Source organism: Psammomys obesus, unplaced genomic scaffold (assembly GCF_907164565.1).
Source record: "Psammomys obesus unplaced genomic scaffold, mPsaObe1.curated_primary_1811, whole genome shotgun sequence".
Lineage (NCBI taxonomy): Eukaryota > Metazoa > Chordata > Mammalia > Rodentia > Muridae > Psammomys > Psammomys obesus.
The window spans coordinates 10801441-10865987 of NW_026596234.1; the positions used below are offsets into that span (position 1 = coordinate 10801441).

Genomic DNA, 64547 nt, shown 5'->3' on the forward strand with positions numbered 1-64547 from the left:
CTTCCCCTCCTCTCCTCTCCTGTCCTCCCCTCTCTTCTCTTCTTCTCCCTAGCTTCCTCTCTCCCACCTTTCTTTTTTCAAGACAGGGTCTCTCTATGTAGCTCTGGCTGTCCTGGAACTCATTATGTAGCCCAGGCTGGCCTCAAACTCACAGAGATCCCCCTACCCCCGCCTCCTGAGATTGTAGGTGTGGTGCACCATCACACCTGCCCAGGTGCCTTCCTAATTACTCTCAACCTTATGGGGACCAAGTCTATCACTGAGTCTGGCTGTTCACTGAGCCCTGGGTGGGGTTGGGGTGGGGGTGGGTCTAGGAGTGGAGGTGGGGGTGTGGGTGGGAGTGTTACTGGAACAGACCAACGCAGCTGGCTTTCTTCGTGGAAGCCCCAGATCCAAAGGCGTTGCAGCTGGACAGGTTTGTCCCTTGTGTCTTCTACTGTCTGATTATACAGGGCTGAGGTGCCTCCTTTGCACCAGGTCGCTTTCCTCAAGCGTCACAGATTTCTAGATGTAGAAGCATCTGTGTGCGTCACGCTGCTTACTTTACCTTCACCTGCTCAGTTTTTATGTCTCTTTTTTTTTTTTTAAAAAAAAAAAAAGTTCCATTTTAGTTGGGCGCAGTGACTCATGCCTGAAGTCCCAGCACTCAGGGAGGCAGAGGCAGGTGGATCTCTGTGAGTTCCAGGCCAGCCTGCTCTACAAAGTGAGTCCAGTACAGCCAGGGCTACACAGAGAAACCCTGTCTCAAAAAACCAAAATAATAATAATAATAATAGTAGTAGCAATAATAATAAATAATGTTCTATTTTCATGTGTGTGTGTGAGAGAGAGAGAGAGAGGGAGAGAGAGTGCTTGCATGGAAGCCTGAGGTTTGCTTCATGACTCTTCTACTTTCTTTCACTGATGGAGGGTCTTTCAATCAAACCCAGAGTCACTGATCTCCTGCTGGAGCAGGATAACCGCCCACCAGCACTTCCTTTAGCTTTGATTACTTCATGAAGGCCTTATAGCCAAGCAGAGTCACACTGGTTTCGGGTTTCAGTTTGCCTTTGGATACAGTGAAGTTTTCTGTTTTCTAAGATTTAGTTTTTTTATGTGTATGGGTGTTTTGTCTCCGTGTATGTCAGTGCATCACACGGGTGCCTGGTCCCTGAGGAAGTCAGAAGAGGGCATCAGATACTCTGCACCTGGAGTTACAGGTGGTTGCGAGCGGCCACGGGCATTCTGGGAACCTGGGTGCTCTTAAACACTCCACTGGGCCATCTCTCCAGCCCAGAAACATTTTTGATTTTTTTGCCTTTATTTATTTGGAGTGTGGGGAGCGTGTGTGTGTGTGTGTGTGTGTGTGTGTGTGTGTGTGTGTGTCACCATGCCTGTGTGTGTGTCAGTCACCATGCTTCCATGGAGGTCAAAGGAGACTTCTCTGGAGGGAGCTGGTTTTCTCCTGCGAACCTGGGGATTGAACTCGCATCATCTCCAGCCTGGTTTGCTTATCTGAGACAGAGTCTCCTGGGGCCCAAAATGGCCTCTACCTCCCAAGTGCTGTGAATGCTCAGTTCTCTTTTTGTTTGATTTAGAGACAGAGTCTTGCTGTGTAGCCCAGGCTATCCCCTGTGGCTCAGCCTCTGGAGTGCTGGGCTTGCAGGAATGCTCACTGCGTGTCTGCATATTTGTTCTTTTCAGTTGTTTTGTATGTCTCCGGGGATCCAGCTAAGCATCCGCTGCCTCACCTCCCAGCCTCTGTCCTCAGCATTTCTTCTAGTCTTACTGATGATTTCTTACCTTTAATTTATTTTCTTTTCTTGATTGTTTCTTTCACTGTATTTCTTACAGGACCAATTTATGCTCTTTCCAGGTTTGTTTGTCTGAGAAAAGATCTCACTCACTCTATAGCCCAGGCTGGCCTGGAACTCACTGTGTATCGCAGGCTAGCCTCAGGCTGATGGCAATCCTCCTGCATTGCTGGGGACCAGCTCCAGCAGAGGACAGGGCTTGAGAAGGGAGGATGCAGCAGGCGACGTGAAGGAGTTGGGTCGGACAGAAGTTTGAATCTTTGCCTGAGCCTCTGAGAGTATATTCTCTGCACCCATACTTGGGAGACTAATATAGGTAATAGGGTTTATTTATACTTCTTATAACAGTAAGTACATCGTTTTATATTTTCATTTCAAAGAATATCTAACACAGAGCTCTTTGGGTAGGATAAATCAACACATCCCTGAGCGATCATAATCAGAAAACCCAGTGATCAGGAACCCTGTGCCAAGTTGACAAACTGTAACTAAGCGAGACAGGAGAGGCCTTTGATTTTTCCTCTGTGCAGCCTCGTGGCCACCAGTACCAGAGTCTGAAAAGGCTGATTCTTAACTTATAATAAGCAGAGCAGAAATTCTCGGCAAGCTGCGCTGTAACTTATTTTAAGCCTTTGTAATGATAAAGCATGATCCTTATTTGTGTATCAAAATAATTTCTATAATGTTCCTATCTGTATTGTTTTTATATTCTTATAGTAATATGTAATAAGCCCTCTAATGATTACCTTATGATTTCTAAAATCCTTCTTCCTTGATTCTCAAATTTGCATTTTATATCTATAAACGTATTAATGTCTTCACTACAAAGCAAGCAGAAAATGTTCCCAGACTTATTCGTAGGACTTTTGTACTTTCACAGTCTTGGCTGCCTCCATCCCAACCTCCAGAGACAAAGTTAGGACATCCTATTCAGCTGTTTCATCATTATTACTATTTTTAAACTTTTAAATGTATAGTTTTTGTTGTTGTTGGTTTGGTTTGGTTTGGTTTTTCGAAACAGGGTTTCTCTGTGTCACCCTGGCTGTTTTGGACTCCCTTTGTAGATCAGGCTGGCCTCGAACTCACAGCAATCCACCTGCCTCTGCCTCCCTGAGTACTGGGATTACAGGCGTGTGCTAAATGTATAGGCTTGCTATCACTTCTTTCAATACACTTCTCCATTTCATGTCCCTCTCCCAGACCATCTCACACCACCAATATTTTAAGAGCAAAAGGAAACAAGTCAGTGAATCCAAAAACCATTATACAAATGATTTTATCTTTCAAGCAATAAACTAGAGAAGGAATTGGGCTGTACCCACTCAGCCTGGAGCTTTGTCATGCAGCCTCCTTAGCTAAGCTGTGAGTGGCCCAACACCGAGTCACCCTCCTAGGGGCTGTGTTTGCAGCGTGAGCCCCCACACGAAGCTCCAACTGGCCCTAGTTCCTCTCCTGTGCCTGGACCCGGATCTTTCCTGTATGTGATTGTAACCAGGGCCTCACTGCCTGTCACTGCAGAGGCGGACGAACAGAGGCAGGAACTGTGTCCTTGAGCTGTGCTTTATTCACGGAGCCAGCACTCTTGAGAAGGCAGCAGGTTAACGCCCTAAAAACCGCCTTTTGTCTCATCTCCAGCCAGCTGGCTTTCTGCGGGAAGGAAGGACAGAGGCCGTCAGTCGTTCCTGTGCTTAGGGTTGCCTCTCTGGTCATGTGGCCAGCCACGTGGCTGAGGCCTGTCACATCTGTGTCCCTCTCCTGATCATCCCTTGCACTTTGTCCTCTCCTCTGGGCTCAGACACTTCTCCTTTCTCCTTTAAAGATGTAACTATGTATTTATTTATGTGTGTGTGTGCCTGTATATACATATGTGTATTGCATGCGTTCAGGTGCCTGCAGAGGCCAGAAAAGGGCAGCAGATGCCCTGGAGTTAGAGTTACAGGCTGTTTTGAGCCAGCCCGTGTGGGTGCTGGGAAGGGAACCCGGGTCCTCTGCGAAAGCAGGAAGGGTCTATAACCACTGAGCCATCTCTCCAGCCCTGAAGGCACTCTTTTTGTTTCGTTTTTGTTTTTCGAGACAGGGTTTCTCTGTGTAGCCCTGGCTGTCCTGGAACTCACTTCCGCCTGCCTCTGCCTCCCGAGTGCTGGGATCAAAGGCATGTGCCACCACAGCCTGGCCCCCTCAGGTGCTTCTTAAATCCTGGGTCTACTTAGTTTCTGCCATATCAATCCCTCCAGGGCCACCAGGATGGCGAGCACGCGCTGGGCAGTGGGGACCTACATGTTCTGTCTCCTTTCTCAGTGTGGAGTCTGTCTCTGAAGTGCAGGGTACATGAGCACCCCACCCGCCCTCCTGTCCTGTCACGACTGCCTCTGTTCATTTGATTATCAAGTTCCTTCCGAGCTCATAAACTTCTGCTTTATTGTCTTTCTTCATGGGCACAGCTGTCTTTTGGTTGTTTTTAAAGGGTCTCCAACATTTACATTTTGTTTTACAGTTTGGCATGGTGGCCCCAGCACTGGTCTAGCCGAGGCAGAAGGATTCTCCCTACTTGTCTAAGTTTGAGGCCAGCATTGAATATCCTGTCTCACACCACCACTGCCGGCTCAGCCACCTACACCCCCACACATTTTACACCAGTGCAGTTTGGAAACTGTTCTGCTTTGTTTGTTTGAGACAGGATCTTGCCATGTAGCCTAGGCTGGCCTTAAGCTCACAACCCTGACTCAGCATCTCCAATCCTAACCCCTTTCCGTTTGTAGCAGTAAGGAATGCAACTCCCCAGCCAGTGTTTTATTTTGTTTTGAGACAGGTCTTACTATGTAGGGCAGGCTGGCCTGGAATTTATTATTCCAGGTTGGCCTCAGATTCACAGAGATCGGCTGCCTCTGCCTCCCAACTGCTGAGATGAAAGGTGTGTATCTGCCCCTGGCAAGCGTTTGGCTGAGACTTCCCTGAATCACCACTGACCGCCCCTTCTCCTCTCCCTTCCCGCCCCCACCCCCACCCCTGCAAAACCCTCCTCCTCCCATGACTTCCCTCTCTCAGCTACTTTGGGGAAACATCACCCATACTCTAAAGTCCATGGACTCCCTTCTCTGCTGGCATCCCTCTCTTCCCCAGTCTTCATGATACTTTGGTACAGAGGAAGGGAAAGTGTTGCTAGGCAACCCCATCCCTGTCTCTCCACCATCTTATTGGGTCCTGCTAGCACCTCTGAACACAGGCAGAACAGCCATGACTGGTCCTCGTTTTCCACAGAGGTTCCCAGGATAAGGAGTATCCTGCAACGTAGCAGGAGCGAGAGCCAGCTCTGGGGAGTGTGGGGGGCAGAGTGAAGGGGCCTCTTCCCTCTGTCCTCTCTGCCAGGCTGCCTTTTGGGAAGGACCGCAGGAGTTACAGAGGTTAAGGCTGGCTGCATCATTTTTTTCCACTCCAGACTGCCAAAGTGGCTGGTCAGGAGCCATGTGGAGCCTCTACCCCGCCTGGAGGCCCTCAAAGGTGGAAGACAACCTGTGTGCTAGAGGGACACTCAGTGACTGCCATCAGCTGAGGCTGGGTGGGACTGGCCTGGTGAAGAGCAGGCTCTGTTCTGCGTGCCCCCTTCCCCCATCTGTTTTGACTACACCTAGTCCCAGCTCTCTCTCTCTCCTGCTGCTGCAGCTGAGAATTTTCAGACCTGGGTCACCAGGAAAGGTCATTTCTTGCTTCCTTTGGCTTTTGACCTACATATTGCTTCATCTACCGCACAAGAACGTGAGGTGAGGAGGCTCTTCCTTCCTCCTTTAAAATTCCCAACAGAGAGGCTGGCATGGTGCTGGAAATTAAGAACCTGGTGAGGGTACTTATGAATTGTTATACTTTGTCCTTTCTGTTTTACTTGTTATTTGCGCGTGTACGGCCCCCACACTGGCCACATAGAGGACAGAAGACAACATTTGTCAACATTTTCTCCTTCCACTGTGAGGTCCAGGGAGTGAAATTAAGTTGTCAGGCTGTGCGGCACATGCTTTGACCTGCTGAGCCATCGCACTGAGAAGTATCAGTTTGACTAAATCCTGGGGTCATTGCCCGCTGACCTCTGTGACGAGCCCAAATGACCCTTGATGTCTCTTGCAGTTTCTCAGCAAATTGTAAGAGCCGAGAGAGACAGAGACAGAAGAGGAGAGAGAGAAGGAGAGGGAGGGAGAGAAAGAGCACCCTATGAGCCTAGACCAGGAATATCCCCAACCCCATCTCAACGTCAGACAAACCAGGACTTTGTAGCAAGGATGAAATCATCTTTGTCCTTGCCAGTTCTGTGTAAGCCACTTGGTCTTACTGTCACTACATGTCCGTAACTGAGGTCCTGGAGGTCACACTCTGCTACCCTGGGTCTGTCTGCCTCTCTCTTTGGTCTCACAGCAGCTTGGGGCTGGTTCTTATACAGACAACTATAGATTGTTCCAGATCACAGCCCCTTGGCATAGGTAGACTCCGAGGATCAAACCAGGAGACAGATATATGTTGCTGGCTGTCCTGTGTTTTGAAATCAGTTGAGCTGCTATTTCTGGCTTCTCTTAAGTCAGGAGGCCTGGGCACCAGGGCCAGTCTCGCTACCTACCCATCTGTAGGCTGAGAGGCTATGCTATTTGGGATGGGATATCACCATCCAGTTTTCCCTAGTCCCCACGCTTCCCTATACCTCCCCTGCCATGCAGGCTTGCTTCATTCACTAGCAGAGACTTTGCAGTCCAGAGGCTCTAACTTTTCACCTCCTTGTTTAGCATCTATGAATGGAGGACGACACCTTTACACCTGGGAGATAAGAGGGACACTGAGTGCAGCTCTCCAGGGCTCCTCAGCTCAGAGACCATGGCTCTTCTGCTCTGTGTGTTAGTCCTAGAACTCTGCAACGGAGACAGGAGTCCTCTGGCTTCTTGGAACTCCCTACAGCCCGCCAGGCTCCTCCTCCTCCTTCCTTTCTGATCCCTCCCTCTCCACTGCTTCCCTCCCTCTCTCTCCACCCTCCTCTGGCTTCCTCTCAAGTGCATTCTGTTCTAGTTTGGAGGTGCAATGTACTGAAAAGGCTTATGCACCGAAGGCGTGCCCCCCATGCCCCGTTCAGAGGTGGGGTTTTGGAAAGGTGGCTGGATCAAGGTGGGGCTCTGACCTCAGCAATAGATTCATCATCCTCTTGGAAGTGGTGGGACCCCTAGCTTCTTGGGTGCTGTGAGCTGCCAGACCTCTTCAGTCACCAGCTCCCAACCACAACATTCTGCTCACCACAGACTCGTTGTCACCATTGCCACCAAAGGCAGCTAGGCTGATGCCTCTAAAACCATGAGGCAGCAAGAATCCCCCCCCCCCCCACACTGGTTGCAGTGGCACACAACTTTAATCCCAGAACTCGGGGAGGCAGAGGCAGGCAGATCTCTGTGAGCTCGAGGCCAGCCTGGTCTACAAAGTGAGCCTAAGATAGCCGAGGCTGCACAGAGAAACCCTGTTCCAAAAAACAAAACAATCAAACAAAAAAAGAATCCTCCTTCCTGGGTCACTGTCTCAGGAGCTGTCACCACAGCAACAAAAAGCCAGAAGCACAGTCTTAGTGTGTTCTCCCGTGTGTGGCGTCCCTCTTCCCATTCTAATTGATGGGGCATCTCATCAAACACCCGTTCCCAGAGCTGGTGTCTATAACCCACGGAGGGTGGAAGAGAAGGCATCCAGGCGGCAAACAGCACAAGCCAAGGATGGAGGTCGAGGCCTGTGTTCACAGCAGAGCCAAGCTAGCATGGACAGAGAGGACATCACAATTCCACCTGCCATCCAACTACAGGAAGTGCTGTATGGCCTTGGACAGGTTATTGACCTTCTCTGAGTTTCGGGTTCACCTTCCAAAGTCTGGGGCTAATGATAGCACCCAATTTACAGGGTCTGTGTGAGGGTTAAGTGAGCTCTACGAGAGATCCAGATGTCCTACTAGCCGAAGCCAGGGCTTCACGAATGGACCGGTTTTCAGCTTTGAAGAGAGCAATGCAGGGTATTTTTTCCTTCTGAACAGTTTGTAGTCTTTGGCCACAGACATGAAGCAGGCTGGTCCTGGGAGGAAAAAGCAGGGCACAGTGAGGAGCAAGGGGATGTGTTCCCAGGCAGAGCCCCTGTTCTGAGGGGCTGGGTCATGCCCTGACATTTCCCTGATGACGGAGCCGCCTCAGAAAGGAGAGCAGAGGCTGAGTGGATACTCACGCAGCTGTTGGCCTGCTGTGGACAGGGGACATCTGGAGGCAAAGATTCCTCCAGGGGAGTACTGGGGCAGAGGGAGGCTTTCATGTCGGGGTTGGCTTTATTTTTTTTTAATTATTATATTTCATTTATTGTGTGCGGGTGTGGGGGGGGGTGTTTGTGTGTTCCGGTGTTTGTGTGTGCGCATGCCAAGGTGCAGGAGGAGCCACAGTCGGGATGTGTGGGAGTCAGTTCTTGCCTTCCGTGAGTTCAGTCCTGTGAGGACTGAGCTCGGGTCTTCGGGCTTAGTGGCAAGGGCCTTTTGCCACTGAGCAGCTCCACCTGCCCCATGCCAGGGTGAGAACTTCACTGGCGTCTCTCTCCGTGGAGACAGGTATATGGTTGCCAGTCCCAGCCACACATCTTTCAGCAGATGAGACTCAGGGCAGGCAAAGGACTGGCCTGGAGTCATTGAACCTGGCTCTCAGAGCCTGGCCAGCCTGGCACCCTGGGAACCTTCTGGGTGGCCCTCACTTCTTCCTATTTGAAGCAACAGCAGCGGCCAGGCCCTCAGGGGGGTTGAAAGGTGTGGGGTGAGAGGTGTGGGGTGTAGGGGTGAGGGGTATGGATGTGAGGGAGTAAGTGTGAGGGATAGTGTGGCAAGGGGTGGGAATTTTGAGAGGTATGGAGAGTTGTGGGTTTTTGTTTTTTTTTTGAGTGTTTAAAGTTTTATTTTATTTTACTTTGTGTGTGGGACTCTTTTGCCTGAACACATGAATGCACACCAAGTGCATGCCTGGTGCCCACGGAGGCTAGAAGAGGGTGTTGGATCCCCTGGAACTGGAGTTATAGGTGGTTGTGAGCAGCCATGGGCACAGGGAATAGAACCCAAGTCCTCTGTAAGAACAGCAAAGGCTCTTGACTGGTGAGTCATCTCTTCAGCACTGAGACAGAATCTTAGGTCATCCAGGCTAGCCTCAAACCCACCATGTGGCTGAGGATGGCCTCACAGTCCCGTCCTCTGAAGTGTTGGGATTACAGGCACTCGCCACCATGACACCTGCAGGTTCTTCCGAGTTGCCACAACTGGAGCCTGATGGTTTCTTAGCCTGTGATACATCACAGCCTTTGATGTGGTAAAAATGAGCCAACCAGCCAGGCAGCGTCTCTGAGCTATCCTGATTTCTAGAGGAGCATCCCCAAGGCCCATTCACAGCCTTGTGGGAGCAGACAGGCAGCATACGTACACAAGAGGGTCTGGAAACTTCTTTGTCTCCTGCTGTTCTGAGTTCACTCAAGATCCATGTGGCTGTCCTTAAGGCCAACAGGAGGCAGGCAGGCAAGGGAGTCCCTAAAGTGTCAGCAGAGTTTGGGAAACAGGGCCCAAAGAAGCAGCCACAGGGAAAGGCTACAGGAAGTACTCGGTGACAGTGTCAGACTGACTTCAGTGTGATGGTCGTGTTTAAAGGTCAGCTTGACACAATCATCTGGGAAGAGAGTCTCAATGAGCAACTGTCTAGATCGGGCTGGCCTGTAGGCATGCCTGTTGGGGATTGCCTTGATGGCCTTAACTGATGGGAGGTGCCATTTTTTTAGCTACGGGGCCTTGGGCTATGTGAATGGAGGAATCTGAGTAGTGAGCAGGCATGTGTTCATTTCTCTCTGCTCTTGACTGTGGCTATGATATGACCAGAGGCTCTAAGCTCTTGCCTTGACTTCCCTGCTGTGATGGAGTTGTGAGCTGAAAAAAGACCTTCTCTCTCTGACTGACTTTTTGTCGTGATGATTTTGTTTTGTTTTATTTTGTTTTGAGACAGGGTCTCTGTGGGTAGCCCAGCTGTCCTGGAACTTACTATGTAGACCAGGCTGGACTCGAACTTACAAAGATGGCATGAGCCACTATGCCAAGCTCCTCAAGCTTTTGTTTGTTTTCTTAAATCACAGCAACAGAAATGTCCTGAACTAGGACAGTCATGTGCTTCTCTGAGGAGGGGACAGTCGTGCAGAGATAGGGAGACACAGGCACAGGAGTGTTCTGTGCAAGTCTCTCTCAAGGGAGGAGGTTCTGGAGACAGGGAGTAGCAAGCAAAGGCCCTGGGGTTGTTGTGAGATGGTAACAGTGCAGCTTGTCAGGATACAACAGATTCCCCATGCTGCCAGCTGACATGCTGAAGGAAGCTGGGTGAGGTCTCACACACACCAAGGCCCAAGCTGGCGGTCTCATGGCTAAGTCTACCCATATTCTGGCCTTTTGTTTTGTGGATTTCTGTAGATAAGATTGCCATGGGCACAATGGAGAGAAATTAACTTCATCTTATGGTTAAATTAAATCATCTTATGGTTCCTGATTTCTGCTGGAACATAGGGAAACTGAGGCAGGTCAGTATCTGGTAGCACTTTAGCTTCACTTTCACTGGAGGAAAAGTGGTTGAGTCCCGGAGCTCAGATGCAGGGGGTAAGAGCTGCCCTGAGGAGCCTCATGGTGATAGAAGGAGGAGCCTTTAGACCCTGCCCCCATCTTATTTTGGAGGTACACTGATCGGTGTTATGATCTGGAATGTCTCTGGTACATGCCCCCCTTGTTCTGGGGTCATTGGCCATCAGTCCCCAGGTACAAGGGAGCAGAAGCGGTGAACTAGGGATTTGGTGCCCCATGAGCATAATGGAAATTACCTTTCGGGATCAGCTTGGAGGAGGCAGGTTAATTTTATCTGGACAAGATTTATACAGAACTTTGGGGAGGGGGTGGGAAATTCCAGGATGGGTATAGATCACTGGCTGGAGGCTAAGGTACTGAGATGCCTCTTTACATTCCAGGAATCCCAGGTGCTTGCTGAACAGGTCAGGGAGTCAGGGAGTCAGGGAGTCAGACCTGTAATTTCTCTGAAGGCATTTTTCAGGTAGAGGATTTGGAGATCTGGGATGCCCTGGCAGAGAAGAAGCCTCACTGACAAGGGGAGTCCTCCATTTCGCACAGAACTCAGGGCTTTCCAGCCATGGACCTTAGCAGCAGGGTTTCCCCACGGCCAGGGGTCAGGACCTGGTTTTATTTTGTTTTGGCTCTGGTTTGTAAAGAAGTCTTGAAAGAAGCCAGGGGCCTTGGAGACACTTGCCATTGAGGTCTGGGCTGAAGAGTTGCTTGGCTGTGTGATCAGAGGGCTCAGGTTCTGTTTGCGGGAGGTCTCCATTGGTCTGCTGGCCCTCCTGAGTGCACCAGCCTGCCACCTGTGCCTTGCTGAGCTGAGCCCTAGGTCCCTCGGAGTTTGCCCTTCTACAATGCCCAACGTGGCCTCCATCTATTCAAATTGTAAGTTATTTATTTAGTTAATTTTTAATTTTTTGTTTTGTTTCCTTTTTTCAAGATAGTTTCTCTGTGCTTGTTTTTTGTTTTTGTTTTCGATTTAGGTTTTTTTTTTGAGAGAGTTTCACTATGTAGCCTTGGCTGTCCTGGAGCTCTCATGCAGACCAGGCTGGCCTTAAACTCAGAGATCCACCTGCCTCTGCCTTCCGAGTGCCGGGATTAAAGGTGTGCGCCCCCCACACCTGGCTTAGATTCTGTTCTAATCTTTATTTTCACATGTGATGAGGAAAAACAGTTTGGACCCTTAACACCTCACCGCATCAGCTGTCTGAGGTTTGGGTGGTGATGTTGCTTAGTTTTGGGGTGCCACTGTTGTTAGATAGAGACCCAGAAAGCCAAAAATTCCAGCAAACCTTTCTATTTGCACTTAAGTTTGAACACCATTTATTTTATATTGGGGGACTCACACGCCACTGAACACATGAAGAGGTCAGAGGGCCACCTGGGGGAGGCAGGTCTCTGCTTCTACCATGTGGGTTCCAAGGACTGAACTCCAAACCTTAGACTCTGCAGCAAGAGCCTTTACCAGTTGAGCCATGCCACCACAGACAAAAGTTTTAAGCTAAAAATTTTTGTATTGGCTATGAGGATATTGATAAGAATTTTTTTTCTAAACTAGATTCTAAATGAGAAATTAAATTTACATTTGTTTTCTTACTGAGTAGCCAAGGGACACACACACACACACACACACACACACACACACACACACACAAAGAGGCATAAAAGTATTTTATGCTAATCAAAATGCACTATTTGAAATCCATGGGGGGGGGCGGGAATCCAAATGTAACTACCTGGTGACATTTTCTTGATATATGGAGGCTGCTACTCATGGGAAAAAAATGTTGAGAGAGATTGTTGTTCTTGCAGATGACCCAAGGTGGGTTCCTAGTACCCATATGAGACCCTTCACAACTCCCTATAACTCCAGCTCTAGAGGATTGGGCACCCTCTTCTGTCTCTGTGGTCGCTGCACTCATACGCAAAGACACACGCATTAAGAAAAAAAAAAAAGAGATCATAGCAGTCTATGTTTGTTAAAGACTCTTTTTTTAAAAATATTTTTATCTTTGTGTGTATGCACTTGTGTGTAAATGTGTCACGGTTATTTTTATAAAACTGTGTTTCTTTCTCAGTTTCTCTCTTAGCCTGGCTATCATACCAATACTTGAGACTCTATATTTGTTTAATAATAAAGCTTTCTGCCACAAGAACTGAGCAGTTATTACTCTATTCTTAACGCTCTATGCTAATGTGGCTTCCTCCCAGCCTGTATTCCCGGGATACTTACACCTTATAGCTTTCTGCTGAGCAAGAGCAACTCTCTCCTGACGTCTCTTGGACCTCTCTCAAGGCTGAATTCCCTATTTCGCCTTCTAACTCCTCCTCCCCTGGCTGGCAGGAAGTCTAGCCCTATTCTCTCCCCTGCTCAGCAATTGGCTCACATACAAGCTGCTTTACTGACATATCAGGGGACCACTGTGGAGCAGAGTTTATACAACATTAAGAGAGGAGATTCTCAGAACAGGGCTGCAACCAGATATGGGGGATACAGAAATCAGCATTTGAATTACACAATAACCTATGTCTACGTGAGTGTGCAAGCCGAGAGATGGCTTAGTGGTTGAGGATGTATGCAGCTTTTGTAGAGAGGTTTTGGGTTCCAGGACCTACCTCAGGTGGCTCAGATCACCTCCAGGAGATCTAGTACTCTCTTCTGGCCATCTTGGGAATGGTGCTTTCATCTTCCCACATCAATTACTCAAGGCAATCTCTCATGGACACAGCCACAGGCTAACCCAAGATAATGTCCCTCACTGAGTCTCTTCCCACGTTGTGTCAGGTTGGCACAGTAACCATCACACCCTGTAACAGACCGAGGTTTGACTTTTAGGATTGTAACCACATTGTTAACAAAAGGGCTGTAAGACAACTGAAGAAGGCTGAGGACGTTAGAGCTACATTAGGACTCCTTGGGGTGACCAGTGTCTATTCCTTTAAGCTATTAGAACAGCGTGCTTTGGATGTAAGTACTTAGGCAACTTCAAACCTATCTGTGGTCAACAGTGAAGATGATGGCTGTGCGTGGAGATATGTGCCTTTAATCTCAGCACTAGAGAGGCAGAAACAAGTGGATCTCTCTGAGTTGGAAGCCAACCTGGTCTGCAGAGCAAGTTCCAAGACAGCCAAGGCTGCAAAGTGAAACCCTGTCTTAATGAAACAAACAAACAAACAAAAACCAAGCAAGTAAGCAAGCAAACAAACAAATGAAAAATGAAGATAATGGGTCAGCAAGATGTACATGACGGAAGGAGAGCAGCAACCCCCGCAAGGTCCTCTGACCTTTACATATGAGTATGTGTGTGAAGTTTCTTGCAACCATGTAAGCCAGAGGTTCTGTGTGTAGCCTTGGCTGTACTGAAACTTAGGCCAGTACGTTGGCTGTGAACTTGCTCCCACTGGAGGCCCGACTTAAAGGTGACCTCAAGGAGAAAACTATGCAGGAGCTTCCACTGGATAATTGTCAAAGAAGAGGCTGAAGTGGACCTTGAGACAGAGTGCTGGCCAGGTGCGGAAGTGCAGAAACGGAAAGGGATTCCTTTCACTTGAGACCTGATGTTCTTCAAAACATAAGGGTTTAGGCTGGCCCAAGGGTCAGGATCATGCTGGTCTTATAGAGGATCCAAGCTCAGGTCCCACCATCCTTGCAAGGCGGTTCGCAACCACCTGATAACGAATCTGAGCCCCTCTTTTGGCCTCCACAGGCACTGCTCTCTCGTGCACATACCCACACATAGAAACATATATTTGCATATTTTTAAAATTAAGAGTGGATTCCAGGCAAACGGCTTAAGATCTTCTAGATCTTCTAGACTGCCCAGATGCTTAATTGTGATCAAGAAAGTAGACTTCAGGCACTATTCCGTGCCTGCCACTCTTTCTTCCCCATAGTATCAGATCAGACCAGCGAAAACATCCTGCAATGAGGGGCCGTTAGGGAGAGATGTGTTCAGGAACTGCACCAAGGAAAGAGAGGAAACTAAAAACCAAAATGATACAGGGTGAGAGGCTAAATCAGCCTGGACCACAGAGACATCGGCATAGAGCAGGTTGGCTGTGCTCAGCTGCAGCTGGGAACTCTGGCAGAAGCAAACACTCTTCCACTCGCCAGGCTGCCTGCTTCCTCACAGCACTCGGCCCTTGGCAGGTCTTTCTGACAGGGGCATACCTCAGAAATGTTCACATCGGTCCAATAGGTGGTACGGCATCTCACACTCATCAAGACTGAGGAATAGAAAAGTCTTGGTGGGGTCTGTCAGCTTGACTTGTGACCATACAACAGATCCCCGAGCTGAGAGCCCCCATGACGGAATCACCTCCAGGGAAGGACGGATAAAACTCTCACCGCTGAATCTACCCATCTCCTTACCGTCTCATGGGTACCTAAAAGTTTTAAGACTGCCTTAGCCTTGGCGAGAGAGAATAAATTCATTCTCCTTTGTCAACATTTTTCCTATTTCTTCTGGAATACAGAGAAACCGAAGTTATACACACTGAAGATTACAAAGAAACCAAAGAATACAAAGGCTTTGTGACTGAGTGTCAGGTAACAAGCTTGTCTCTTCGGGGCAGGGACAAGGATACCAGTGTGACCAGAGCGAGGACAATGTGTAGCGATGAGGGTGGGTTCAGTAGGGACTATGTAGGGATTTGGTTACATTTGGAGTGGCAGGGAGCCATGGTAGGCTCTGGGCAGGTACAGGGAAGGTTCTGTTAGGGAGAGAGAGAGAGAGAGAAGAGAGAGAGAGAAGAGAGAGAGAGAGAGAAAGGAAGGAAGGAAAGAAAGGAAAGAAAGAAAGAAGAAAGAAAGAGAAAGAAAGAAAGAAAGAAAGAAAGAAAGAAAGAAAGAAAGAAAGAAAGAAAGAAAGACTGGGTTTTATGAAGCTCAGACTAGTTTCCAACTCACTATGTGGCCAAAGTTGCGCTTGAACTCCTGATCCTCCTGGGCTAAGCCTGGAGCAAACCCTCCCTAATGTAAAGCGACTACAGAGAGGATCCTGGGGCCGCGCGCACTGCAATCCTCACCACAGTCAGGACTGTGGGCAGTTTTGAGTGGCCTTAGCTTCTGGCGTGAACAGTTCCACAGCTCAGACCACAGGGACGGAAACGCAGATCTGGGCGGGCGGGGGCTGGGCTGGGACCCGTGGTTTGCAGGAATGTGGCGGGAAGGCGCCCCCTGGTCCGCTCGGGTTCAGTCTCCTCCTCTCTGCCCCCTCCCATCACCACCAGGGGCCCGCCTCCCCAAACCCCTCTCCTCCCCTGTGCAACCACCCGGCCAGGCCCCCTTTCCCGCTCCTCCCTCTCCATCCCAGGTTTTCCAGCCAGACTCCTGGAGCGGGAGCCTTCGGGGCTGGCTAGGCTGCGGATCTTGCGGTGTTGGTGGCGGTGACCCGCTGCCACCCCGCAGCCGCACACCCTCGAGCCATGTCCTGGGCCGCTCTGCTCGGCCTCCTAGCCGTGCTATTGGTGCTGCTGCTGCTGCTGAGCCGCCGGCGCTCGCGGTGAGTGTCCCCGGGGCCCGAGAGGGAAGCCAGGTGAAGCTGAGGGTCTGAGGTTTGGGTCGGGGACAGAGTCCGTATTGCCCACACTGCAGCCTCCACAGTGTTTCGCGCCCTAGACTCCTAGACTCGCTGTGGCTCCATCCCGGGTGGGAATGCTGAGGCTGGGGGCTGGACGCGAGGCCCGGCTAGGGGCCCACTGATCCTGAGGGAGTCCCATTCATGAATGATTGGCCCACGTGGGATTCAAGATATACCCACCAGCGGAGAAACAGAGGTCCACCAGTCCCACAGGCTGGGTGGAGTCGAACCAGATCCTTGGCCCTTAAAAAAGTGTCGACTCTGCCATTTAGGAGGTAAACTAAAAACTTTTCTTCATCCCGGGGAGTTCAGCTGTCAGGTCTTTGTGTAAGGTATTTAAAAATGAATTTGAATTGCACAGAACCAGAATACATTGGTCTTAAACAGAGCAAGTCTCTCTCGCCCTGACTCTGCTTCTCCCAGGCCTTTCCTGTTGCTCAGTTTGGGCGGAACTTTCCAGATTTACAAGAAAAAAAAAAAAAGAAAGAAAGAAAGAAAGAGAGAGAGACTCCCCCCACCCCAGACACATACACACACTATTTCAGTTTGAGAGATACAGAGAAGTGGCCGGCTTTATCAGACTTCCCTCCTGCTGCTGCTCCACACGCTCACATCCTAGATTCTCGCAGGATGTTTGTTCCATTTAAAAACCAGACCTGGTCTGTGGCTGATAGCTGACTTCCAGGCTCTGGAAGTCCACCAGTGTCCTCAGCTGGCGTCCAGGGCCTGGAGTGGTCCAACTTCGCATCCCCAGATGTTTCAAGAGCTGCTCTCCTACACAGACTCCAGCTCAGGGAACACAGGGCGGCTCTGGTGTGTGTTTACGTTAGAGCGCCTGAAAACCCCAGAAACACCGAGAACTATAGTTTTTAAACAATGTGTGAGTTGAGTTTTCCGACAGCCAGCTCATTCCAGGCGCTTTTCCAGGTGAAAGTTAAAACCTTGTATTTGCTTATCTGCCCCAAAAGGAGGGAAGGAAAATTCAAAAGTCATTCTTTAAGGAATAGCTGGGTGCCTTTAGCTGTGGGCTCTCTCTGCGTCAGATCTGTCTTTTTCAGCTTCCAGGGATTCCTTTCTCACTCCACATGTTAAATGTGACATCTGTTCGCGCTTCTGTGCGGACACTTGTGGCTTTCTTTAACCTTTCTGTTCATGGTTTTGCCCATGGGCTTTGGTGATTGTTGTGAGAGCTCTCTTTTTCTTTTTCTTTTCTTTTCTTTCTCTTTTTAAACAAATTACATGTATTTATTTTAGTGTGTGCAATGTGTGTGCACCACGACACACATGCGGAGATCAGAGGGCAACTTGCAGGCATCAGTTCTCTCACCACTTGGATCCTGAGGCTCCAACTCAGGTCATTAGACTTGGTGGCAAGCACCTTTCCCCACCGAGTCATCTTGCTGGCCCTACTTCGGCAGCTTCTGTGTCTCGCATATGGTGCTTTGCTTTGCCTGCCGGGTTCTGGGGCCTATGCTATGTCCTGGGGCAGATGCGACAGCTAGGAAGCAGATGGACTCTGGGAGGCAGGACATCTGGGCTCTGGCCACGCTCCCAGCAGGGAAGGTCCCAGCCTCTGCGGCAAGTTTGTGTCCTCTGTCCTAGTTCGAAACCCTTAAAGTGATGACGATGACGATGATGACAATGGTGACGTGCAGTCTCTGGGGTGGATGAATGCTCCCAGCAGAGTGGTTTGGGCGGATTCTTGTTGGCTGAGAATTTAAGAGCTTCTTTATCTTGGGATGAAACTGGCTTTTATACCTCTGGGTGTTAGAGAAGAAGATCTTTGTGTTACATAAAGAAACACGGGGACAAAGCAGAAAAAAAACCTAGTAAGGTCATTTCTTTTCCAAAAAGGCTACACCATGACCCAAGCCAGGCTAGCCACAGCTTGATTAGGACCTGACCATCTCTCTTTTGGTTTCAACCTTCTGTACCCTTTCAAGACACAGCCCTACCCCACAGTAAATGCACATGAGCCTCCCAGCTCCGGCCACCTCAATCATTTCCCAAGGATGTTTGGCGAATGCTGGAAGCCCATGGCTGGGAAAACTCTTAAATCCCTTCTAGAAGCCAGTGAAAAATATCACATAAAACAGAAAAACATTAAAAAAAAAAAAAAAAAGCCAACACGGTGGACTGGTATTTCTTTACTTTAATATAAAAGGGCGTTGACCTTTTCACTGGCAGTGGAGTGTTGGCATCTCCCCTGGAGCCTCTATGACCTCATTAGGCGAAGAACCAAAACCAGAAAACGGTTGGGACGGGGGACTGAACGCCCGTGGTGTAGGAAGTTCTAGGGGTGCAGTTCGGAGGACTCAGTGGTACCAGGAAGCTTCAGGGGTGCTGCCATCTTGGTTCGTGCCATGTGGTTGGTTCATGGCCCTCACCATCTTGATCCTGTCACTAGTCAAGATGGCAACCAAGTCACCCTGTTGCCTCTATCCTGATGAGGTCACCAGACAAGATGGCAACAAGCCTCATGGCTCCGTTTTGTTTGCTGTGAGCTCAGTTCTCTGGCGAAATGGGCCCACCTCCGTCAGGACACGCGTTCTCCTGAGACCCATGCGCTGCGTTGCCAGGCTCATTGTGTACTCTCGTCCCTTTTCCTTTTTAAACGAGCGTCTGAGTCAGATTAATCCTAGGGTAGAACAGAAGTTGTTCCCGGCAGGTGTGTAGGCCTCTAGACGAGCAAACTGAAGAAACAGAGGAAGGAATTCCGTAGTCCCAACCAAAAGGCAGGGAGTCCCTTGGTGTTACCACAGATTTGAGAGTCAAACAATGGCATTTTTGGGGATGTTGTTTTGAAGTCCCCTGGGCTCCTAGGTACAGGCTGTTGCTGGACAGGAAGTGGAACGAACTGGGAGGTGCGCCCAGTGCCTGTAGAAGGAGCTGTTTCTCTAGAAGTCCATAGAGAAACTGGGGAGGAAAAAGTGACATTGATGTCATTCTGTCCCACCTGAGCATGGCATGGCTTGAGACTGTCTGGGACCCCCTTCGCACTGGCAAGATTTTTTTTTTTCTTTTTAGTTTTTATTTTACGTGTATGTGTGTTTTCCCTGAGTGGATGTCTGTATGCCATGTGTGTGCCTGGTGCCACCAGAAGAGGGCATCAGATCACCTGGAACCAGAGTTACAGGTGGTTGTGAGCCATCATGTGGGTGCTGGGAATGGAACCCGGGTCCTTTGAAAGAGCAACAAGTGCTCTTAACCACTGAGCCGTCTCTCTAGCCGGCACTGGCAGGAATTTAAGCCCCGGAGAAACCAATTTGTTAAAATAGTTAATCCTGATTGAAAACGTTAGTAGCCTCGTGTGGTGCTTTCACTCAGTCAGAAAAAAAGCTGCCTTGGGGCCATGTGGTCCGAGCTGGTGTGAGGCCTCACCACGCTCTGTGAGGCCTCCCTTCCCCCAAACCTGATCCAAAGTCTCCCAGGTTCTCTGAGGGAACTGATTGGGAAGGGAAAGAGGGAGGCTCGCACACCCAGAGAGAGGCGGTCTCTCAGATTCTTCAGTCTCTCCTTTGGCAGGGCAAGGAGGGGTGCAGTGAGTCCGAGCTCGATTTCCTTTCTTTTTCTGTTTTTCTTTTCCCGACTATTTCACATTCCAATCGTGGAAGCTCCCTCCCTCCCCCATCTCTAAGTGGGTGGGGGTCTTGTACCACCTCTAAATGCAGAGTCTGCTCACTGTAATGTTCCCCTGGACCCCTCACTGAATTACTGAGAAACTTTCCATTCTGGGATTGCCCCTGATCTGAAAGAGTGTCATTTGCCCAAGACCCCGTGGGCCATGGCAATGTCTCCCTCAAGGGAAGGGATCCAAACACTCTACCAGATGGATTTGAAATCCGGGATGAACCACAAAATTGTTGGAAGAGAATAATCTTGACTTCCTACAAAGAAACACGAAAACATGAAAGTAACTTAGGCAAAAAAAGTGTGTAAAAAGTGTGCTCTGTGACCCAGACCGGGCTAGCAAGCACACCAGGGGAGGAAGGCCACTTACTGTTTATCTAATGCAAGGTGTGACTACGTCTTTTCTCCAAAGGCTAGGGTCCGACCTCTCAGCCTTTTACAGTTGTGTAGTTTTAAAAGAATCAGTGCAAAGGAAATGAAGGAAAGGTGGGATGGGGTCAGCTGCAGGTCATCAAGTTCTGGAAATGACGCTGTCTTTAAAAGGTGGGGAGATGAAAAGATTTTCATAGCCGGATGTGGTGGTGCACGCCTTTAATCCCAGCACTCGGGGAGGCAGAGGCAGGCGTAGCTCTGAGTTTGAGAGGCCAGCCTGGTCTACAAAGCGAGGTCAGGACAGCCAAGGCTACACAAAGAAATCCTGTCTCAAAAAAAAAAAAAAATTATAAAAGTTTTACAGGGTGGGAGACTTACGAAATATTGGCCCCTTGGAAAGCTAGCCACCTTTTCCCCTCTTCCTGAGACAGGGTTTCTCTGTGTAGCCCTTGCTGTCCTGTAGACCAGGCTGGCCTCGAACTCACAGAGATCTGCCAGCCTCTGCCTCCCAAGTGCTGGGATTAAAGGCCTGCACTGCCACCACCACCTCGCTGCTTCTCACGTGGGCACCTGTGAAGGTCGTTGAGAAAGCACTGGGGAGACATGGGCATGGGAGATCCTGCCACTTAGGGGAGGGGAGATGGGGGCAGTGAGGGTGTGACCGAAGGGCCCTCCTTGCCTGTCTCAGGGCACTCTGGTGACTCCTGATTTTTTTTTTTTTCCTGAATGTATGCCTGTAAACCACATGCGCGCTGTGCCTAGAAGACATTGGATCCCCTGGAAGTGGAGTTACAGATGGCCGAGAGTCATTCAATGTGGGTGTCGGGAATGAAACTGGGTCCAGTGCTCTTACTATCTGCTGAGCTCTCTCTCTAGCCTTCGTCACCCTCTTTTGTAGAGGAAGATAGAAGCTCAGAGAGACCACATAACTCGCTCAGGTTTTAGCCCTGGTTAAAACTCTGGGCTACAGGCATTTTCCGTGCAGCAGAACGATGAGTCCTTTTCTTTTCCTCGTGCGGCTTTGCTGATCTGACCGCTCAGAAATCCCAGACGATAAGACCCACAGCTCTGAGCCAAACAGTCCCAAGGAAGGCAAAGATAGGCCAGCGCTGGAAGGCGCTCGCGTAGGCGGACCCAGCGTTCGGGTGGAAATGCACAAGGCTGTATTTCCTGCACCCTGCCCCATTCCTTTCTCCTGACCAAACCTGGGGTGACTATTTCACCGGCCCCCATCACACAGCTCTCGCTTGAAGGAGCACATCCATCTCTACCCCTCAATTTCCCGGACTCCTGCTCACCCCAGAAAAAAGACAGACTAGCTACACCAGTGGGTGGGCGACTTTGTCTGCCCTCCAGCATTTAAAAAAAAAAAGTGTTTTTAAATAAGAACTTTGTTTCCAGAGAAAGAGGCCTGCTACTCAGTGTTAAGGAAACAGGTCACAATTACAGTTTAATGGGCGTTGGTTCTTTGCTTGTCAATAACACTCCCTCAGTCCGGGATCCCTCTCAATAAGGGAGACAGACAACGCAAGCCACCTCTTTCCCGAGACTCCTGTGTTCTCACATGTTCTGTGATGTCCTTTTCTACGATAAATAAGCAAACACTGGTCGTAGGAAAGACAGCAGAAGTGAGCCGGGGCTCTCGCCGAGTTAAGCATGGTAGACTTTGTACAGAGGATTCAAGTATGCCTATGATGAATGAGCTAAGAGATCCCCCGTTCGCCCTGTTTTTTGTTTTTTGTTTTTTGTTTTTTGTTTTTTTTGTTTGAAATATTACAGACGTCATGAGGTTTTGCTCCTAAATGTTCCAGAACAGAAAGGGAGAGTCTCAGCTCCGCACTCCTGTAGAAAGGCCGTTCTTACTGATGGGCACGCTCCCGTCCAGACTCAGACTCCTGTGACCCTGACAAGGATTTTAAAGCCCTTAGCATCCGTGACTGTTTTCTCTGGGGAGAGGCGGAGCTGAGAATCTGATTCAGTGGGGCCCGCTGAACCTTGTCACTTGCCAAGTAGTTTCCAGCGACATCCTTTTTTGCCTTTCGGGCCTCTGTTTCCCCGTTGGTACTCTGAGGTAGCTTGTAGAGGTGCCAGTCTGATCTCCAGCCACTTTTCTAGCTGAGTGTAAGTGTCTTCTTCGGGCCAGGCTGGCTGTTGTGGGGAGCACTAAGAGAGGCTTCATGGGTGGGGTCCTTGGCTGAGGGGTTGGGGGGATCCACATTGAGGAAGGTGTGGCCTAGGCTGGGCAGACGCAAGATTTCTAGGCAGAAATGGATGTCTGTCGTTTTCACAAGCATAAAACAGATGTCACCGAATGGGACAGCTCTCCCCTGTACCAAGGGAGGAGATGGGGGTCTGGAGGGGTAGGGGTGAGAGTGTGAGTGAGATAGGGGTGGGTGAAGGGTTTCACATACGCAAGCCCAGTTTCTCGTGGAAACGGGAGCATGTCATACTTTGATGGACTCCGTGGCCTAGCCCTCTCCAAAGCTGGCCACAGCCTCTTCCTCCTACTCTTGTGACTCCAGCACGCAGCTGGTCTGTCCATTACAGGTTCCTCTGCCATGCTGGCTCATGCCAGTAAGAAACTGGACTCCTCTGTCTACTTCAAAAGCAAAACCCGAACTAAGAGCCCTCAGTGAGAAGGCCGTGCGCGGCTCCAGCTGCTTTCCCCAAGGATTTGTTTATATTTGTTTATTTATGTTTGTGTGTGCATGTGTGTGGGTACGTGTGCTGCGGCACATGTGTGGAGGTCAAGGACAGCTTGGCCGGGTTGGTTCTCACCTTCCACTTGTGGGCTTCCGGGCACTGAATTCAGGTTGCCAGGCTTGGCGGCACGCATCTTCACCCACTGACCAGCCCGCTGGCCCCTTGTGTGTGTGGTGCGAGCGGATACAGGGATTTTGCCCTTTACCGTATTTTCTGAGACAGTCTCTCTCTCTGCCTGGAGCTCAAAAAGCAGATATGTCAGGCTTTTTTTTTTTTTTTTTTTTTTTTTGTGGATGTTGATGCTCCAAAAACCCTCTTACTCTTTTTATTTTTATTTTCTGACACAGAGTCTCAAGTATCTCAGGCTAGCCTTGGGTATGACCTTGAACTCAGAATCCTCTTGCCCCCACTTCCTGTGTGCTGGGGTCGTGGGGGTTTCTAACCACACCCAATTTATCCATGCTGAGGATGAGCCCCGGGCTACGAGCATGCTCGGCAAGCATTCATTCTACCTACCAGGCCACGGGCCACTCAGCTGCCATCTGCTTTTTCTAACAGGCGGTGAAGGGGGAAAAAGCAACACGGAATGGCTTAAGGATGGCCTGTGTAAGCGGCAGGTGGGCATCCCCGGAGGCCTGTGGAAGCGCTCTGGAGGAAGGCTGGGCTGAGCAGGTTAAAGAGAATTTCAGCTCCCTAACCAGCAGAGGAGAGCCGAGCCCTTTCCCAGCATGTTCTCCCAGGATTCTTGCTCTGCCCCTAACTGAAGTTTGCGCAGAAAGGTTGGGCGGCCTACCAGCATTGCACAGCCGATTGAACCAGCCTCTGAGCTAGCATTCCAGAACCCGGGCTGCCAGGCCCTTCACCTGCCTGGCCCTCCCGGCCCTCTCAGCAGCTCTGGGAGGCAGGCCTCCTCACAGAGTCTGACTCTGTGCACACTTTAGTCTTGTGATGTATATTCTTTAAGCTCCTACTACGTTCCAGGCGCAGTTTCCAGAGTCTGAGTGAACACGGGGTCTTCTGTTCTCCTGGAATATATTCGCCCGATGAGAACACCATTGTCAAGCCAGGGTTACCTTAGAGGGCCACCCCAGACTCCCTCCCCTGCTTCACGAAGACGGTGGCACGGCTGGCCCTGGGGCTCTGTGAGTTAGGACTCATGAGTCTAGAGGCCTCTGCCCGGTGAGAATCAGCTATCTAGGAGAGAGTCCAGAGGGACATCTTGCTACGCGGAGCCTAGGATGGTAGGGACAAGCCTCAACGCTTCCCTCCCCCAGCTCCACTTGGGCCTGGCAGAGCCTCAGAAGAGTGAGAGTGTCAATTAGCCTTGGGAGACCGCAGGCCCTGAAATAGAGCCTCCTTACTGCCCTCCCCACCTCCCACTGTCCTCAGGCTGAGTCATCCTGGAATGTGGCCTGGACCTGGATTGGCTTGGGGTCCAGTGCAGGGTTTCGGCCAGCTGCCTGAGGGGCCCAGGCGCCCAGGCTCCAGCTTCCTGCCTTTGTCTGTGCCTTCTTGCACTTCGATGTGGGAAGAAGGGCATGGCCAGAAATAACACCTGATTCATTGCACCATCACTGAGGTAGGGTAAAGCCTGGAGAAGGAAGTACCTCTGGCCCCAAAGATGGCCACAGGACAATCGCAGGTCCTGCTCATGGCAGGCTGCTGACATCGGTCTGTGACAAATGCTCACTAGGGTCAGACGGGCTCTGGGTCAAAAGCCAGCACTCCTGAAGGGAACCTCCAGGCAACAGCCTCAGTCTCTCCATGCCTCAGTTTTCTCCTCTGTAAAATGGGCCTGGTGGGAAATGCTGCTCCTTGAAAGGAACACAATTCTGGCCTTTGGACAGCATCTGCTACGACCCAGCGAGGTGACACTGACTGATGGTATGGGTGGTAATTCAATTGGAACCATGGCTCAGTAAATGACACTGGGGGACTTCTGGGTCCTTCTCCCCGTTGCTCCTGGCTGCCGGGGGTCAGTTGCTCTCCTTGGCTCCGCATTCACCCTCATTAGACTGACAGTGTCCCTAATGTAGCTCTTCCCATTTATAGACAAGGAAACTGAAGCTGAGAACAGCTAAGTCACAAGCTGACGTCCATGTTTGGGTGGTAACCACTGGCCTCCTTGTCTCCCTTGCACAACCCGCTGCTCTGGGTCTTGATCCCAGACGTGGGCCTGGGCTGGTAGGGCCAGGTGCATGCTGGCTACTGGGCTGTTTCTTTGCATGCCAGAAGAGCCTTCCAGCCCAGGGCTTCAAAGGGATTAGGAAGGAAGAAGGTCCCTGGCAGTTCCTGGAAGTCACTGCCACCGGGGACACGCTGGCTTTGTCTCCTTTGAGCCCAGAGAAGCTGGGCTTGTGAGTGATCCAGAGCAGTCTGGTGTGTGTGTGTGTGTGTGTGTGTGTGTGTGGGTGGGTGGGTGGGTGGGTGGGTGTTAGGAGGCTGGAGGGCAAGACACTTCATGAGCCCCCCCCCAACATCATCTTTAGGCCTGCTTCAGTCTCTCCCAGCCGTGGCCATCCTGTCCCACACACCCTGGTACTCTCTAGAGAGGCTAGAGTCAGCCAGATGGAGGAGTGGAGGGAGGAGGCAGGGGAAATCGTGTGCTGCATTGAATTGCTGGATGTGAACCAAAGCCCCTCACTCTGGAATTGGGGGAGCTGATGCCAGGCCCCCCCCTCTTGGACAGTCCCTGGGCTCTCCTGACCCCTCTGTCTTTCCTCTTGCCTCTCTCTACTGAAGTCCTAATTTAAAAACCGGTCACATCACTGCAAGACTCATGCCTTAACCTCTCTGTGGGATGGATCCTCGTTGTGTTTGACATGGAAGGCAGACTGTCCTTGACCTTCAGGCCGTCATGCTCTTCAAGGTCATCTCTAACATCGTCATTTCGAGTCATCTCTGCATTCTCCTCTTGGGCCACACGAGTTGCTGCAAGCCTGAAGACCCCGTTCAATACACTGCCACCGGCCTTTTGCGCTTACCATTCCCTCTGCCTGTAGGTTCTTCTTCCAAAGTCTTCTCACGCCTCAAGCCTCTTCATCATCCTGGTCCATACAGTCTCCCACTGTCCTAGCCACTGTTCCGTACTTTTTCTTTAATGAGATGTAATCCACCTACCATAAAATTCACTGTTTAAAACTGGGCAACTCAAGGGTTTTTGTGTAGTCACGAGGTTCAACAGACAGCACCCCTAATTCCAGAACATTTTCTCCTGAACAGACACCCCGTCTCTACCGGCAGCCATTTTCTATCCGTGTTCCCCAGGCAACCTAATGTATTCCTAGCCGGGTGGGTCTCCTGATGCTTCTCCTTAGCACCGGGACTTTAAGAGTCATCACTGCTTTCTTCATCTTTCAAGGCTGAATAATGTTCCGCAGCACGGACATACCACATTTAGCTTATCTCGCCGTCAGTCGGTGGGCGCAGGGTCGTTTCTGCCCCGTGACGGTTATGAACAGCGCTGCTGTGTGCAACAGTGTGCTTGCTTATGCGTGCACCTGTTTCTGCTTCTTGGTGCTAAATCGCTTCATCGTGTGGCCTGTTTACCCGTTATGGAACTGCTGGGCTGGCTTCTAAAGCAGCTGCATCCGTGTACGTCCGTGTGTTTCGGTTTCTACACAAGGCAGCTGCGTCCGTGTATCTGTGTGTTCCAGTTTCTTCACAGCCTTGCAAACTCTTCTTTTCCTTTTAACTTAAAAAGAAAAAAAAAATTGTAGCCATTAGAGTGGGTACAAATTAGTACCTTGTAATTGTGTTTCCGTGGTAACCGGGGAAATGCCCTCCGGTCATTTTGGCATCTTCTTTGGGGAACATCCCACTCAAATCTTTGTGCATTTAATAGTTTGTTGTCTGTTAGTTTCTTTTGAAACAGTCTTCATTAAACTCAAGTCTCAAACTCATGGTCTTTCTGGCTCAGCATCTGAGTGCTGCGATTCCAGGCCTGGCCAGCATGTCTGGCTCATTTTTAAATATTTATCTCCAACCATCCATCCACCCATCTGTAATCTATAGACATCTATTTAGGGTTGGGGATTGAATCTGTAGCTTCATGAATGGTAGGCAGGCACTGGGTTACTGAGCCTCACGCCCAGCCCTTGTTCATTTGAGACTGTTTTATTGTGCAGTCTAGCCTCAGACTCATGCTTCTTTCTTCTCAGCCTCTCGGGGCTGACCTCACCAATGTGCAGGGCCACGGCCAGCTCATGCATTTTTAAGCTGGATGTTTGTTCTCCGTGGCTGAACTGTGCCTCTTTTGTTCACTTCCTGATAGGTTTGGAGGCCACCTGTCCAGTTCTCTGCTCTGTCTTCAGTACCCAGGGCAGAGTCTGTCTCCTAGTTAAGAGTTGGTGAGTGAGTGACTGGACCATAGTGAGAGGAGAGACAGGACAATGATTCATTCATTCACTCACGGGCTTTCATCCACTCACCAAATCACTGTCAGTTACTCATCCCTGCACTGGCCGCTCATTTATCCACTCAGTCACTCATCTGTTTACTGACTCATTCACTCTCAGTTATTCATTCACTCATTGCTCTCTCATTCATTCACCCATTCTCACTCACTCACTCACTCATGAATTGTTTTGGCTTTTTGAAACAAGGTTACTCTGTGTAGCCTTGGCTGTCCTGGACTCGCTTTGTAGACCAGGCTGGCCCTGAACTCACAGGGATCCGCCTGCTGCTGCCTCCAGAGTGCTGGGATTGTATCAGCACGCCTGGCAGGAAGCTTCTTTTAAAGACTGTTCCCTGGGGCTGGAGAGATGTTACAGTATTTGCTGTTCTTATAGAGGACCTGGTTTGGTTCCCAGCACCCGTATTGAGCTGCTCACAACTGCCTGTAACTCCAGTTCCTCTCCAGGCCTTGCACATGTATACACACATGTACGCATGCGTACACACACACACACACACACACACACACACACACACACACGCTACATGTCAAGGAAAGACCAGGTGCTCACCGTGGGTTGTAGTGGGACCCTGCCTTCCTCAGGGACCTGCAAGTACCTTACAGTGTTCTTTCCCCAGGGAACTCTGACCCTGGACAGTACAGACATAACCTTTGTGGGTTGTCAAGGCAACCTCCATTCTTGGCCTTCCCCCAAGGGCATGGCCTGGCTCTTACAATGGAGGGCTCTCAGATTTGGAGCCATTGAGGACAGTGAGAGAGTGACGAAGCCTGTCCCTGACACTGCTCTCTCCTGTGGGCAGGAGAGGGAATGTGAGATGACCTGAGCCTAGACTGGCTCAGAGAACTCTGGACCCTCTGTTGGGTTTTGGAAGCTTCCTCCCACAGGGAGTCGCCTATGCATAGACCCTGCCTGGCCCCCAGCCTCCACCCTCACCCTTGTGTCCGTTCTCTACCCAGAGGCTCATGGATCTTCCCCACACCAGTCATCCTCAGCACAGACCCACCCAGGACCCCCATCTCACTCAGAGACAAAGCCACAGTCCTCCTATCCACGTGACCATAGGGGCTCACCCACAACCTCTCTGGCTCTGGCTACACTTGCTTGTACTTACTCTGTTGGCCAACCCATACCCGCTTCCATAGTGTCCTTTGAGCCCATAGCACCACCTCCAGGGCTTTGCTCTTGCTGTTCTCTCTTGCTGGCAAGCCTTTCTCTCAGAAGCCATCAGGCCCTTCCACCTCTGTCAGCATCCCCTGACCTCCCCATGGCCTCTGCTCTCTGTCCCCTCCCTCCCTTTAATCACGTGGTGCTGTGGCTTCTGCAGGCGGCCCGGTGAGCCTCCCTTGGACGTGGGGAGCATCCCCTGGCTGGGCCATGCCTTGGAGTTTGGGAGAGATGCTGCCAGCTTCCTTACCCGGATGAAGGAGAAGCACGGTGACATATTTACTGTGAGTATCTCTAGGAGGGATAGGGGTGAGTGGCCGGCTCATCACGGGCCCACCGACTCCTTTGACAGCTACCCACACATCGACCTGTCCGTCTATCACCTACCCAGGGGAGGCTGACTGTCCATCTGTCTGTCCAACTGTGCATACACCATGTATCAGTTATCAGAAGAGCTCTGTGCTCTAAGGGTGTCTAGAACAGCCCTGGCAGGCACACTCAGGGATGGACGCCAGGCATGGTGCTTCTCAATGCAGTCAGAGTGGCAATTAAGATTAAACATTGCACGTTGACCCATTCATTTATCCACCTATCTTTCTGTACACTCATCTCATATGTCTGTCTATATCTATCTATCTATTGAGTCTCTTAAAAGATTAATTTTTATTTATATATACAATTGTGTGTTTGGTGTGTGTGTGTGTGTGTGTGTGTGTGTGTATGACATCTGTACAGGTGCCGAAGTTACAGATGGTTGTGAGCTACCACGTGGGTGCTGGGAGCCAAACTTAGTTCCTCTAGAGGAGTAGCCTGTGCTCTTAACCACTCTCTAGCCTCTATCTACCAATCAGAATTCACGCAGCATTCTTCCACTCGTTGACCTAACACCCGTTCAGCTTCCGTCCCTAGATTTTATTTCCACTGACTTCCCTCCGTTCATCTTCCTACCTTTATCTCCATCTGCCATAGTCCACCCAAAGCTCATCATCTATCCATTCAGCACCTGACTCTGGTCTACTCTCTGCACATCTACTGCTGTATTCATGCACCCCCCCTCCACATTCCCTCCCCATCCATCTACCCACCGACCCGCCCACCCATCCACCCACCCATCCATACATCTGCCCATTCACCTACCCACTTATCCATCATCCATCTCTCTCTTCAGCACCATTCAAACACCCCTTACTCTTGAATGCTTCCAGCTCGCAGCCCTCCAGCGTTCATTCTTCAGGCCGTTATTTGATCTACTTAAGCATCTTGGCACGCGTGTCCCCGACATTCTAACATGCAGCCATGCATCTAATGGATTCATTGATCTGTCCTTCCGTTCCCACCTAATGCCTCCTTTTCTCTCCTTCCTCTTGCCTTCCTGTTTTCCGTCTATACATCCATTTGCTTCAGTTGATTTCTCCGACCTCCATCTATTTATCCATCTGCCTGACTCACTTATTCACCTACAGTTAGTTTGCTGGCATTTGCCCAGCAATGTCCATCCACTCATTTACCCTTTTCCTTTTTGTGGCACTGGGGATTGAACCCGGAACCTCATGCATGCTAGGCAAATGCCATACCACTTTTCACTTTCATATCCCAGCCCCCTTCTCCTTTTTCATTTGGAGATAGGGTTTTACTATTACCTAGGTTGGCCTTGAATTCCCTCTGATCCAGCCAGCCCTTGAACTTGGAATCCTTCTGCCTCCGTCTCTTGAGTAGCTGCGATTATAGGCCTGGCTACAGCCTTTGCTTTTAGAAGGCTTTGGCCGGTCTTAGCTCTGCTACTTTTCAGCATGGAGATTTTGGCTATGTTGTCCCTTCTCCCGGCCTAATTTTTGAAACGGTAGATGGGTGAGTGGCAGTCCTACTTATAGGATAAACACTGCTGCCCAGTGCCTGCTGGGCCAGGGCTTGCCCACAGTGCTTGCCTGAATGATGCAGAGTCCTGCCATTGTTCCCATCCAACCACTCCTCCGACAGGTGCTGGTGGGGGGCAGGTATGTCACTGTCCTCCTGGACCCACACTCCTATGACACAGTGGTGTGGGAGCCGCGTACACGGCTGGACTTCCACCCCTATGCCATCTTCCTCATGGAGAGGATTTTTGATCTGCAGCTTCCAAACTTCAACCCCAGCGAAGAGAAGTCCAGGATGAAGCCGTGAGTGCTGAGACGGGTCTGTGGGTGGGCCCCGGTGGGGCTTCAACCCCACATCCCATTGTGCCTGGCTGTCTTAGTCAGGCTCACTACTGCTGTGATGAAACACCATGACCGAAAGCTAGTTGGAAAGGAAAGGATTTTTTTGGCTTACACTTCCATATTGCTGTTCATCAGGGGAGGAAGTCAGGACAGGAACTCAAGCAGGGCAGGAACCTGGAGGCAGGAGCAGAGGCAGAGGCCATGGAGGGTGCTGCTTACTGGCTTGCTTCTCACGGCCTGCTCAGCCTGCTTTCTCATAGAACCCAGGGCCACCAGCCCAGGGATGGGACCACCCACCATGGGCTGGGTCCTCCTCTATCCATCACTAATTAAGAAAATGCCCCACAGGCTTGCCCACAGCCACATTTTCTCAATTGTGACCTCCTCCTTGACCTGTGTCAAGCTGACATAAAAGCAGCGAGCAGAGCCCGAAGCCACTGTCCAGGAGAGACAGTTAAAAAGCAAATGCACTGGAACAGCTGCCTGGCCCGCACCTGAGGGTCCTTGTAGCCATCGCTAGGTTCCACAGGCACTGTCCCCTAGACACTCCAGTCCAGTCACCTGCTGCTATTTGTGGCTTGGATGGAGCCTCTCACCCTGGGCTCTGAGCAGCCCCCCCAGGCTTTGGTCAGCATGAACGAGGTCTAGGCTTCCCTAGACTGCATCTCTCAGGTCCACACATGAGGAGACTGGGTCAGGGGCCCAGTTCCTCTTTGTCCCATGCCCCGCCCATCTGGAGTTGTAGTATTAGCAGCCCTCTGATTTCACAGAAGAGGAGCTGGCCTCCTTCTCTAGAAGTCTGTGTGTCCCTTATCCAAGCCCGCGCACCACGCAAGGACAGACCGTCCTGGCCAGAGCTCATAATGTGGAGTGGGGGCCAGCTAGGGTTTTAGCCCCAGCTGTACCTGTCCCTGGCTGTGCTGCCTTGTCCCGGTGCCACCCTCTTCGTTTCTCCGCTGTAAGACAGCGCCTCCGTGGTAACTTATTCCTCAGATATTCGTGCAGCCTTTTTTTTTTTTTTTTTTCCTGAGTACATTAAGTGGCTAATAATCTTCTGTCACTGGCCTCAGGACGCTCATGCACAGAGACCTGCAGGCGCTCACGGAAGCCATGTACACCAACCTCCGCACCGTCCTGCTGGGTGGCTCCTCGGAAGCGGGCAGTGGTTGGCAAGAGACAGGCCTTCTAGAGTTCTCCTACAACTCTGTACTCAGGTGAACCTTGTCATGGCCAAGGGAACTGGGAGGACCCTGTGGGTGGGTGGGTGGGGGTGGAGACCCCTAAGGAAGATGCTCAAGGCAGAATGTGGGAACCAGGTGGATCAGGTGGGAGCCCAAATTCACCACACACAGCTTGAGTAGTAAAGCAGTCGCTAGCTGCAAACCAGGGAGCCTGACCTGAGGTCAGGCCTCATAGCTGTAGTAGAAGCCTCTTCTCAGCCGAGTGCCACCTGAGTGCTGGGTTCTCAGCGGTCTTTCGGGACAGAGCAGGGACACAGCAGACAAGTCCCTTGTGCCTGAGAAGGCAGAGACCCAGAGATGGGAAATCTGGGGGAGGGGCTTTCAGCCTCAGCGCTGGGGTCTCGCTGCAGGGCTGTGGGGTGCCTTCGGTGCCAAGACCTTGGTAAGGAGACAGCGAGTGCCAAGTCCCGGGGTGGGAAGGAGCGGCATGAGGGGGCCAGGGTGGCCAGAGCAGAGGGGTGAGTGGAAGAGGGGAGGAGGGGTGGAGATGCCTGCAGAAGCTGGCCTCACGGGCTGCTGCGGGAAGGCTTTGGAATGTGTGCTCAGCTGGATGGTGGTCCTTTAGGGACTTAGAAACCTAATGTCCGTTCCTGCGTAGAGGACATCTGTAGGGGAGAACCAGGCAGGGAGACCCACTAGGACTCGTGTGTAGTCAGCCTAGGTTGGTTGCAGTGATAATCTGGACCTGGGAGAGGGAAAAGAATACACGGTTGGCGGGACCCACCGAGGGCTTTTGACAGCAAGGGAGGGTGGGGGGACTGTGTACCTCAACGGTTGGTAGCACCCTTAAAAAAACAAGATCTTGAGGTGGAGTGGTGTCTTGGGAAGGGGCAGGTAGCCACCAGCATGAGGAGAGCCCCAGGGTCTGGGTCTGGCCTGAGCATCTGCCTCCAGCAGGCTTGATGTCCTGGGTCTTTGCAGTTACCTGAGTGTAGGATTCAGGGAGGAGGCAGATATGAGGTGATGGTCCATCTGGCCCAATCTGTGGGGCATCACCACCTGAAGCTCCCAGCATGCCCTGTGGTGACCTTCCCTCACAGTCGCATCCACTCTGGCCTCCTTGGCTCCCTGGCAACACGCAGCACCCTGCACAGTGCTCCCTTTTGGTTTTATGGCACAGAGCGCCACCTAGTGGCCTTCTGGATCCACGTAAGCTCATGCAGGAGCTGACTTAACATTCCTGGGCTATGCCTTCCCCACATCTGCCCGGAGTAGTTAGGAGAGGGAAGGAAGAGAACCTTCCAAGTGGAAGTGTGGGGAAGGCTGACCTTGGCCTCTGACCCCTAGCTGTTCTTAAGGAGAAGCGGGCTTCTTCTTAGCCCAGAGGAAAGAGTGGGTGTGAGTCTCTTACCCCACGGATTTGTCTCCACACAGACACTGGGCTGGACTGAAGAGAGAAGTGGGCTGGACAGCTCCTGTCAGACAAACTCGTCATGGCCCGTCACCAGACTCTTCAGGAGTGTGTTCTATCTATCTGTCTATCCTTCCAGCCATCCTAACACCCAGCCATCCGCCACTCCCACATCCACCCACTCTCCATCCATTCATCCATCCATCCGCCGGTCCGCTATCCTACTCCCCATCCATGTACCCATCGATCCACTCATCCATACACATTCCTGCACCACGGCCCTGCATCCAACTATCCACCCACTCCCTGTTCCTCCGTCAGCCTTCCTACCCCGCCTCCACCACTGACCCAGCATTCATTGCAGGCCTAAGGCTGCAAGCACGGTGTGGGTGAGATGGTGAGGGGTGGGGTGGGGATGGGGGATAGGCATGTTTGTCTCAGGCTCATCCTACCTTGTTCTTGTTTCCCTTCTCCCTTCTTGAAAAACCCTCTCCCAGGAGACCCCTGACTGGGGGAGCGTAGGAAAGGCGGGGTGACATGTTTCATTCTGTTGCTGTGATAAAGCTCTCCGACTAAAAGCAACTTGGGCAGAAAGGGCTTATTTCATCTTACATTTCCAGGACACGCTGAGGGGAATAGGCAGGGTAGGAACTGAGTACAGGGCCTGACCTGTTGCTGTCGCCACAGAGCCGGCTACCTGACCCTGTATGGAGTGGAGGCCTCGCCACGCACCCAGGAGAGCCAAGCTCAAGACCGCGTCCACTCGGCTGATGTCTTCCACACCTTCCGCCAGCTGGACCTGCTGCTCCCCAAACTGGCTCGAGGCTCCCTGTCAGTGGGTAAGCACCATGAGGTCACAGCAGAAATGAGTGGTTGGGTCCCATGCACAGACTGGATGGTCTTTTTTTTTTTTTTTCCTTCAAGAAGCAACAAGAGCCAGGCGTGGTGGCACACGCTCTTGGGAGGCAGTGGCAGGCAGATGTCTGTGGGTTCGAGGCCAGCCTGATCTACAAAGCAAGCTCCAGGACACTCAAGGCTACAGAGAGAAACCCTGTCCCAGACAACCAAAAATTAATTAATTAATTAATTGATATAAAAGGAGCAGTGAAACCCTTGCTGTGATAAAATCTCCAAGGAAAGCACTTTAAAGGTGGAAGGATGCATTTTGGCTCCTGGTTTCAGAGGTCTCCATTGCTGTGGGCCTGTGGTGTGTCTGAACATGACGGGGCAGCAGGTACTCAGCAGAGAAGGTTGCTCGCCTCGTGACGGCCAGGAAGTGGAGAAAGCTGGAGGAAGGGTCAAGGGGAGAGATATACCCTTCAAAGGCACAGCCCATGACCCGCTGCCTCCAGGCCCTTGCTCCCAATAGCCCTTTCCTGCTATAAACTCATCTGGCCATTAACCCATCCGTGAGGCTAGTATCCTCACAGTCTAGCTGTCTCTCCATGGTCCCACGAGCTGAGGACCAAGCCTTCCGTACACGAGCCTGTTAGAGACACATTTCACATCCACGGCGGTCCATTTGGATTCAGAGCTCTGGAGGAGACCAAGCCATTTGACAGGAGCCCATCAAGGAGCGAAGCAGAGCCGTGTGTTCTGGAATCCCTTCTCTGCTGGTGGCTTTGATCCAGCCACTTCTCTGTCCCCTGGAATGGTGACACAGCACAGCAGAAGGGAAGGGGAGCCTACAGACTCCAGGCTCCACCTCCCCGCATCTTTGTGGTCTCACCATGAGGAATTTAGGGTTGGCCGAGGTCTTAGCATCATCGCTCTCTGAGGACAACTTTATTCTGAGCGCCAACCAGGCTGGGTGTGTTCACATCTGAGATACACCTTAGGATTTTTTTAAAATAAATTTTCTTTCTGCTTCATTTTATTGTTTTGAAACAGGGTCTCTCTGTAGACCGGGCTGGCCCTAAATTTGGGATCCTTCTGTCTCAGTCTCCTAAGAGCTAGGATTACAGGTGTGCACAGCAATGGAGCAATTCACACCCAGAGATGAGGCATCTACCCTAGCCAGGGTCGCCACCTGTCTTCCCGTTGGTTTGCTGGTCTGCCGGGTAGAGGCTGGTAGCTTCTCCTTTTCGCTTGAGTCTCTTCACAGCATTGTCAAGCACAGTCATTAGTCTTTAAGTTCTAGCCAGCCTGGAGGGCAGAGAAGGGCATCAGCAGGCAGCCTGCTTACCTCCCTGCCAGGGGTGCTGAGGCGCCGTTTGGCTTCTCCAGCCTCTGTGTGCTCTTTCTGTGAGGTGTCCGCACAGTCTAACGTGGTCCCGGGGGTCTGACGTTTGCAGGGTCCCTCTTTGTAGGCAGAAAAAACGGAGGCTTGCAGGGCGAATCCCATGTCACGGGGGCAGCAGGTGGGTGGCAGAGCAGGCACACTTTGTCTGATTGCAAAGTCCCTCATGCTAAACTTGTGTCCCATCCCGGCACCAGTTGCCTCTCCAGAAAAAGCTGGCGTTTCCTCACTGTCCCTTCCTCCATGGGAGCCTAGTGATGCAGAGGACGCAGCCATGAGAGGCTGCATTTCCCAGAGCTAGCAGCAGGTGGCAGTGTCGGACAGTTGCCCTCAGGTTCCCAGCCCTTGTGTGGGGCGTGCACCGAAAACCAACTGGCAAAACATCCTACAGAAACACTCACAGATGGTGGCAGACAAGGATACACATGATCACTTACCTGTGACAGCCGGACTAGAAGTGACCGGCACCAGAGAAGGGGCTGATTAAACCGCACCGTATGAGAGCAGCATAGGAGAGGAACAGAAGGGGAAGAAACCCACGGTGGCTGGAGACCAAGGCGCAGGACATTGGCCGGAACCACCTTGGTCCAGATGTGGCAGTGATGTGTTCAGATTTTTGCCTTCGAGGATTGAGATGAGGCAGAAAGAAAATGAATTCTTACACACCCAGTGTGAACGCTTAGGTACTTAGGGAATTGCCTCCTTGTTCTCGTCCTCAAAAATAAATAAATAAATAAATAAAATAAGATATGTATATGTATATATATATACTGAATATGTTGCATATTTATAAAATATAAAATATTATATATAATATAAATATAATTATATATTAGGTATATAAAATTATATAATATAAAATTATATATGTATGTATATATATTTTTTAATTTTCGGTCAGGATCTCTTGTAGCCCAGGTTGGTCTCAAACTCACTAGGTAGCCAAGAAGGACTTTGAACTTCCAATGTCCCTGCCTCCACGACTGAGTGCTAGAATCACAGGCATGCACTCACTGGCTTTTTTTCTCTTAGTGTGCCCTGTGTATATGTGAAATTTTCCATCTTTTCAAGTATATTTCAAATATAAATGTCTTCATGTTGCCAAAACATACACGTGAAAGAAAAGCTGACCATCTAAGGCCTCAGGAGTCTTGTGCAGGAACAAGACGGTTTGTTTGTTTTATTTGAATATTTTTTTTTCTTTTTCTTTCTTTTTTTATTTTTTAATGGAAAAGGGCTTTTGCGAAGGAGTTTGGGAGATAGTCTTGCTGTGCAGGCCAAGGTGGCTGAGAGCTCACTTTGTAGCCCAGGCTGGCCTCACACTAGTGAGCCTCTCGCCTCTGTCTCTCGAGTGCTGGGATGACAGGTTTGTGCCACCACACCCCACAGGAGGCCTGTACAGAAAGAGTCACAGTGTGGCCCTCAGGTAACACACCAAGCGTTCACAGCTCACCTCCACCCGGCCATCTCTGGGCTTAGAGGGAGAGGCTCGTGTGTACACGGCTGGAGCCTCACTCTGTGAATAAGAGCGTGACTGAGGCCCAGAGGACGAGCTAAGCCTCACTCAGAGCCATGCAATGCAGGCTTCTGTGGCTCCCGGATCCGGGTCGCCTTGTCCGTTCTCACAACTGTTCGGGGCACAGGGATGGGACAGACCGCCCTGAGGTGCTTTTAGTTGTTATAGTAATCCGGAGCTGGGAAAGTGGCTCAGCAGGTAGAGCACTTGATGTCAGGGCATGAGGACCTGATTTGGATCTCCGGCACCTGAGCGGAAGTTCAGTGTGGTGATGTGCGCCTGTAAGCCCAGCACTGAGCACTGTGGTGGTGTGTGCCTGTAAGCCCAGCGCTGGGGAGTGGGATGCTCTGGGGTTCCCTGGCCAGCCAGTGCAGCTAAAAGGGCAGGTTATAGGTTCAGTGAGAGACCTCACCTCAAAAAATAAGGTGGAAAGCGACAGAGCAGTTCCCAGCCTGTGGGCTGTGGCCCCTCTGGTGGGGTTGGACCATCTAAAACCATCGGGAAACACAGATATTTACATTACGATATTCATAACAATTACAAAATGACAGTTATGAAGCAGCAACGAAATAATTTTATGGGGTCCGCACAGCATGAGGGACTGCATTAAAGGGTCGCAGCATTAGGAAGGTTGAGAACAACTGAAATAGAGAAAGATGCCCAATATCGATCTGTGGTCTCTTTCTCTCTCTTACATACACACACACACACACCATGATGACTGCACAAGAAGAGATTGCAATTGTAACCTCGGGCTTCCGGGACAGTCAGACATTTCTGTGGCTGTGTTGAGCTCTTTGCGTCTTTTCGGGCTATCTGGTCAGGGGACATTGGGGACATCGGGGACATCGCAGGGGTGGGGAGTGATGCTGTGACCGCCTGTGTCCCTTGGTGGCTTTTTAAAATCTCCAGATGCTGATCTCACCTGGGGCTTCTGTCACAGTCAACCTGGCTGGGGCCCCGGCTCCCAGGACACTGTGAGCTCTCAAGAAGCCACCACACTGGGAGACCCAGGAAAGCGGTGTGCTTCCCATGGGCCCGTAGGCCCAATCCTTTAAATCAGGAGTGCTGCATCACCCGAAATGATATCAAGAGGCTGAGCCCATTGTCTGAAAGTGTTGCCAGCCAACTTCAGAAACATTAAGGAAGCCTGGGCTTAGCCACACCCTCCATCCTCCCAAGCTCCTGGGACCAGCTGCCTGGTCTCAGTCTATCGGCCAAGTCACCTGATGTACAGTAAGGGCATTTCTAGCAACCCCTGGCTCCCACTTTCCCCAGGGGGAACTTTGGAGACCATGAAACCTCGTGTTAGTTCGTATGCTGTGAGGTGGGGAGTGAAGATGAGAGTAGCTCCCAGAAAAGTGTTGCCGGGCGATGCCAACCACTGTGGCGTCCCTGGGGGATGTGACAGACGGACGGGGCTGCTCCCTGTGTAGCATTCGTGTCAGTAACCCCGTCTTTTCGAGTAGCTTTCAGACCACCATCAGCGGTGGTGCTCTGTCAACTCTCGGTTCATGGCTTTGTCCTGTCGGCAAAGGACTTCTCCTACGCCTGCTCATGCCCAGACGGGCCTCAAACTCAGAGATTCCCCTGCCTCTGCCTCCTGAGTGCTTCCGTTAAAGGTGTGCACCACCACTGCCCAGCCCAGACTCTCAGCTTCCTTAGAAAACACGAGCGTGCCTGAGTGAAGCCTCTTGCTCCACTATGCCTGAGGGTGGGTTGGAGTGGCCTGGATGTCTCCCGTCTCCTCAGGTCTACACAGCCTGCTCAGGTCTCTTTCTCTGCTAACCTTACCCCTCTGGCCTAGAGGAAGTTGAGTGGAGACCCCAGATCTGTGCCCCTCACCGATGGCCAGTGTGGTTCTTCCTGGTACGCTGTGCCCCTTTGTCTGACGTCGATGGTCTGGCCTTGCTCTGAGCTAGGTCCTGGGGAGGGAGGCTGTTTCCTCAAGTGTGGTTCTTCTAAATGGCCCCATAAATCCCCTACATTCATCAAATCTCTAGTGGGTTCTTGCTATGGAGACACACTCTCTCAAAGGAACAGGCCCTATGCCTTTCTGCTAAGTGACATGGACCCCTGGCCACTCTTAACAGGCCTTTACCCCAAGCTTTCCCACCAGTAAACCCCCAGAACGACTGTGGCTTTGTCTCAGAGGTGACCATACCTTCCTCTTCTGTGCTCTGTTCTTGCAGGGGATAAAGACCATGCAAGCAGTGTCAAAGACCGCCTGTGGAAGCTGCTGTCCCCAGCCAGGATGGCCACCAGAGCTGACAGGAGCAGCTGGCTGGAGAGTTACCTGAGGCACCTGGAGGAGATGGGGGTGTCGGAGGACATGCAGGCCCGGGCCCTCGTGCTGCAGCTCTGGGCCACACAGGTGGGTGTGCTTGTGTAGGCGTGCGGCTCGCTTGCAGGTGCAGGTGTGAGCAGGTGAAGACGTGAGCACACAGTCTTCAGGCCGCCCCGACCCTCGACTCTTTCTCCTGGCCAGCCTTCATAAACAGGTGGTCCATATGATAGGCTAGCTCATGTAACATATGGAAAAATGGCTGAGTGATAGAAAACTGCGTCTCATGTAGCCCAGGCTGGCCTCAAACTTGCCGTGCAGCCAAGGATGACCTTGAGCATGTAATCTTCCTTCCTCCCCCTCCCTAATGCTGGGATTACAGATATGTGCCAGCATGCCTGGTTTATATGGGGCTGGGATGGATGAGAGCCTTGTGCATGCTGGGAAGGCTTTGCCTTCGGACCCTGGAAACTTTATATGTAGTTGAAAGAACTCCTGTACCATGCCGTCCTGGTTCTCCGGCCTCTCCCACTTCAGTCCCTTTCTTTTTCCCTCTCCCGCTGTGATTTTTTTTGTCCCGTTTGTGGCTAAGTTGCAGATAGCCCAACTCTTCCCCTCTACTCACGTCAGAACATCTCCAAGGAGCAAGAACGTTCTGCATGACCACAGCCTGATGCCAAAGTAGGAGGCCTAGCCCAGCCCGATGATCATGGTCTAATCTGCGTCTCATAGTCATCCCAGCTGTGCCTGTCTTGGTAACTTTCCTGTTGCTGGGATGGAATACCCTGACCATAGCTTCTTCAGGCAGGGAGAGTGTGTTTTACGTCACAGTGCCAGGGTCCAGTCCATCACTGTGGGAAAGTCATGGCGGCGGGAGCTTGAGACAGCTGTGACCAGAGTTGACGCTCAGCTCTCCTGTCCCCTTACCCAGTGCGGGAGCCAGCCTGGGAGCGGAGCCACCAAGAGAGTGGTTCCCACCTTGATTAAGGCAAGACTATCCTCACAGGTGTGTGAGAGGCCGGCCTCTTGGGCCATTCTAGATCTCAAGTGGACAGTTGAGGAGAACCATCAGAGCCACTTCAGGACCATCTTGGCCCCGGCCTCTGCGTCAGCTTCCTGTGTGGCACCAAGCCATTCTGCCTCTCCAGTTTCCATTCTTCTGGTGTTCTATTCTTTTCACTGTTTCCCATGACCTTGACTTTTTTTTTTTTAATTTTTGTTTTTGAAGTATGCAGACCAGAGATTCTGAGAATCACTGCTCTGAGTCCGTGCAGCAGGTCCTTCTGGGGACATTTCAGGCAGGCCAGGGCAGGGAGCGGAGGTCCAGGAAACACGTTCAGTGGCTGGGTGGGTGGTGGTGGATGTGTGGTGGGAAGCAGGGATGGCATGGGAACCGTCCTGGAAGTCATAGCTGGAGGCTCAGGGAGGCCTCTCTGGAAGGCTGAGCTGCCTCTGTGTGTCGAGGAAGCTAGCCTCAGAGATCTGGGAATTTGGAAAGATTCTAGGCAGAGAGACAGCAAGTTCGAAGGTCTTGGGGTTGGAGCCTGCCAAGGGATGGGGCTATAGCAAGGAGCTGCCTGTGGCTGAAGCCAGGTGAGTAAGCACACCAAAGGAAGAGTATATGATGGCTCGGAATCTCCCCTGGGAGAGGTGAGGCCTGGGAGGCTTCTGAGATTTTTATTATTATTATCATTGTTAAGAAAATGGTTTAATCCAGGCAGTGGTGGCTCATACCTTTAATCCCAGCATGCAGGAGGCAGAGGCAGGCGGATCTCTGAGTTCCAGGACAGCCTGGTTTGCACAGTGAGTTCCAGGACAGCTAGGGCTACACAGAGAAACCCTGTCTTGAAAAACCAAAATTTTATTTTGAAGATTTATTTAATTTTAGGGTGTGTGCATGCCATCTGTGTACCTCGTGCCTAGGAGGCCAATAGAGGGCACCGGATGCCCTGTGACTGGAGTTAACAGATGGTTGTGAGCTGCCATGTGGGTGTTGGGAATTGAACTCAAGTCCTCTGAAGGAACAGTGAGTGTTCTTAACCTCTGAGCCATCTCTCCAGTATTGGCTTCTGAGATCTTAAGATTCCCTTAAGAACTGGCCGCTCTCCCCAGTGCCCACCTGTCAAAGGCTTCCTTGGTGACCTCCAGGAAAGGCTGGGCGATAAGTACTGCTGCGTTGTTCACCAGCAGGTCCACGGGGCCAACACCGCCCAGCGCCTTCTCTGTGGCCTCCCAGTCACCCAGGTCCACACACACCGGCTCTATCCCGGGACACTGTGGGTGACGGTGTTTGGTAGCTGAGGCACTGTTCCAGCCCCCTCCTGATGATCCCTTAGGGCTCGGAGCAGGCCCAGGTCAGGCAGGCTGCGTGCCTTACCTCTTTGGCAAGGCTGACCAGGTCTGCGTTGGTGCGAGTCACCACTCTGGCTCCTGAGGCATGCAGGGCTTTAACAGTGTCACGCCCAATCCCTATAGACACAAGGGCCCCATATATGCCTGCTCACAGCAAGGGTCAGGATCCCAGGCAGAAGTGAAGACTGGAGGGCAGCTGGCTCCTGATGAGGCCCAGGGAGGGCTGCCCTGGTGCCCAGCTAGGATCTGGGTGCTATCCTGCAGCAAGTTAATTTCACCCATCTAGGGTATTGTATGGCCAGGCTGGGCTTACCATTCTGTCCTAGTAGGTCTGCAGCTGTGTGTCATAAGCCTGTCAGTCCTAGCCAGCAGGAGTCAGGTTCTGGAGGGCTGAGCTGTGACAGGTCACCTTGGACCCCTGTTCGGTGTTGAGGCTGTCCTCCTCCTTCTCCCCAGGAGAAGGAGGCCATCTTCCCAACCCGCTCACACTCACCTTTCCCTGCTCCTGTGACCAGGGCCCTCAGGCCACTGAAATTCAGCTTCATGCTGCTAACCCCAGCGTCTTCTGCAGCAAGAGATGGGCTCAGGTGTCTTTTTATGGCTGAGCTGGCAAGCAGGGCAGGGGTGGAGCTAGGCACAGACCAACCTGGCCAGGGTAGCATGAACTACTTACTTCCTCCAAGGATAAACCTCTCCCTCCCCAAATATGGCAGCCAGCTATCCATTAGGGTTTGAAGAACTGAGAAATCGTGAGCACACATGTGTTTGAGAGAGAGAGAGGACACAGTCCTCTTAAGATTCAGGAACAGCTCAGCGGTGAAGAAGCCCTGGTGGCCTCTGAGATATTGGAGAATCAGCCGGATATGAGGAACTAAGATGGCAACCAGCGACTCTGGTCACAGAGCAAGTGTTGACATGAGGAAAGGAGCCATTGCTTGGCTTCTGCGAGTCAGGCCTGGTCACTGCTCTCCCTCCGCCCAGTCGCTTGCCTTCTCTCGGCCCCACTTGGCAGTGACTGTTGCACAGCCCTGATGTCCCTGGGTGATTCCTCTCCATCGACTGGCAACTTATTTTTAGTTGTCCTCAGAGCTATTAGCTGTTCTGCCTGGCAGGAGCAGGGCAGGTCTTAATCAGCAGCTGGCCCTCTGCATGCCTGATAACATATTTATGGGCTAAGAGGACAGGGTGCTCCACAGTGTCCTCAGAGCCCCCTGTGGAAATGACCTCTGTCCGGAAGTCGGAAGTTGTCCAGGCACCTGAGAGGCAGCTCCCAGGGAACAGCCTCAGGCAGGGCTAAGCGTGGGGACAGGTTCCCCCAGCAGAGGAGTCTGGAGGACCCTGGGTCATGAGAGCAGGGCAGGCTGCTGTGCTCCAGCACCTCTAGACACAAGGTGTGGGGCCTGCCTGTCTGGGTCTGAAGTGGCTTTCACTTTCTAGCAAGTCAGTCACCACACCCTGCAGTGCCTCAGTTTACCCACCTATACATTAGCAATGCATCCCCTTCCTTGGGGCATGGTGGGGCAGTGAAAGGAGCTCAGGCCTACTGTGCACGCCTGCCATCCTGGCACTTGAGTGGCAGAGGCAGGAGGATCACAAGTTCAAGGTCACCCTCTCCTCCCTAGGGAGTTTGAGGCTGGCCTGGGATACATTAGATGTCATCTCCAAAACCAGACCAAAAGAAACATCAGCAACAGACAAGCTTTCCAGCCCCATGTGTGCATGGCCTCATTCTAGAAACCAGGTATAGAGCGGTAGGCGGGGCAGATGAGAGTTCTCATCTGCAGAGCAAGATTCCGGCGGGGAAGAGCACAGTTAGTGGATGGGTGAGTTTGTGAGGTCACTAGAGAGAGTTGGTAGAGAGAGAGACCTCCATGGGTAGGTGACATCTGAGTCTCTGAGCAGAGACTTGAGGTGAGCCACCATGGGGGGGGGGGTCTCTGCAATGAGAGTTCCCGGCAGAGAAAGTAGGTGCAAAGCTGAGGTGGGCGTGAGGGTGATGCTCAGAGAGTTAGCAAGTGTCCCAGAAGCCCTCGGGACCTCGTGGGCAGGAGGGGGCTTCATGCCAAGTGAGGCGGTGCCCTTTGGGGCTCTTCGTGGCACTGGAGTGTGGCCTGATGTGCTTTAGAGGGGAAGTGGAGGCAGGGGAACCACAGTCTCTAGGCCAGAGGAGGTGGGGAGGAGGGTGAGGCAGAGGGGGCAGGTTCTGGGAGTCTCTCCTGGCAGGTGCAAGGCTGGGAGACAGTATCAGCAAGTCAGGGAAGGTGAAAGGGCGGTTAACGTCTGGGGAAGATGGCGGGAGGAGCAATCAAGGCCGGTGAGAGCTCAGGGTCAGATTGTAGGCCAGAGACAGACCGGTGGACCCAACGGTGGACGGATGGCAGTTAATGCCATTGCACTGGGGGTGAGGTTGCAACTCAAGGACTCTCCAGGGAGAAGGACAGGAAAGTCTGGGAGCCAGCCAAGGAGACCTGGAGGGACAGTGAGGAGGTGGCGGGGACCAGTAGAGAAAGTGGGAGGCAGGTGAGGAGTGGGTAGAGGCTGCCAGGTTGGGGCACCGAGGCTGTGGTGGCCATTGCAGATCAGAGGCCCTGAGTCACGAGTAGTGACGTCAAGTGACACTGAGCTGTGCTTGGGGCCAAGCATCCTTTTGAGCCCTCTGTGAATATCCTCTGGATCCTCTCAAAGCTGGATGAAACTGGAGCCCCAGGGCTAGGAGCAGACTGATAGGGGAGGAGGAGGCAGCTCCTGCAGACTGAGATCTAAGGGCCAGGCTGGGGAAGAGATGGTTTTCAAGGCTGGGGTGTATGGGGGGCAGAGGGAGATGTCTGGAGGTCCCTGAAGAGCTGGGACAGGCTGGCTCTCGGCCTCAGGCACCCACTGCCCCCGAGGGACCCTGGTGACAGGGAGCTAATTGGCTCCCCCCCCCCCCCCCTACCCACCTTCCCACGGCCTCCTCCTGTTTCACTACTGCCTCTGTCTGCAGCCTGGCCACCAGACAAGCAAGACCAGAAAGTCTTTCAGAAGCAAACTGACCCTAGACCCCATGGAGAAATCCAGGGTGCACATGTGTTTAGCGCACGTGCCGTGTAGTTGGCAGGAGGCCGCTAAGGCCATGCGTTTGATTGCGTCCAGCTTTCCACTCGATTTCATATCATACCGTGAACAACCTGGACGATGTGGCTCATCGCCGTGAAAGCGGTGTCGCACCCCTGCAGCACATCCGGTAGGAGACCCAGCCAGGCCATGTGTGGGGGCACATACCTTTAGTGCCAGCACTGTGTGGGTAGATTCAGGCGAAACTCCGTGGCTATTGGAGGCCAGTCTGGTCTTCACATCAAGTTCTAAGTCAGCCAGGGATACATAGAGAGAGCTTGTTTTGAAGAAAAAAAAACAAAAAAACAAAAACAAAAAACAAAAGAAATGAAAAATACGAAATTAAAAAAAGAAAGACCACGGATTTGAAAGAGAGAAAGGAATGTGGGGGGCAGTTTTGAAAAGAGGATGTACTGTCTAAGCTCCAAAAGAAGAAGTTAAAAAAAGACAAAAGAACAAAGCAAATTCAACCGGGTTGGAAGCTGTGTGAGTGCCAAGAAAGTCTGTCTGAGGCTGGGGCAGCGGCTGGGAGGGGACTTCATTTGTAAAGGGCTTGCCTAGCATGAGGACCTAAGCAAGACCCGAAGAGCCCATGTTACAAAAAAAAAAAAAAAAAAAAAGCCAGGCTTGGGGCACACGTTGGCGACCACAGCACTGGCCTGATGAGGCAGTTAGATCCCCGGGCTTGCTGGCCAGCCAGCCTAGCCTACCTGTCAAGACTATCTCCCCGTCTTTAAAACCAAGCCGGGCAGCAGCTGAGGAAGGGCAGCGGAGGTTGTCCATTTGGCTTCCACGTGTGAACATAGCCACACGCCCCTCCCCCAACACACATACACAGAAAGTTCAGTGTGCCACCTCAACCGCCCGGCCCCCCAGCCTCTGCCCCACCACAGGTGACTTCGGGACCGGTTCCTGCATCTCCTCAGGATAATTTTCTTCCCCTCTCCAAGCGCACACAGGGGCAGCTGGACGAACCCCATCGCCCCCCACAGCCTGCAGCCTGCCTGCCTCTGTGTGTCTGCCAGCCTGGAAGGAACTGGGATTTTCTTTCTTTCTTTCTTTCTTTCTTTCTTTCTTTCTTTCTTTCTTTCTTTCTTTCTTTCTTTCTTTCTTTCTTTCTTTCTTTCTTTCTTCCTTCCTTCCTTCCTTTCTTTCTTTCGACAACTTCCCACCGTCTAGTTTCACTGCTAGGCCATCATTCTCCTCACAGCTTATTCCTGATTTGCGGGTGCTATATTAGGGCTGCAATTTGTGTCCTCTGCCTGGTGCAATCATGTCTGTGAAGACCTTGTTGGGAAAGATGATGCCTAATGACGATGCTTGCGTCCGTGAATGCAGTCGCACTTAGGACAGACAAAGCCTCCCAGCCATGTCTGCGCCGCTGAAAGGCCCCGAGGAGCCGGGTGAAGGTGTTCAGCCTGGTCTGAGCCGGTCTTGGAGCACACCATGTCATTGGTTTTCCTAGCTTACCTTTTGGGACGATTCAAATAATTTTTGCTCAAAAGTTAACAGCCTGTCACTGGCCCCCTGCTTCTTCTTCAAGAGAATGAGCTGTTACACAAGAAGTGTGGAAGGAAATTTTGTTTTCCTGACTATGAATAGCTGTTGTTATCAGCTAGTTAAACCCAGAAGCCTGGGCTGATAGACATTCATCGAGCTCACGTGTCTTTAGATCTGGTTGGTCTAAACAGGCCTCGCTGGGGCCATTTAGCAGTACCCTCCGTATCACTCATCCTAGACCCAAAGGCACAGTCTCTGAAGACCAGTGCTTAGATCTCAGCACAGCACGCCTGGTTCCCACGCTGGCCAAGCACCCAGGTGTCACCAGTATCTTCAGCCCCAGACGGTGGCCCAAAGCTGCTTGGAGCCTCATGCTACGTGTCAGTCAAAGCAAGACCATGGCTGAGCTTAATTTCAAGGGCTCAGTATACTCTATACTCCGCCTCCTCTGTGGAAACTTTAGAGGAACTGGAGGAGGCGTGAGGCCCCAAATGCAGTCACTCTCAGACATTCTCAGTGTTGTCTTGAGGTCTTGTTCCTCTCACGTACTTGCCCTGGTGAGTTACAGAGGCTGCCATTATGACCCCGAATCAGAGGCTTCGCTCAAGGTCAGGATGCCAGACTCAGCCAAAGCTCAGCCCACAGTCTGGGGCTGAAGACACTGGTGACGCCTGGCCGGTGTGGGGACGAGGCGTGCTGAGCGCTGCACCGAGGCTCAGCCTGCATCCGTCTCACAGGAGCCCCTTGGTCATCCTGATGGAGTAACAGGTGTCTCCTTGTTGCAGGGGAATATGGGTCCCACGGCTTTCTGGCTCCTTCTCTTCCTGCTCAAGAATCCGGAAGCCCTCGCTGCCGTCCACGCAGAGCTGAAACGCATCGTCTGGCAAGCAGAGCAGCCTGTCGCACAGATGACCACACTCCCACAGAAGATTCTAGACAGCATGCCTGTGCTAGGTAGGACAGTCAAACCTGAGCATCGTGGGTCCCCCAAAGTCCTCCAAGGGTCCCTCATGATTCATGCTCAGTGGTAGCTACCCAAGACTCTGAGTCACAAGAGATTTTTGGTATTGAGTGAAAGAGAACCTGAAGTAGCTAGAGTGGAAAAGAAAGAGGCTCAATTCAAGGCATGCAACCGAAAGCCTGGAGGTCTCTAGCTTCAGGCTCAGGGGAATCCGGGTGCTTGAGGAGGTGTCCCCAGGGTTTAGTGTCTCCATCCTTCAGCTCCATTTGCCACCGGGGGTGCCCCTGGTCTCTGGAGGCAGGATGGGTCTCTCACTCAGCGTTCCTATGTAAAATCTCAGGAATGTGTTCATTGGCTTTTTGGGTTCTATACCCACCCAGAACCAATCACGGGGCTCAGAGGGGTGTTCTGATTGGCCAGTAAAGCCAATGGAACCACCAGCTTAGAGTAAATCAACAGCCCAACTTCTGAAAACGGGGGGGTGGGGGGTGGCGGTGTGATCCCTAGAGGAAGGCCAGGGGACTGTTCCCAGAAGGGAATGTGCACTGCGCTACACACTAAGACCCTAAACTCCCCCTAGCTGCCTGAGATCCCTGTGGCTCCCAATTTCTCCTCTTCCCTCACACCCAAGGGTTCCTCAGGGGCCACAGAGTGCACGCTTTGTCATCTGGCTCTTCCCACAATGCCATGGGACTGTGTGCAAGATGTGCACCCTCGCTCTGTTAAGCAAGAACAGGAAGGGCTGTCTAGGCGAGAGGGCAGCCTGCTGACCCTCCCTCCTCTCGCCCTTGCAGACAGCGTGCTAAATGAGACCCTCCGGCTCACGGCTGCCCCCTTCATCACCCGAGAGGTCATGGCGGACCTGGCCTTGCCTATGGCAGACGGGAGGGAGTTCTCTCTTCGACATGGTGACCGCCTTCTCCTCTTTCCTTTCCTGAGTCCCCAGAAGGACCCAGAAATCTACACGGACCCTGAGGTTAGGAGCAGGGTCAGGGCTGGATAGCCCAGGGACTGTGGGATGGTGCTGGGGGAGTGGGCAGGGGGACTGAACAACTGAGGCGTCGGCCCGGCACAGTCCCTTAACCAAGCCCCCGCCCACTCACTTCCCATCAGTTTTCGCCAAGTCTCGAATCAGATGCCCAGTCCTTTGTCCTGGCACAGGCTTGTGTGGGGTGACATTACACGTCACCTTCTTGTTCCAGGTATTTAAATACAATCGATTCTTGAACCCAGATGGAACAGAGAAGAAAGATTTTTACAAAGACGGGAAGCGGCTGAAGAATTACAACATGCCATGGGGCGCAGGCTACAACCATTGTCTGGGGAAGAGCTACGCCATCAACAGCATCAAGCAGTGAGTGAGGGGCAGGGCACAGGGGCAGCGGTACACGGCCTGGCAGGGAAGGGCCCCATGGATGTGCTGTGGCCAGGGAAGGGTTTGGATGTGGCCAGGGTGTGGTGACACCTGACGCCACTGTTGCTTCTTTGACCGAAGGCTTCAGGCTAATGGTTTAGGGATTAAATTCCAAACTGGCAGAGAGTCAACTCCCGTCCGCAAATCCGTTTGTGTTTTGAAATTGTGGGCTCTTTTAAATATCAGAAGAGCTCTCGTTTAAAAAGAAGAAGAAGCCACGTTCCTGATTTCTCCTATAATGATCAGATGTGGCAGCTGGGTTTTCCCTCTGAGGTTGGCGTGGGAATGCCAACCTGGCTGCTGACTCTGGTTGGCCGTGGCTGTCTCTCAGTGCTGCTGCTGCAGGTTCAGCCCCTTGTGGCAGGAACTGGCTCTATTTCAGGGTCTCTCCTTTGGCTGGTGTAACTCCTGAGAGGGCTGAGTGGCTCCTACATCCCCCTCCCCCGGGAATCCCCCAGCTTCAGTCTCCAGGACCGCAGACTGCCTGCACCAGGGCTTGTGACTTCTGCCCCATTGTTCCCTCCAGCTCCTGTAACGTTCAGAGCCTGTCTCCTCAGCTATGAGATTTGGGTGCTGATTACAGCTCCAAAATGGATCTTTCTAAGTGCCTACCCCTCCGCCTGACTCATCACAGGCTTTGAGAAATGTTAGCCAGTATTTGCATCATTCACATCGTTAACATGCAGGCGCCGTGCCAGGGGACAGCAAGTCACGTTAACCTTTTGGTGTCACTTTTCTCAACAGTAAAGCGGAAATCATGATGAAGTCAGTTCTGCCCCAACGCTTAACATGCGTTCTTAAAAACACACCTCGTCTTGCATGATCAGGCAATGAAAACAGCGGGGCACCAGGCTTGGGAGCACAGGCTCTATAATCCCAGCTATAGGGGAGGCTGAGGCGGGAGGGTAGTAAGTTTAAAGCTGGCTTTGGCCCCTCAGTGAGCTCTTATCTCAAGACTAACAAGATGGCAGAGGCTGGATCTCAATGTGGGGTGCTTGCCTAGCATACATGAGGCATGGGGTTCAATCCTCGGCATTAGAAAAACAAAATAAACCTCAAAAAAAATAGAAGTGTAGGATGTAGGAAAGGGGAGCCCGAAGCCCAAAATTGTCAGCAGTGACGCATGAGAAGGATTAGGACCTTCGGTGATTATACAGTTTTACACATGTTGAAGGAGCTCAGAAGGGTGGGGAGCCAGCTCAGCCATAAAGAGTGAGTATTGCTGTTGCAGAGGACCCAAGTTTGGTTCCCAACCCCCTGCTTGGGCAGCTCACAACAGTCTAGCTCCAGGGCATCTGACGCCCTCTTCTGGCCTCTTCAGGCTCAGCAGTCATGTCCACATATCCCCAGGCCCTTCACTCCGCACTCCCCCACCTGCCAAGCATAATAAAAAGTAAAATTGAGAAAAACCTTCAAAAAGGCACAGAGTCTGATGAACAGGGCAGTCAGTTGATGCTAAGGTATGTGTGTGTGTGTGTGTGTGTGTGTGTGTGTGTGTGTGTGTGTGTGTGCGCGCGTGCACGCGCGCGCCCCGCTGGTGCAGGCTCGGCGTTCACCCCTGTTCACGGAACACGAAATGGCACGTGAGCAAACGTGAGGTTCGCCTTCTGCTCACGTCTGTACCCTAACGTATTGATCACACCAGGACAGATGCTCTCATTCAAATAGATGGCTAGGCCAGCACTTCGTTGGTAGTCTTTGCTTCATCCATTTAGGGACAGACAAAATAGATGCTGGCTTTTACGTGCTTAGCACAGTGCCTTGCTGATGGCCTCTCGACAAGTGAGTGAGTTTGTTGTTTCCTCGGTCACTGCCATCTCCCTGCAAGGAAGCTCTCAGGCAACGACAGCGGCGATGCTCCGATCATTGGGTACAGACCCTGGGGAGAGTCACTTCCCCTTAAGTCCGGCAGGCTGGCTTATCCACTCGCCTGCTCCTCTCGGTGAAAGGAGAAAGTCCTAGTGTGTGTTTAGTCTGGCGTTAGGCACCCGAGTTGAGGTGGAGGACAGCCGTGACGCGCAGGACAGTAAGCTCACCAGTTAGGGCACAGCCTGTCATTGTGTCATTGAGGCGGCAACCTAGTCACGACAGCTTTCCTGTCTCCAGAAGGTGGTGGTAGAGAGTGTGCCCTGCGAAGGTGGCCCTTGGTGACGGTTCTGTGTCGCACGGGGCTGAGGAGTCTTGAGGGAGTGGGCAAGTTTTAATCTTAACAAGCACCCCTAATAAGTGTGGCCGGGGCCCGGGGGTGACTTAGTTCTTAGCTTAGGAAAAGGGGTGCAGGCTGGTGGAGAGGCAGGAGGAGGGTCTTGTCACCACGAGCTCTGTGATGCGTCTGGGACGCAGGACTACCCAGGTGCCCTGGGTGTGGGGTTAGAGACGCATGTCTGGGCCCCTCCCTCTGGCCGCTCTGTCGTCTGCAGGAGAGCTGGAGACTCACACTCTGGGTCTTTGTGGCTGTGATGCGGAAGTGGCTGCCGCGGACACAGCCGCTCAGCCTCCTTTGCTCCCGCTGGCCTCGCCTTGCCCGGGTCTGCCCAGAGCAGCACAGTCTGTAACCTGCCCCCTCTCTCTCTGCAGATTTGTGGTCCTCCTGCTGACTCACTTTGACCTGGAGCTGGCCAGCAAGGACACAGAGATCCCCGAGTTTGACCTCGGCAGATACGGCTTCGGCCTGCTGCAGCCCGAAGAAGACGTGCCCATCCGGTACCGTATCAGGCTGTGACCTATGGAGAAGACACTGCACTCACCCGGGGCCTCCTGACTTTCTGTGCCTGTGTCACTGCCTTCCCAGTGTTCCCCTAGAATGCTGTGTCCAGAGGAGCGGACACACAGGACGCCGAGAGCAGAAAAAGCCAATAAAAGCTCTGTATCTCGCTGTGGAGACCTGCTTCCAGATCAGGCTGTCTGTGCTCTGGGTTCACCGGTGCCTCCTGTTCTGTGGTTCCCACCAGTCCACACTATGGTGCCCCTCACTCCCAGAGCAGGCACTGTCCTCACCTTTAGGGGCCGCTGTAGTTCAGGCCTTGTGTGGTAGATATGGGTCATGAGAAGACCCGTGTGGATTCGTCAGGGTGTCTATTGTCCTGTGCCCAAATTTTTAAAGAGACATGGCCCTCCCTCTCCTCGTGTGGATGCCTGGGAAGATGCAAGCTGCACTCTGAGGGCTAAAGTCATCTGTCCTTGATTCTCAGACAGGAGGTAGCAGGGCTTTCCTTGCGTTAAGACTGGGGTGGGGTGTGACCCAGAAAGACCCGATCCTGTGAGATGCTCCAGCCTGGGGAGTCTATTTCCCTGCACCCCAAGACACAAGCCCCTGCTCCAGTGCACACCAGCCTGTCTAACGGCTTTGTTCAACCTGCACTTTAAAAAAACAAACAAACAAACAAACAAAAAAAAAAAAACATAGAACTGGGCATAGTTGTGCACACCTTTAGTCCCAGCCTTCACAAGGCAGAGGCAGGAGGATCTCTGTAAGTTCTAGGCCAGCCTGGTCTACATAGTGATTTCTGGTACAGCCAGGCCTGCATAGAATGATTCAGTCAAACAACATACTAGATATCATATTATCTGTAGAGAATTCGCGTGGATTCCCTGGCCGCGCCTGGCCCTCAGTCCCAAGAGTAGCTCTGGCTAGGGGTGCTCAGCACAGGGCTTTGGCTGGGTCAGCTTCAACATCTATAGTCCCCTCTGGTCCCAAAGGCACTGGAGCCCGAGCGCCTGAGCTGACTCTTGGGAGCACTGGGGTAGCGAGTGAGAGGCAGCAGCCAGCTGGTCCTCAGCTGCTCACCCGACTCTGGGCACTGCAGCCATGGCTCCAACAAATCAGTGATGAAAACCCACCTTTGTATCAATTTTAGGAGCGAGGGCTGCCTTCAAGGGAACCGTAGCTTGCAAGTCTCCCTTGTACTGGCAAACATGGTCATCTGCTACTAGGCGCTGTTTCCCAAGTGCTTTTGCTCTTTTGAATTTTTATTTCTTGTCTTTATGTAGTCTTGGCTGTCCTTGAACTCATTATGTAGACCGGGCTGGCCTTGAACTGGAAGATCCACCTGGCTCTGCCTCCCGAGTGCTGGGAAACGCTGAGACAGGCACAGCAGATCTGTATTTCCAGTCCTCGAGGCGTCTTGGAGAAGGTGGTGTGTGATGTCAGCTTTCCAGGTGAGAACGCCAGCTCAGAGAGGTAAAGCGACCTGCCTGCGATCACACAGCTCTTGCCAGGAGAGAGCAGCCTGCCCACCTTTCCTAGACGCAGATGTTGGTGGGCAGTCTGTTCTTCACTGCAAGGGCTTCAGGGGTGGTGGTGGGACACTTGTGTTTGGCACTGGAGAGCTGACAGTCAGGAACACCCAAGCGTGGTGCAGACACATCTGTGATGAGGTCCTTTTAGCTTTAGCTGGAGAGACAGAAGAGGCCCTAAGCCAAGGTGTTCCAGGGGGCTCATCTCTTGGAGCAGGGCTGGGGGCTTCCCTGGCTCTGGGTCTCCAGGCACCCTCAGAATTTCTACATAAACAGTGTGATTGGCAGGAATCTGGGTATCCCCAGGGAAACCCATCTTCATGCTTGGGTGACCCCCCACTACTGCTTGCTTCTTATCTTTGCAGGAAATCAGAGCTGGCAAGCCTCCTGTGGGAGGATGAGCCAGTTTCCATGGCAACCCCCAGTTGCTTCCTCATGGCTGGAAGGGGAGGGAGAAAGTGGCAGAAATAGCTGCTGAAGGTCTCGCAGGCTGCAGGCCTGGTGTGCTAGGGAAAGCCCTTCAGAGCCCCATCTTAATTGAATCAGGCTGGGCTGTCCCCAAGACGCTGACCTGCTCTCGGTGAAGGGCTGGTTCCCTTTAACGGTGGCGCCTCCACGGAGCCACAAACACAAGGGGAGATGGTTAAGGGCAGGCAGCTCCATTAGGGAGCTGAGGTGCGTATGCGCTCGTTTTAATTTCTTCCATTTCTCAGTTCTTTATCACAAGCTGGGAATTTGGCTCAGTCGGGGGAGGAGGTAGCTAGCATGCACGAAGTCCCGAGTTCATCTCCAGTTCTGAATAAACCGGGTTGTGGTGGTGCACGCCGTTAATCCCAGCAAGGTGGGGGCAGGAGGATCAGGGGTTCAAAAGTCATACTTGGCTACATAGTGAGTTGGAGTCAACCTGGGATACACAATTCTGTCTGAAGGGCAGGAGGAGCTGGCAGCTTAGCGGGAAGGGATGAATTAGCCACCTGCACAGGCAGGATCTCAGCTCTCCGTGCCTGGGTGTCGCAGGATGTATGCTAGCGTCTTCAGTTTGAGCTGATGACGTGTTCCCTGGGCTACTTCACTGCGTCTGCCATTCATCCTACGTCCTCCTTTAAGGAGACTCACTTTTCACACTCAAATCTGGTTTTCTAATGCTGGCAGAAGTGGGCCTCTGATATCCACACCCCACACAGAACTGTGAAGAACAAACCGGCCCTGGACAGTGGAGGTCTAGACTCTGGGCCTTACAGCCTGTGTCCTTGGGTTACATGAGCCAGTGTCCCACCTTTCTGAAGGCCACACCCATGCTGTCCTCACCTTTCTCATGGTGGACCCACTGGGTGGGGAAGAGGGGTGTCAAAAGAAAGGTGAAATGCTCATGGTAGAGACAGGTAGCCCGACCTCCAGATAGAGAAGCCGACTCTGCCATCTCTTCCACACATTGGTTCCGAGGCTTTTGCTGTTATTTTTAATAAACAAGGTGTCACAGTGTGTTTCGTGGGCGGTATGGTGGTCGCACTTTGCCACTTCAACACAGCGCTCGGGCTTCATGTCATACTGTCAGATGGACATCAAAGTGGCCTTGCCGATAAATGGCCTCTCTGTGACTCTGAAGAGGGGGCCTCTGGTCTGGAGGTGAGGTCATTTGCTGGGAGGTGGACAGGAAGTGCTACACCTGTGCCCTCATCTTGGGAGCTTGGGAACAGCAAATGCAAAGGGCTGTAGATGGGGGAGCTGGGAGGGTGGGCTAAGAAGACAGATGGGAGGGGATGTGGACAGCAGGGAGCATTGGCGAAGGAGTATAGAGAGGAAGGAGTGCAGGGGAGACGGAAGGGCAGGGGAGCTGAGCTCTCACTAAAACATCAGGAGCCTCCACTTGCTTGCCTTTGATCTCTTCAGCTTCTCGTTCTTCTGTTGCTGACTCCTTTTGTGTGTCTTGGAGCTCCCTGGCTCCGCTGAAGGGAAGAGAGATTAGCTCACCTTTAATTGCTCTGCTGGAAGCCTGTGCCTTGGTTGTTCTTGCATTTTATCATCTTTTGGCCCTACATCCTGGAAAGTCAATGGATTTCAAAGTCCCGGCCACAAAGAGGCTACCTCTGTGGGGACATTCTGGTGGCATGCATAGTTCTTCTCAGGGAAAGAATCCAGGGGGCCATGCTGGGGCATCACAGAGCACAATGTGCACAAAGCCGTTGTTAGATGGAGAGTGGGAATGTTCAAGGATGGATAGGTGGAGGGTGAATGGGTAGACAGGTCCATGGGTGGAGAGATGGAGGAGCGGAGCAGTATTTGGGGTGGGTGAGTGGTTGCATGAGTGGCTAGGTAGGTCCATAAATACGTTGTGTATTCGGGGAGGCTGGCTGGCTGGTAGATGAGTGAGAAGTTGGTGTGTGGGTAGATGGATGGATGGATGGATAGACGGATGGATGGATGGGTGGGTGAATGACAGGCAGATGGACGTAAAGGGAAGTAGCGTGTTGGTAGAAAGACATGGGCAAGAGGATGGGTGAATAGGTCAATGGTTGGAGAGACGGGTGAGTGAGCAAGTGTGTGAATTTCTGGGCAGGGCTTAGCAACTGGGAACACGGAAGAGGGACGGTGAAGCTAGTGGGTAGGGGATAGACTAAAGATGAGATGGAGGAATGAAGAAAGGTTGGGCTGATCAGAAAACAAGCTTCGTGCATTTGCAGGAACTTGAGCCAGAAACCCTAGGGTTTGACAAAGGCAAGTGGACTCCTAAAGAAAATAGCAGACACTGGAGCCAAGTCTGGGGGTGCAGGCTCAGGTCCCCAGCTACTGGTGCAGCTGAAGCAGGAGGATGGCGAATTTGGGCCCAGCCTGGGCTACGCAGAAGGACTAGACTCAGACACTGGATCACTCAGGATCATCCGACAGTTTCATAGTCTTGTTTATGTTGTCCTCGGTGCCTAGTGCCAGGGAGAGAAAGAACCTACGGTGGGGTCATGCACACAGACCCCTAGCACAGTGCCTGACACACAGCACTCAACTGAGCCAGTCACTATCATCCTTGCTGTTTCAACGAATACTTCCCAGCATCGGGCTCGATGCGCAGCACGTCATGTGCTGTGTCATTCATCCTCCCAGCAGCCCTGCCCGGTGGAGCCTGTTACACTCACCGTAATGTTCCTTATGAAGCAGGACAAAGAGACAACAGAGAAAGAATAAGCAAGCCCAGCGGATAGGACGATCCCCGGGGCCCGAAGGGGTCCCAACAGAACATGCCCCCCCATAGGAATGATGTCTCCATCTTCCTGAGTCTCTGAGGACCCCTCTGTCCACCCTCTACCATGGAATTTGTGCACGAGCTGTGCACCTGTACGTGTGGTGCGTGTGTGTGTGTGTGTGTGTGTGCGCGCGCGCGCGCGCGCGCCCGAGTGCGCATGTGTGCAATTGTGTTTGCAAGGGGCAGGGAGTATGGTATTCATTAGCCTTGCTCATCCCCAAAACTCCAAGAAACCCAAGCAGGCTGCCCAGTCGGCATAAATGATGGATGGTACCCTGGAATCTGGAGATCAGACTTCAAACAGCTGAGCCTCTTGCCGGCACTGGTCAAAGGGAGCGGCATGGACGGATCTCAGCTCCTCCCAGCGAGATGCCAGGCTGAGGCCCCAGCAGACATGTTTCGAGAGAGCAGTGGCCAGGAACCGGATGGTCCGATGCTGGGACCGGGCTGCCCTGTGACGCTGTCCCCTCCATGAGCGCTGTGGTTTTGCTTGCCTTTCAGTCACAGGGCTATGCGGCAGCCCTCCTTTATGAATATTCTAAGTTGTAGTTTGTTACCCCTCCCCCTCCCCCTTTTCTTCCTGTTTGTTTATTGGGTTTGTTTGAGACAGGATCTCACATAGCCCAGGATGGCCTTGAGCTCACTATTTAAGCAAAGATGACATTGATTTTTTTTTTTTTTTAATTAATGTGTATGGCTGACTTGCCTGCCTGTATGTCTGTGTGCCAGGTGCATGCCTGGTGCCCACAGGGTCAGAGGAGGGCAACAGCTCACTGTAACTGGAGTTACAGTGGTTTGTGGACTTTGAACGTCTCATCTTCCTGCCTTTGCCGCCTGAGTGTTGGGAACACAGGCGTGAGCCATCACACCTGTGACACTTGTTTGTTTAGGATTTATTTTATTTTTAATTACGGGTATTTGTGTGCATGTGAGTGCCGGTGCCCAAGGAGGACAGAGGTACCCGGTCCCCAAGAGCTGGAGTTAACAGGCAGCTGTAAGCCGTTCGGTGCGGTGCTGAAAAGGGAACTCAGGTCTCCTGCGAGAGCAGTTGCCTGCTGTCAACCGCTGAGCCGCCTCTCCAGCCCCCTTGCCTGTTTCTTGTCTACCTGATTTCTTCTTGAGCTAAGAAAATGTCTGGTCTATGGAGAGAGGGCTGTCACCGGCCAAGCGTTCTTGGATAGGCTGACCACTGGCAGGGCAAGAGGAGTTATTTCCCAGCTCACGTAACCTGGACTCCAGTGGCACTGGCTTCAGGCATGGCTGGATCCAGGAGTCCCGTTTGGCTCTACTTTGCCCTGGGTTGATGTAATTTCAGGGTGGCCTTGCGTAGGGAGGATAAGAGGATAAGTGCAGGATTGTTCGCAAAAGAGTTCATAAAGCTGGTGTGGCAGTGGCCAAACACCGTGCTGGCACGAAGAGCTTTTATGCTGAGAAGGGCAAGGCAAAAAGGTTCGAGCAACTCTTCCTAATTCCATGCCCCCACCCAATTTCACATGGATCGGCTAAGCACTTTTAGAACCTTTATTTGCTTACTCTCTTGTTTACTCGTGGGCGGTACATTTTGTGCATCTCACGTGTTCACATGCACGTGCACAGTCACGCCCCACACGGGGTCGAGCGGTGTTCCTCACTGAACCGGAAGCTTACTGATTCTGCGAGCGCAGGTGGCTAGTGGGGTCCGGGAATCCCCCTGTCTCTCCCTCGCACTGGGACGACAGGTGTACACTGGCACCCCTGGTTCCTGGGGATCTGAACTCGGGTCCTTGTGCTTCGGCATGACAGACTCACCCGTCTCCTCACCCACCAGCTAAGCATTCTGGTTACTTAGGTTGAACTGGACACACAAGCCCCTCCCTCAGTAACCCCCAGAACCTTAGTGCTGTGTGGTTGACCAGACAGCGCCATCAGTGGTAAAGAGTTCCTCGTGGGCTGGAGGGATGGCTCAGTGGTTAAGAGCACCGGCTGCTCTTCCAGGGGACCCGAGTTCTGTTCCCAGCTCCCACACGGTGGTTCGTAACCATCTGTAACTCCCACATGGCACACAGGCAAAGGACCCACACATATACAATTAAATTTTAAAACTTTTCAGACACCCAACATTGACCTCTCTCCTCAACATACATGTTTATATACATACAAACTTATATGAATTAGAGTTTGTTTGTTTGTTTGTTTTAATCCCCTCATAACCTAAGAAAGCAGACACGTTCTCTGTGGCTGTTCACTTTAGGGATTGGAACAGTGCGGTTTAGGGAGCGTAGAGCCCTTGTCCGAAGTCATTCTGTACCGGCTGTTCTGTCCTGAGCCCTCCCTCTGCCACGAGGTCACACTGTTACCCTACGGAACCTTCCAGGGACTCCTTGTAGAGTAAACACACAGGCACAAGGCTGAATGGAGCCTGGTGGAGCGGGGCCTCTTTGCCTGCACTTTCAGGTGTGTGGGGATCCAGGCATATCTCCCTTGAGTTTAGAGCCCGACTGTGTAGGTGTTCACCCAATCACACAGGGTCTTTGGCAATGGCCTTGGGCTTACAGAAGGACCTCTGCAGAGTCCTGTGGCTGGTGGATTGCCCACCACCTGGTCCAGGGCTCATTACGTTAGTATGGACAATTGCAGGGACCTTCTTACGGGTCTCCTGGGAGCACCTTGCATCACTCAGCTCTCCCTGGCACCCTCTCTGATGGAGGAGTCACATGAAGAACCATTCTGTGCACAGTACGATGTTTGGCGGCATCTCTTTGCCTTCATCAACTAGACAGCAGGAAGACCCCCCCCCCCCCCCCCGGCCCTCAGAGCTGTGATAACCAAACCCCTGTGCGGATGTTGTCACATCCTCTGGGGCAAACAATGAACATCTGCCTCTTTCGCTGGGAGAAGTGCTCTCCCAGGCTTTCAAGACAGGTTTCTTCCCAGAGCCTGCAGGTTTCAAGGGTTCCCTGGACAGAGGGGAACTCTGCTGGCAGGCCGGTGCTTGGGAATAAGAGATGACAGCCAGGGTTGCATGACTGTCCCTTCAGGACTCACTGAAAGAGGAGGGTAAATAAGCTCACCCTAAAACAGAAGAGCAGGGAGAGCAGGCCTCACAAGCTCAGCATTTAGAACCCCATGCAACTCAGCACAGGGTCACGTGGGCATAAGGACACAAGGACCAGAAGGGCAGGCAAGGAGCTTGGGGGTCTGCAGATGGCAAAGGCAGTACCTCAGACCTGTGCGGGAAAGTAGCTTGCCCTAAGGATGATTTCCAGAAAACCACCTACAACCGGGCCTGGCAGGTCAGGCCTGGCATCCTAGCTGATCAGAAGGCTGAGGCAGGAGGATGGTTGTCAGGTTTGGGGGCAAACATCACTGAGCCATCTCACAGGCCACTCAAATAATGTTCTGGAAACAAAAGGTATCCAAGCACAAACTTAATACTCAGGTGACAGAATAGAAGGTGTTTATTACGTCCAAAGTCAACATCGGCCTTAGCATCTAGATCGCACAAAGGAATCCTGCAAACCGATAGCTACAATAACAAGCATGACGGTAGATACCACAACAACCACAGCAACATTCACCAGCCATAACAACAACCATAGCAGCAACCACCAACCATAACCATAGTCATAACACAGCAACAAACACAAACTACAAGATGTGAAAGTAACTTTTTATTTACCTGATGTAATTGTTGTCCCTGAGGCTTACTGCCTCCAGCTGGAGGCTTAGTCCTGGAAGCTTTTCGCCTCCATATGATCTAATCTAGGCCTAGAATGTTTTCAGCCTCTGAGACTTACTTCTGAATAAGCTTACCCTTTCTAGCTCTTTCTGAATTCTGGCTGGCTGGTTCAACTCGGCTATGTAGCTCAAAACTCCTCTCCAAGCTGACTGACTCAAACTGGCTTCTCTTGGTTTTTGACTGAACTACTTTGCTTGGCCTCATACTAACCCTGGCAATATGTTCTAATCTTCTGACTCCTTCTCATTCTATGGCTCATTCTGTCTTCCCTATGTCTGGCTTGTTTTCTTTCTGCAAGTCTGTCTCTGTACAACTGTCCCAGTAAATTGCCTCCTCTCTCCCTCTGCACTGCTCTCCTAAGTCTCCTCTCTTTCCTGTCTGTTCTTGTGAGAATTGGGCATATCCTCTTCTGTCAAATCTTCTCTGATTCATCACATTGTCTGCCTCTCAATTAGACATAACTTTTAAACATGGGTGCCTTCTTCTACAAACCAACTCTGCCTTCATTGTTTGGGATTAAAGGTGTGTACTCAGGGCGTGTCTATATTCCAGCCAGAGTAGCCATGTTGCTGGATTAAAGTCCTCTGCAGTGAGAACAACTACAACCATAACAACAACCACAGCAACAATCACCTCAACAGCAACCACAGTCATAACAGTGACCACCACAACAACCATAACAACCACAACCACATCAACAATAATTATTGCAACCATAACAGTAACCACAGAAACAACCACCAACCATAACAACCACACCCATAAAAACAACCACAGCCACACTCACCAACCATAATAACCATATCTGAAATTACCAAGCATAATAACCATATCATAACAATATTCACAGCAACAAACAAACTATAATAACAATCACAACCATAGCAACAACCACCAAACATAACAATCACAAGAGTAACCATAGCAACAACCACCAACAATAATAGCAACAATTATAATAACCATAATCATAACAACCTCTCAAACATAACAACTGCAACCACAACCATAACAACAGCCATCACCAACACAACCAATGCACAGCAACGACCCCAAGCAGAACTATGACCACAATTATAACAATAGCCACCAGCACAACAAACACGACCACAATAACCACAGTCATAACAACTGTAACCATAGCCATCACCACACCGATAACAACAGCCACTACTAAACCATAACAACAGCCACCATCATCACCACAACAGCTCAAATACATGCACACACACACACAAACTCAAATGCATATAAAGCAAACCCGAGATTCATTAATAGTCAATGAAAGGAATATTTCAATATTCTGAGCTGTTTCCTGGCACACACCGGACAGCCAACATTCCACTCTGGATAAAAGCTAATGGAGGCTGAGATTGGGGCTAGAGGACTCTTAGCACTCAGAGGGGACGCCACCAGAGGCATCAGAGTCCGGGTGCACTTAGTTAAGAGTGTACACACCCTGGAACACAGTGTTTCAAAGCCACACAAAGCATGTTTCCAAAGTCACATCAGGGCTGGGAACAGGGCTCAGTTGACAGGGCACTCGCCTAGCATGCGCTAAGAGCTGGGCTCAATCCAGCGCAGTGTAGACCAGGCGTGGGGCACTCCTGTCAGCTCAGTGCCTAGGAGATGAAGGCGGGAAGTCGGAAATCCGAAATCATCCTTGGCTCTGTAGCCAAGTTCAGGGCCAGCCTGGGTCTGTGTTGAGAAGAGGGGGTTCTCTTGGGTGCCACTGAGAACTAGGACGACAATGAGTGACTTTGAGGGGAGGGAGCAGTGGACTGGCGAACCCATCTCGACATGAGTAGATCTCTTGAAGATAGGAAACAAGGGGGTGGAGAGATGGGTCAGTGGTTAAGAGCACTGGCTGCTCTTCCAGAGGATCTGGGTTTAGTTCCCAGCACCTACAAGGTAGCTTCCAGGGTCTGTCACTCTGTACCAGGTCTGTAAGTCTGTTCCAGGGCTCTGGCACCCTCGCTCAGACATACATGGAGGCAAACCCCAACGAACATAAAATAAAATAAAAAGAAAGAAACAATGTCAGAGTCACAGCACAGAGCACATGGGTAAGCTGAAGCAAGCATAATGTTGCAGGCAGGTAGGTCTGTAGGTCAGACTCAGGAGGATGAGACACAGCATCATGAATTCAAATCCATCCTGTGCTACTACACACTGAAATATTTTCTGGGGGGAAAAAGGCCAAATAAAACAAACAACAACAACAAGTATGAACTGAGACATACACAGGAAACCCTGCTTTTCGAGATCTCGCACAGAAAAAAGAAAGAAAGAAAGAAAGAAAGAAAGAAAGAAAGAAAGAAAGAAACATAATACCCACTAAGCGGATAACAGCTGCTGCCTATGAGGCAGGGAGCATGGCCCGAGGGGGAGGGGGAGGACAAGGAATGAGGAATGAGTGGGGGCTGGGGAGATGGCCCTCAGCAAAGGGTTTGCCTCACAAGTACAAGGACCTGGGTTCAATCCCCAGAACACAGGTTAAAAAAAAAAAAACAACACAAACCAGGCAGAGACAGGGGGCTCCCTGGGGCTCACAGCCGGCCTAGCCTGTTTGCTGAGTTCCCAGTCAATGAGAGAGGCTCCCTCCAAATAAATAAAATAAAGATGGATGCCACCAGGGGAACATACCCAAGGTTGACCTCTGGCCTCCGTGCCCCTGTATCAATGGGGTCTCCTGAAGAAGCAGAACACTTTGCGTATTAAAATATAGCATTTTATATGCCAAACATATTCAAGAATGTGTTTAATCAGCTTACTCTGAGACAGTCCCAACACTGTGAGGATGGTAATGTGACAGCTGCCTGGTCCTTGAGGTGCCTCAGCAGTCCCAAGCAGGCACCAAAAATCTGGAGGTTCCTGGAGACCTGAAGGTCCTTAGTCCGTGATGGGTGTCTGAAAATGCTGCTTCTGGTTATCGCTGAAGGAAGCAGCGGCATCAGGAGGAGCTGCAGGGTCAGTCAGCTCTTCAGCAAGAGGCAAGGCCAAGCCAACAAAAAGCAAGTGGTCTTCCTTCCTGCATACCTTTAATCTGCTGCCGGCATTTGGTAGGTCCTCCTACGTCAATTAAGAAAATTAAAACAATTCCTCAAATGAGGCTCCCTGCTCAGCTCTCGCTCTCTCTCTCTCTCTCTCCCTCTCTCCCTCTCTCTCTCTCAGAAGTGAGAAGACAAGCAAATCTTGCATTTTCTTTTTGTTGTTGTTCGAGACAGGGTTTCTTTGTGTGGCCCTGGCTGTCCTAGAACTGACTCTGTAGCCCTGGCTGGCCTCAAACTCACAGAGACCTGCCTGCCTCTGCCTCTTGAGTGCTTACTCTTGCATTTTCTGTGTTGCTCCTGTTGTGGCCAGGGAGGCATGTGGCCGCCCATCACCTGCCCTTGACCTCTAGCCTGGACACAACTCTGCCTGGAACTCCTCTTATCTCCCCATATCTGACTCCCTTCTTACTGTGGAGTCCGCCTTCACCTCTGAGAGGCTCTCCCTGACCAACTGGGAAAAGCTCTCAGCATAGCACATGCGTCCTCCCCCCGCCCCGCAACACACACACACTCATGATTCCTTGGTAGCACTCATGACTGGCTGAAACCTTTTCGTTTAAAACAAAAATGTGTTTCGTTGTTTGTCTTTCTTCCGTAGTGGGCAAGCAGAGTTGAGGAGGGAGGGACTGAAGCAGAACTATCAAGCCGGAGCAAGAGAAAACCCTGCTGAGCCTTTACTCCAGTGACAACCACATTCAGCTCGGGAAATGGAACATTCATTCTGACAGCCCTGGCTATGTAGGAGGCAGAGGAGGGATGGGGGAGCCCAGAGCAGAGCAGAGGTCACAGGGAGAGAAGGCAGTGGCAGCTTGGGTTGCGTCAGGATGATGGAACCGATGAGGGTGGGTAGGTTCCTATAAACCGTTCTGTGTGGTGCAATGGAAATGAAGCCAAGGTGGAAAGGGCAAAGGCCTTATCTTGGGACACCACGTCTCATTAAGTTTTCTCCCTGCAGGGCAAGGCTCTCTGCCGCATCTCTGCCTCCTTAACCACATAACAGATACGTATGTGAGAGAACAAAACAGCAAAGGCCAGGAAGGGCCCAAGCATGGCCTGTGGAGGGAGGCCTGACCCCTTCTGCGTGCAAACCTTCCTACAGTCTCTCACGAGGTAGTCTGCCCTCCCCACTACATAGGGTGAGACGGGGGCGATGGCTCCCCCCACCCCCAGCCCAAACAACCCTCAGCTCTCCAAAAGCAGCTGTCCAAGATATCAGGACAGGATGACTGACCAGTCCTGAATCTCTGCTGCCCTCTCACCTGGCCTTACGTTTCTCCTCAGCAGCTACCACCCACCTGCCCACCCGTCTTGTCTGCTTGTTTGTTAATAGGTGAACTGTCCACCTTCCTCTCGAATCTAGCCTTGTATTTTAGAATCTGGAAGGGAATCAAAGCCAGGGCTATTTAAAATTGCCACCTGCCTTCCCCAGCTCTCCCATCCTCCTCTCAGCTTCCAGCCTGTCTGACATAGTCCCCCCCCCCCCTTCTGTTTACAGTCGCTCTCCAGGGAGCCCGGCGGACCCGGAGGCTGGTTGGCTTCGCAGCTGTATCTCCCACGCCTGCCCTACGTGCAGCGCCCGCATGCAGTAGGCGCTCGGCGGCGTCGTGGCCCGGACAGGCAGACAAGCAGCCTGGGTGGGCCCCGCGGCCTGGGCCGGGACCGGGCCGGGCACGGAGGGGTTAAGCCGCGCGCGCTTCCGACCCGCAGGTGGCGCCGTCCGGCCTCGGTGCCACTCGCCGCGCTCCGAAGTGCGGGACAGAATCGCAGCGAGCGCGGAGCCGAAGCTCAGCCCGACTTGTTGATCTCGCGCAGGCAGCCGCGGCCGCCGCCGCCGAGCCGAGCCGGAGCCCGGGGTGGAGGAGGCGGAGGCGCTGCCG

The 64547-nt window shown here is 51.8% G+C and overlaps 1 protein-coding gene across 1 annotated transcript; it reads left to right on the forward strand.

Moving 5' to 3' along the window:
- Window positions 1-15773: 15773 nt before the first annotated feature.
- Ptgis (prostaglandin I2 synthase) lies at window positions 15774-51303 on the forward strand. The gene is made up of 10 exons (XM_055596177.1): window positions 15774-15917; window positions 28443-28566; window positions 30260-30438; window positions 31548-31691; window positions 33757-33908; window positions 39017-39198; window positions 46839-47007; window positions 47809-47990; window positions 48217-48368; window positions 51006-51303. Exons 1-10 carry the CDS (start codon window positions 15841-15843, stop codon window positions 51148-51150), a joined length of 1506 nt encoding a protein of 501 aa, XP_055452152.1. The 5' UTR covers window positions 15774-15840; the 3' UTR covers window positions 51151-51303.
- The last annotated feature ends 13244 nt before the right edge of the window (window positions 51304-64547 follow it).

Bases quoted from the DNA above. Each gene is read 5' to 3' on its own strand.
- Ptgis (XM_055596177.1), top strand. From the start codon at position 15,841: ATGTCCTGGGCCGCTCTGCTCGGCCTCCTAGCCGTGCTATTGGTGCTG. The intron at 39,199-46,838 runs GTGGGTGTGCTT...TCCTTGTTGCAG, and splicing joins TGCAGCTCTGGGCCACACAG to GGGAATATGGGTCCCACGGC. The intron at 47,008-47,808 runs GTAGGACAGTCA...TCGCCCTTGCAG, and splicing joins AGACAGCATGCCTGTGCTAG to ACAGCGTGCTAAATGAGACC.